Below are 72089 nucleotides of genomic sequence, written 5' to 3' on the forward strand. Positions count from 1 at the left end.
GAAGTGTCTGTCCAACTGGCCGCAGTCTGAAATGCCGGCATGGAAGTCAAAGAATGGGTTTGTTATATAGGACACATTTCTGGTCTATAAATGCAAGAGGGTACAAGTGCAAGGGTTAAAAATAAACCTTCCGAAGTTCACAGCTAACAGAGAGGTCCTGGTGAAAAGTGCTGTGGGAGACAACTTGAGAGGCAGAATAAAATAAAAAGAGAAACCATAATTTTATGATGGGTAAGTAATGAAGAGTTCCAAACACAGAAATGCCTGAGGGACTCTCTGGAGCATATTAAGTTTGTTTAAATATACAGCAAGGCTGTATGTTCTTAAAAGTGTGGGGGTTGTCGTTAGCAACAGTGCAAATGGATGCCATTAGAAGTTTGTTTCTCAATTTGAATTGACTAAGTGGAATGTTATTTATAAGTCAGAGAAAGGAGATATCATGATTTATTATTTTTTTTTAGTGCATTTGTTCCAGTGGGCTGGGAAATGATTCTCAGAGCACCAAATGTCAAGCTTAAGATGTGTAAAGTAATAGGCACACTATTAGTTCATACTCCTTCCCTTTTGAAAAGACAGCCCTGTGATGAGGATTATATAAAATTTTTCTTCACTTTGTTTTCCCAAAGCTGTGATATCTGAGGATGAACAGGCACTTTCAAATACATGTTCTTTCTAAGATAGTCAGAAAATGAATTTGCATACAAAATGGAGAATGAGGTTATTAGTTTCAAGAAATTAGTCTGAGAAAGATGGAAAATTGCTTTAAAACATGCTTATCAAATTCTTCACAGAATTGTCAAGTTGGCAACCCCAATTCCCCACTCCTGCCTGTATTTCCTTTGCAAGCATAGTACACTTCCAGTCTTCCTACATCACGAATGCCAGCAGCATTTCTGGGGATCCCAGGCCGCACCCCAAAGCCTTTATCCTCACTCATAATTTCCCAAGGTTAATGATTTTGTGATCTCATTTCCCAAAACGTAGTCCATGCTGATCCTTTCTGATCCCTTTGCCATTGAGGAATTGTACTTCCTTACATGGAAGGAAAGCTTGGAGGCCAGGAAAGAAAGCTTGGATGCACACATGCTTGGGTGTGCGAGCAAAGCGCAGTCCGGGGAAGACTTTCAATAGCTGCAGTGGAAGTTGCTGGAGTCATTAGGTCACCCTTGGCCATTGCAGGTCACCAGTGGTTTGAACAGTCCTCTGACCTGGTTTCTGTACACATCCCCTCTCCACTGGCTCTGCTGTTTCTAACTGCAACTGAGTCTCCTTCCTCCACTCTCTCCCCACTCACCTTTTTCTTTTCTTTTACACAAGTAATCATTTTTGATAATGAGCTCAAGACTGAGGGAAAATGTTAACTGCACTGATTCTGTCTCCTCTGGGCCCCACATCCTGCTTTAGAAATGAATACATTAGCACACAGCGCCATTTTATCTTTCTATGGTTAGAAGCAGATGATTTATCACATGTGTTTTTCTTAATTCCAACTGTCTGTTCGCATCCAAGTGTTTCCCATCTGTTAACCCTGAATGGTGAGAACTGCATACCAGTTGTATCGTTTTTTCATTTTTCTGTGATGTGAGACCACTATGACCTTGCCTAAAGAGTAATAATGACCTCCAGGAAGTTAGGTTTTGACATACTTTCACCTTCTTTCAGAATCCTTTCTTTATGGAGACTTTGTCATATCTAAAATTTCTTATACAGCTGAGGAGGAAAAATTACAACCCTCTCCCCAAAGGGGATAAGAGAAAGTTTATTCTGGAGCCACTTAAGAGTTACCCCAAATTCCATATTATGCTCTGGAAGTAGTTTTATAATGTTTTTTACAGTAACATAACAAAAAGTCACAAGTCAAGACACATTTTAAGTACATTAATAGAAACATCAGAGAGGTGGATTACAGCAAAGTAGAGAAATCTCAGCTGTAGGCATCACATGCCACCTTTTCACATTTTTAGATTTTGGATTGGTGGAAGCTAGTGGCTACTAGGTTCATACACTCCCAGAGGTTTTTTTTTTAATTAAAATTTATTTATCATATTTTTCTGTGTGCATATATATACATGCCATGCATGCCTATGCCCATAGAGACCAGAAAGGGGGTTGGATTCCCTGCAACTAGAGTTACAGATGGCTATAAACCTTTGTGTGGGTGCTGGGAACTGAACCTGGATTCTCTGCAAGAACAGCAAGTATCCTTGACCCCTGAACCACGTCTCCAGCCCTTCCAAAAGTTTTTTGTTTTCTGTTATCCCAGTGGTTCTCAACCTTCCTAATGCTGGAACCCTTTAACACAGTTGCTCACGTTGTGGTGACCCCCAGCCATAACATTATTTAATTGCTGCTTCATAACTCTAACTTCCCTACTGGTATGAATCGTAATGTAAATATGGGATACACAGGATAGCTGATATGTGTCTCCTGCGACCCACAGGTTAAGAACCACTGTGTTAGCCGGAGGATATTATTTCTGACACAGATGTAAGGGAGGAATGGCTATGGAGCTCAGGATGGCCCAGTATCAAATGTGAACAGACTCCAGGTCTGCAACTTTCTAATCTCTCCACAGTGGTCTCTAGCAGCCTGTTCTGTCAATAGCCTTTGTACCCAGCTTCTTTGCAGAAATTCTCCTTCACGGAACTCATAAAAGTTTATACATGCTTGCCTCAAACACACTGTTTCAGCCTGAACTCCAAACTCCCATGAATTCTTGCAACTTCCTCCCAACCCTCTCCCACAACCGTCTCCCATATTTTGTTTTTATTTATTTCACAAGAAACCGAGTTGAGAAGGATTGTACTAGTCAGACTTCCTAGAATGTAGTTTTTGTCTTATATGTATATTCTAAAGAGCACATGAACTTTGAGTCAGGGACACTGAAATGATAGGCTATGGGGCAAATTTTTATGGTGAAGGAAGTAAGAGAAAGAGAGGGATGGACATTTGGCATCCACAGGTCCTTTCTGATTTCCTTTGCCCCAATCGGCTGTCGGTTCCATGTTCAGACAATGCTACTATATGAAGTCTTTAAAACCACAGAAATCCAAGGCAGCTGCAGGCGGGCTCTGTCTCCACTCCTCAGCCTTTGGCAACTTGTTGCATTTCAAAGCTGTGTGTAATTCAGACCTTCTTGTGCCTCTGTTGCCTTCTGAAATATTGATCATTCACTCATTTTTGCATGCATCTGTCTCCCAATATTCCTCAATTTATCATTTTTGTTTTTCTATACACATGGAGCTTGGGAATGATACAGTGTCTTCATAAGCTGCATAGCTACCTGTTTTTCTACAACTAAAACTATTTATTTATTTTAGTCAATCACCAAAGCTCCAAGCTTCTCCTTGCAATATTATAAATACTAAATTAAATAATAGTAATATTAAGAAGGACAAGCATGGGGCACCTGTATAAAATCATAAAGTCCTGTCTCTAGGTATAAAGGAAACTATGACCCTGGTGTGCATGTGTCAAGCTAGTCTTTGCTGAAAAGGCACTGAGAGACCTATGGTGGTGATATGTCCCCTTGTGGCTCTTTAGTTGGTTTTGTCTGAGTTTCCCTACTGTTTATTCTTACAACGGTCTCAATTACAGCCTCTGCCTCTAGGATCAGCGTCTCTAAGTAGCACATCTCTTCCCTGCTCCTCTGGGGAACTATCACTGCTTCCTTTCCTTTCACTGTGTTTCCCATAGTCCCATTTATTTTGGTTTCTGTTTCTTCGCTGTTCAAAGAATGATCCCGGCTTCAGATCTACAAATCAAAGAACATTAAAGAGATTATTTTTTTTCTTCTTCCAGTGAAAGCTAGTGCTAAAGTTTCTAGGAAAATTGGTCTTGTTGACTGATTTAAAATTTCATGTCATGGGTAATCTTTTGTGAGTCTTCCACTTATGTTTTTGTGCTTGGTTGAGTTTGCCTGGCAGATGTCATAGTTGTCTTTCTTTACCCATGAAGAGATTTGGGGTACCAGCACATTTTCTGCTTCTCATTGCACCCCTGGTCATTGGCTGTCATAGGCCAGGAACTGGCAGTTTCCTCTTACCTGTACCGAGAGCTTCATGTGAGCCTTGGCTGGAAGCAGGAACAGGAGTTTTCTGTTATTACCCACCTGGATAAGCTTTTTGGACAAAATGTTTATTGTCATCATAAGAAATGTGTTGGAAACGATTAAATAAAGTACAAGGGTAATGGCCTCTGTGGCCTTCTAAGTGGTGCACTGTCTCTAGGGAGGACAGAGAGCCTCCTCCCGCACAAGTGGACAGATGATCTTACTTACGTATGGAGTCTAGAGGAACCCACAGGAGCAGGGAGGAGCGTGTCATCAGCAGAGACCTGAGGTAGAAGCAGAAAAAGGCTGGGGAAATGATGACCAAAGAGCAACAGAGAAAATTCAGCGAGGACCAGTGCACGGCTCAGTAGGTGAAGGTGCATTGTGCAAGCACAGCAGTCTGAGCTCGATTCTCGGACCTCAGTACAGGAGGAACGAGAAAACCGACTCCACAGGAGTTGTCCTCGGACCTTCACACACCACGGCAGGTGTGTATGTATGTATGCCCCCTCCCATAATAATAAATCAAAAAGTTATTATACAAAGGAATAAGTCCAAGAAATATATTATAAAACAAAATGACTACAGTTAATAGCAGCTTATTATATACCCGAAAGTGACTGAGAGGTTTAAAGTACTCTCATCATGAAAAATAAGCATGTGAGCAACAGATAATGTTAATGTGTATTGTTTATATATGTATATATATATATATACATATATTTCACAAAATCGTGTGTACACCAAATTAAGTCAGTTCATAGCTACACATTTGATATCTCAGATTCAACCAGTCATAGATTTTTTTTATGTATACACACACACATACACACATACACACACACACACACACACACACACACACACACACACACACACACACCCTGTATATCTGTGCTTTCTTGTCATTCCCTAACCAATGCAGTATAACAACTATTTACATAGGATTTACATTCTTGTAGGTGTTACAAGCAATCATCAGGTGATGAAAAATACATCAAAGGATGTATGAATATGTGTAGGTTTTATGTAAATGCTCTGCCTTTTTATGTAAAGGATTTGAGTGTTTGTGGCTTGTGCTGACCTTGTAGGTCCCAGATCTACTTCCCAGTGAATGCAAAGAGGTGACTATGTATGCAGTTTCTATTTTCCAACTGAAAAATTATAATAAAGCTTGACAGCAGTGAACTAGTCTCCCATCAGCAACTGATGTCATTGGTCTTCACATCTATATTAATAAATTTTGCTTCTTCTACTTTTTAAATTTGAAATGAGAAAATGACATATTTTCCAATCAGGAATATTAGAGGAAGGCATGATCTTTTCTACTCAGAGGAGTTCAACTCTTGATTTTCCATTCAGAGAGAATCTCCTTTATATTATAAACTCACTTAAGCCTAAGGGCTTTTTTATCATTACAATAGTAAGCATGAAAGCTGACTGAAATTCTGTCTACCCATGGTTGACATGGCTTCTGTTTTATCATTAAATAGTCACCTTAGGTGAATGTAAATCCCAGTCAATCTTTTCTGGAACAACTATCTACAGTTTTCCCATTGTTAGTTATGGTCTATGACATCATGACTCTTTTTCTCAACATTTACCAATATTTCATTTTTTAGTCATTATTTGCTCACTTGTTATTCCCACACTGGAAACTTTATGATGAAAGAGACCTAGCTCTTAATTCAACAATGTACTTAAAAAGTTTCTTATAGCTGGATGATGATTGTAATTTGTTCTTATTTTTATGAGCATGCTATATCTCCTAGTTAACCAGTCTCAGTACTTAGAAAAGGGACAGGCTCATGGTGGATGCTCTCTTATCTGTTAGGTAAATTGATGCAGTCAAGACAGACATTTCTAACTCAGATTCCCCAAAGATAAGCTTCCAGGTGCTTTGAGACAGGATTTCAAAAGGAAACCCCACCTTCCCAGTTTCTGACTCATCGAACAGTTGATACAGGTGTGAACAGAGGTAACATAATAGGTAAAGCTGAACTGGGAAGCATGGGCTTCATGGTATGTTTTTCATCTGCTTATTTGTCAACAAATCCCCCTGGTTACCTTTCAAATCAACTACTCTCACATCAAGATTTCCTGGCCTTTTTTTTCCCCTACTAATTATGTAAATAATTTTAGATACCTGTTTATATATACAAATAATCTGTATTATTTAGATTATATAAATAATTTCAATTTTAAAACACACACACACACATACACACACACACACACACACACACACACACATACACACAAAGTCCCATGAGGAGGAAAGTGATTCCATGATCAAAGGCTGACTAGCATGTGTGAGGCCCTGGGTGTAACCCCTCACACAAAAACCAAACAAAATGAAATGGTAAAACAAACCAACCCCACCACAATCATATTATTCCAATCTTCTGAACTTTTAAATTTATCTTCCCTTATTTAAGCAAGTACATATCTCACCAACACTTTTGTCCTCTATAAATTTGATGCACTTGCTCTTCAATATCCTTTATACGTAATTTGAAATAACCTGATCGAGACAGGACCAATAGCAGAATCATGTGGCATATCAACAGAGCCTTTGCTTCCACTGACTCCTTGATCAGGATGGAAGTTGTCAGGCCTCCACCTCTGTCTCAGCCATAACATCTCACCTTGTCTACAAGGACATTAGTGAAGATATTGAAATATTCCCACTTTGAAGTATATCACACTGTATGTGCAGTATTGTCTATATAGGATGTTACCTGAAGCAATCCCATTGCATATTCTTAGTCCAAGTGTACATTTTCCTAATGCTTACCATATTCTTTTCTAAATATTCCAGAAAAATTCTGCAATTTGTTTATTAAGCTAATCTACAGTCCTGACATCTGCCCTTTATACTAGAGAAAATGTTAATGGAAAATGAACTTTGTTTCTCAAAGAGAGCCAGCAATTTTCCAAGTCTGGTCCCTATCCTAAGCTGTAGTTTTTAAGAAGGGTCTGGCCACAGTCTTATTCAAAGTCAGAGAGTGTTTACCTGCTATCACTCTGCTGATCTGGAGATCCAATTTCCTTTTAACCATGCCTGGTCTCTACTTTCCAGCACAATGCTTATTGCCTCTGATAGCCTGTCTGAACAAAAGTAATTTGACTCTATGTTAGTATTTAATCATCTGCCCAAACAAAGGGTCAAATCTTTCTTTTCTTCTTCTGTCTAGTCTTGTGGAATATAGGTGGGAAACCTGCTAGTCATCCCTAACTCTAAGTGTGCACATTTCTTTTTATTAGCTGACAATAGTCCTAAGACCCCTGTTACTTTGGTATATATTTGTCCTGGGATAGAGTCATTTCTCCTATTAGCTTGACAATTTATCACACTGAACCAAACCCCAGCAAAACACACAAAACAGCTTAGTGTGTCTTCTTTTACCAAACTCATCTTTTGCTAGATTGTGATTATATTAACATATTTTAGCCTCTTGATGTTTTATCCTTGCTAAGTTCTAATGCTTTTCAGGGTCTCTAGAAATAGGCTTACATTATTCCATTTAAAATGTTAACGGTGCTTATAGCATCTGCACACAAATGCCATTTAGCTCAGTAGTGTCCCATCATTGCTTTCAATTCTAAGATAGGATGGATGACTTCTATTTTTCTAAGATTTCAAATTTTCCTAGAGCAATTTTTAAGTCCATAGGGCAAGTAGCTCTAGTGATTTCCTCTACCTCATGGAAGTAAAATTGTTAGAAAAGAAATTTAAGGGGGCTGGAGAGATGACTCAGTGGTTAAGAGCACTGGCTGTTCTTTCAGAGGTCCTGAGTTTAATTCCCAGCAACCACATGGTGGCTCACAACCATCCATAATGAGATCTGGTGCCCTCTTCTGGCCTGCAAGCATGCATGTAGGCAGAACACTGTACACATAATAAATCAATAAATCTTAAAAAAAAAGAAAAGAAAAGAAATTTAAAAATGTAAAACTTTAAAACTTGTCTGTTATGGTTAATAGAGTGCCATGCTTGTATTACAAGATTTCTGAAATGTTTCAATGATGTGATAAAATCTAATGAATGAGGACTATATAAAATACTGTAGATGAAAGAGGAGAAACCTACTATGTATATAAGGAGCATTTATATCTGGATCACACATGACTGATATAAGCTAGTGCTATGTGATTATTATCACTACAGAGACAATGAAACAAATACATTTTTATTGAAATGATGGAATTAAAACAGACATATTAAAGCATGTAGCTCTCTTAATTGTGCTCTTCCCCCAGACTGATTAGTGACAACATAGATAATACTGATGAATGTTTCCAAGAAAGAAAATCTTAAGTGAAACTTTCACTTTTTTTTGTTCTCTGAAATTTTATTTTATTTTATAATTTAATTTAATTTTACATATCAGCCACAGATTCTCTTGTCCATCATGTCATGTGTCGTTCCCCCCCCTTCCTCCCAGCCCTCTTCCCATTCCCATCTCCTCCAGGGCAAAGACAGGGGATTGAGTTCAACCTGGTAGATTCAGTCCAGGCAGGTCCAGTGCCCTCATCCCAGGCTGAGCAAAGTGTCCCTGCATAAGCCCCAGGTTCAAAGCAGTCAACTCATGCACTGAGGACAGGTCCCGGTCCCGCTGCCTGGATGCCTCCCAAACAGTTCAAGCTAATCAACTGTCTCACTTATCCAGAAGGCCTGATCCAGTTGTGGGCTCCTCAGCTGTTGGTTCATAGTTCATGTGTTTCCATTCGTTTGGCTATTTGTCCCTGTGCTTTTTCCAACCTTGGTCTCAACAATTCTCGCTCATACAAACCCTCCTCTTTCTCGCCAATTGGACTCCTGGAGCTCCACCTGGGGCCTGGCCGTGGATCGCTGCATCCGGTTCCCTCAGTCATTGGATGGGGTTTCTAGCACGACAATTAGGGTGTTTGGCCATCCTATCGCCAGAGTAGGTCAGTTCAGGCTGTTTCTCAACCATTGCCAGTAGTCTATTGTGGAGGTATCTTTGTGGATTTCTGTGGACCTCTCTAGCACTTTGCTTCTTCCTATTCTCACGTGGTCTTCATTTATCGTGGTCTCTTATTCCTTGTTCTCCCTCTCTGTTCTTGATCCAGCTGGGATCTCCTGCTCCCCTAAGCTCTCTTTCCCTTGACTCTTGCCCTTCATTACCCCCACTCACGTCCAGGTTGTTCATGTAGATCTCATCCATTTCTCTGTCATTGGGCGATCCCTGTGTCTTTCGAAACTTTCACTTTTGACAATACTTGGTTTTTTTTTTTTTTTTTTTTTTTGTTTGTTTGTTTTTTTCGAGACAGGGTTTCTCTGTGTAGCTTTGCGCCTTTCCTGGGACTTACTTGGTAGCCCAGGCAGAGCCAGGCGGATCTCTGTGAGTTCGAGACAATACTTGTTTTATTCATAGTTCCTACCATCTCTTTTGTCAAAAATGATCACATATTTTCTGAACCCATTGCCGTTGGTGGTATTTTTTTTGTACCATGGTATTTCCTCTTCATGTTTATCTCTTCTCTGTTCTCACTCTCTCTCTCTTCCCTATTCTCTTTCTCTCTCTCCCCCACCCCTCTCATCCACGTGTGTTTCTGTCTCTTGGAGATCTGCAGACAGAAACACTATGCTTATTCTATGAGGCAGTTATTCTTTCTACAAAGTGAAATTCTGAAAGCATAGAATAATTTTTATCCCCCAAGCCACTCAACACACACTTAGGAAATGTGCATGGGATGCTGCTGCAAGCTTGTTAAATTCCCTGAGGGTATTGTCAGGATGAGAATCTGTGCGTTACCTCTCACCTTGGTTACTATGGGGATTTTTCCACCTGTCCACATCTCTGTGACCTCCTTTCTTTCCTTACCTCTTTCTCCTCCTTATCCTGGCTCACATTTTCAATTACGCATGCTATCCTGGCTTATAATTCAGTTTAAGCAGATTCATTCTTCCTGATTCTCAATGCAAATGTGATCAGGCTGGCCAGACCCCTGTGAGACACACTTTATGTCACAGAAGATGCATTTTGTTTGGCAGGAAATTATTCTGCCATTAAGTGAGTGATTTAAAAAAACTATACCCATATTAACTGACTGCCTGATATACAAATTTACCTGTTTTCAAAAAAAATGATAATTAGGCACAGTCCAGAACAACTGGCCATTTACTGTGGGACCTAGGAATCTGCATTTTAGCAAAATTTCCCTGTGATTTTTATCCAGAACCCCTCCCTAAAATTTGGTACAGAAAACAAAACACTTCTTCAGCCCACTTCCTTTCCCCTCCTCCTATTTGTGGCCCTCTGACTTTTTGCCTTATTTACTTCCTAGAACATGATGTCCTATATTCACAACTTCCTATGGACCTTTTTCTGGAAATTGTGAGAACAAAAAAAAAATTATGCCTTCTAATCCATAAAGATAAGCACTGACATATACTCTCAAGATTGTTTTTAATGCACAAATTCTCTATATTTGAGTTAATATATTGTCTAAAAAATTTAACATTGCAGACAGCATCTCTTCGTACTAACATAAACTTTTTATAAAATATTTTACATAGCCAGGCGGTGGTGGCACACACATTTTTTAAAAAAAAAAAATTCTTTTTTTAATAGTATTTTTATTTTATAATTAACTTAATTTCACATATCAGCCACAAATTCCCCCATCCTCCCACCCCCAGCTCTCCCCCCGAATCCACCCCCCACTCCCACCTCCTCCAAGGCAAGGTCTCTTCTGGGGAGTTTTAATCTCAACAATTGGGAGACAGAGGCAGGTGGATCTCTGTGAGTCTGAGGATATGACAGGACAGCTGAGGCTACGCAGAGAAAGTCTGTCTCAAAAAAACAAACAAACAAACAAACAAAAAATCAAAAAGTTTTTTGACTGTCTGCCCAATGAGTCTTTTCAGTGCCTCTGCTATAGACTACAGAGTGATGGACCACCTGCTACTGTTTAGTTTTTTTTTTTTTAATTTTTGATATTTCTACAACCCTAAACAAAACAAACAAAAGCAGGCAAACTCAAAAATCCTCTTGTGTATGAAACTGATTTTCTTTGCTCTCTCTTTCCCACATTACCTCTCCTTCTTTCTTTCTTTCTTCCTTCTATTTCCCTCCTTGAAGATTATTTTCACAGGTTTTTTTTTTTTTTAGAAATGAGTGTCATTACTGGTTGAAATGGAAGTAACACCTTTTAAAGGCTCTAACCCATAGTGTCAAATGTTTTTTTCAAAGGAAATTTGAAGTATTGCGATCTTAATAGCAGCATGTCTGAACAGTCTGGAAAAGTAAAGCTGGGATGTAGGATTTTCTTTCTTTCCTTTTTCTGCCATATTCTTCTTGAGCATATAACTACATTACCTGGGATCTTATCACAGATGAGCCAAAGTAGGCATTTTTATTTCTATACAATTTAAATAGTTGGTCTTTGGGGGTCATTTACTGGTAGCTGGCTTAACCTAACAGTTCTGAGAAAAATTGGCAGTCTCTTCCTTTAGAGGCATTTCTTTTTTTATGACAAATTCAGCCAGTTAGCTTGTGGGATTTCATTTATAGCAGATGAAAGTGTGAAGTGTGTGAAGTGTGTGTCTCTGTGTGTGTGTGTGTGTGTGTGTGTGTGTGTGTGTGTGTGTGTGTGTGTCTGTGCGTGCACACACTACATATCTGAAGGCATGCTTTATGGTCAGAGTGGTGTCTGTGTTAGATTTCGTATGACTGTGTAATCATCATATGGTAGTTTCAAAATACACACAAAGTACCTCAGTTACCTGATACCAACAGAAAAAAAAAAAAAAACCCTGATGGAGGAAACAGGACAAAACAGTCCAAGATTTTCCAAACAGAAAATGTTTTGACTTCCCCAGAGGAATGAAAGACATCTTAATTTTTAAATTTTGCGTTTTAAGACTAACTTATTTCTAAATTTTCTGGTGTCTTGGAAATGTTTGGCTCATCTCTTTTCAGTGTGAACATTTCTCTCATCTCCGTCAGACGTTACTTTAGACCCCTCAATGTTCTTTCTGGGGTCTCTCATCGGCCTTTTCCTATAAGGCATGCAGTCAGCTGCATGCTTGCTCTGATGCTGTCTGCAGGACAGCAGTGCTGCTTAGGACAATTTAGCTCTACTCTTGGTGCCTTGGGCTAAGTGTGCCTCTGGATGGACAGTTGGGGGAACCTTCCCAGTGACAGCACAGGGTAGGTAGGTGGGGCCAGATAACATCATCCTTGCCCATCTTTATCATTCCATAAATGTCAGCCGAGACAGAGAGACCTCAACAGACTTTCAGGTCATGAAGGAGACCAGCAGTGTCCAGGCAAGGTTGGCCCAGCTGACTACAGGTGAGAGCAAATTCATCTCCCTGCTTGTCAATTCTTGGGAAGAACTGGGAAGCCAGCAGTACAGGCAGAGAAGCATTTGTTGTTAAAGAAAACAGGAGTTCCTGTGAAGCTTAAGATGATAAACATGGTTGTGAGACAGATATAAATCTGAATTTTACTACCAAGTATGATAACCTTGGACAAATTACTTAACCTCTTTAATCAAGCAAACCATCTATAAAATAAGAATAAAATGAGTTTATATATATGTTATAAACCCTCAGTATATAGCATATACACAATAAATGTCACATTTTCATATTATATTATTTTAATCTCTTATTTATTAAAAGGATAATCTGAGATTTATTTACAACTAACTAGATACTAACATGTATTTTATATCTATGTATAATCACCTTAGTAATCCCGACTTCATACTTAGTCTCAGATTTTATTTTCCACTAAAATTTCAGGGTCTTAAGATTTCTTTTATAAACATAAATCTTTGTCCCTAAAATTATCTTTCAGTCTCTACATCTATGTCATGTCAGATGTAGCAAATAAAGTTTTATGAGGCTAATAACCTGGAGGACCTTGCCAATCTCTGTTGTCCTGGGGGACCACAGGAAGACAAAGATAAGACTTTATATTTTTTTGAGGAGAGTCATGCTAGTTCTCTATAGGGTAAAAATCACAGCTCAGGACAAGAGGCTCAACATATTAAAGAATTCAACACTTCACTTACTTCCTGGGACTTTAGAACTAGTACATACTCGAGTGGCAAATGACATTTCATCTCTACATGAATGTGACGTTTATAGGGTAAAAACTAGGCTGGAGGTCATGTACATTTAAAATCCCGGGGATTATAAACTTGAGATGTGAAAATCTGTCTCCTGTCTTTTAGTGCATTAATTATAGGTGATGAATTTTGAACAGAATCAAGTCAATTAGGTTCCATGGTGACTCTCTAAGGGTTTTAGAGAGTAGCTGTTTGCTCTTGAAGAATTTAGAGAACAGTTTAATTAATACTTAGAGTAGCTAAGATTATATATATATATATATATATTACATTTATTTCCTTACATGGCATGAGATACTACATGAGAAGCACCTTTTATTTCTCAGGCTCTTCATCTTTTTTGGCAATATATTATATGACTAAAGGAAAATTTTTTTATAGAGAGCATTCAACTGGTTTCTATGGCAAAGGTCATACAATAATGAACTGAGAATTTGACTTCCCTTGGACTAAGAGCTAAGGAAATGAACGGCTATCTTCATCCCCGTAAATCTACAGAGGTGCTAGCCACAGAATCTAAAACAAATGACCACTTTCCATGTCCTGTGTCAAGCATGGATTGTTCACAGGTGGCTGCAGCAGACATTTGGTTCTCAGTTCTATTAATACGCAAAAAAGAGCCCCAGTTTTTTCCTCGTCTACTTGTCCCCGTGGGTTTCCTGTTTGACTCTTTTATAGATTTCTTGAATGTGATCAAATGACAGTTTGATGAATAACTTAAACAAACCTCTCAGTGTAAGTCTTGTTCGTCGATTGCATGGCTCCCACAGCATGAGATTTCTCTTTTGTTAATATATCACTCAAAATGGAAAAATAAAATCACACATGATTTATATTTTATGGCTGCTCCTGATTGCAGCCATTCTTAAGAATGCCTGGATTTGGAATAACCCAAGACCTGTGCTGGGAAGTCAAATTCTCCTTTACTCTAGACTGAGAACAATTTGTTTTTGAATGAGTCCAAGAATTTGGACTTTAACAAATACCTAAGAAAATCTTTTGCTTGACCTGAGCCGTGTCTTCCACTAGTGACACTCATGTTGGACAGTTGATGGAAGTCGGTCACATTTCTAGGTCACAGTGCAAATACTTGGTTCCTGACCACCAAATTTCTTGTGTTAGTTTTAATGAAGGCCTCCTGCAGATACACAGTGACACCAGGTGCTTAGGAACGTATGCTGTCACCCCCTCCACACTTGAGTAAGAAGATCAGCAACCTCAGAGCAAATGCCTGTCAGACGTATAGGGAATTCAAGGCATTGGATGACTTTTCTTTTCAAATATACCTATGCATAAAATAACTTGAGTTTCCACATTGTTTCCTTTTAAGAAACAAAAGATCAATAAAATTTTTGAAATTTTCTAACCAGAACTATGGGAGAGGCACATACAGATATCCCCTTTTCCTTCAATTCTAGAGAATAAATTACATGACATTTAAAACCAAGACAAGACTGTATTTTTTTTCTCTACTTGACTTAAATTAAGGAAGTTAAAAAAATTCTCTGTCTCTGCAAGTTATTTGTTTTCATGTGGGTTGTGTCACAAACCACCTTCCATCCTGTTTCTCTCCTGTTCCTTACATCCTCCTCCTTTCTTCTTCCCATTCTGCCATTAACACTCAGGTTTTCTTTGCATCTTTCCCCCTCATCTTCTTTTATCTCTTCCTCCAGTTTATACACCCATATGGTATCAACCAGCTAACCAGCCAGAGACCAGCATTCAGTCTGAAGATAATTCTGTGTTCCCAGGGACACTGCTGTCAACTCCACAGGAAGTCTGGCCTGGGTGATGCTTCCAATTAACTAATGGAGCCCATGAATGCAGCTCTCTCCGCTCTCCTTTTATCTCCTCGAAGTTCAAGTCTGGGTCATGCCTACTGACTTTTCTTCTGAGCTGCCAGTCTTCCCCAGCTTTGTGCCCTCCTCAGAGCTGATCTCTTCTGTCTGGTGGACTGGGTGACTGCGTGGTCCTGTGGTGTTCTGGGTGATGGGTAGTCCTATGGTTTTCTGATCCTGAAATCCGTGTCCCTGATTTCTCCAGTGAATTAACAACACCCCTGTCATCACTCATTTCACTTTTCTCTCCAGCATCTTTTCAGGTACACATTTAAAAAAAATCTCTTTGCCGGGTGGTGGTGGTGCACGCCTTTAATCCCAGCACTCGGGAGGCAGAGGCAGGCGGATCTTTGTGAGTTCGAGGCCAGCTTGGTCTACAGAGCGAGTTCCAGGAAAGGCGCAAAGCTACACAGAGAAACCCTGTCTGCAAAAACAAAAACAGAAAACATCTCTTTATGGCAAAAGCAGCTAATCCTTGTAAACCAGATGCTGTGTGTTATTGTATGTCATGTTATGCTGACCTTGGATGGTAGGGAATTTTTATGCCAACTGATAGTATTTCTTTTTTTTTTTTTTCCATCCATACTGTTAAGTGTTGAAATTCTTTAAAGATGTAAATAAATACTGGATTGACAGCTGAACTGATTTAATTTCCTTATCTTGGGCTGCAAAATGCTTCTTCATTATACTGAGTCTGTGCCAAATAGTCTGTCTTAGAGAAGAAAAAATGTTTGCGAGGAAAGCAGATGATTGTAAAATCAGGCAGCGAGCAAGACACAGCCCTGTTAGAAGTCATCTGTCAGGAAGCATAGCATAAGCCTGAGTCAGCATTACTTACATGGGCGAACAGAAATGATCATCACTCACCTGGCTTCATTGGTAAAAAGACAGCCAGCAGATGAAGAATTCCACAGGATTCGACTACACTTAGATGATAAAGTAAAAACATAGTAAATAATTTTATTTGGAAGTTAACTATAGAGTTAAAAAAAACTTTTCTAATTTTTTTGAGTTGTAAACAGAAGTACACTATGTAAGTCAATGAAATCACTTATTTTTATTGTCAAATATTTTCCAAATACTGCTCTTTAACATATGCCACCTTTAAAGTTTCAAAGCCAGCCACTGGAGAATCTTACAAATTGCCTTTCAGTACTTTAGCTAAGTAGCATGTAAGCAGCTGAATGTGCCTGAGCTGTTTCCATGGATCATAAAGTGCTTTATGGATGGGTGGGCTGATGTGCTACAGAGGAGGCCATGTTTGCTGTTGAATATTTTGCCTATTCATCGTCTTTTATAAGTCTTCAGACACTAACCCTTCGAGTTAAAAGACATGAGTTACAGAGGGCCATAAAGTTACCCAGCTGTTCTTAGCTGTTTTATGTGTGGTGAGTGTTTATTTCCTTAATCATGTAGGAAGAGTTGTCATTGGAAGAGGTCAGCCAGCTTTCTTCGTCTCTTGTGTGACAGGTATTGAACTGATGAAGACTTTAGGATGCTTGCATGTTCATTTTTATTGTTTGGTGAGAAATACTAGGGTTTAGCTCCTGAAAAACATCCTTCTATACTTTCAACATGATCTGCTGTAACAGTTTTATCACCAGCTTTTCATGGGGTGAACCACATCACAATTTTCTTCTCAATTCCAGGCTACAAAATTTAGCTCAATTCCTTTTCAGTCTCTGTCATGCATGTATAGAAGAATGAAGCAGCACTTGTTGTCATACTTTGTACAACAAGATCCCATTTTCCCCACTTAAAATCAATGGCTTACCTTCTGTTTTGTCGTTTTGGGTATTTTTCAGTTTCTCAAATCTTTCTGATGTCTTCCTTTAAAAGCCCACATGGAATCTGTCTTTTGGTTTCCTGAAAATATCTTAAATCTGACATTCAGCAGATGCTGTATGTGTTAACTATTAGTAAATTCATGTCTTCCAAATCTAAATTACAGTGAATTAATTCAAACATAGAATAACCAGTATCTGTAGCTAGCATTTATATTTTATATTTTTAAATCAAAGGTTATGTAGAAAGTCACATAAGTAAATCAAAATTCTTTAGGACAAAGAAAAATAAATAAATCCTGGCATTAATGATGCCATAAAACTGCACGGAACAAAGACAGTGTAAAGGTCAAGGGCAATGGGACATAGGTCATGGGGAAAAAGAAGCCCTAGGGGAACATACTTTACTGTTTGAAAAAAACCACTTGCAGACATGCTTAAAGTTAACTCTTGTTTCATGATTCACACATGTCCAGGACTGAGGAAAACTGTATGATGATGCTCCTGCCTCTGTTTGGTTCCAGAACTTTCTCCACTCATTATTCTTGTGATATCAAGTGTTCCTAAGAGAAGTCAGAGAACTTCACTGCTGATCCTCCTTAATCATTCTGAAGGGGATGCTAACCTTTATTTTCTCATTTTGTGAATAAGAAAGCTGGATGGGAAGGGGCCAAAAGGAGATGCTACTGAAATGACTTCATATCCAGGAATGGGTAAGTGTGTCTGTTCTTTCTACTCTGAGAATATTTCACTCCTGTCTCTTTCCTGGTACTCTTTGAGCTTACACAGGTCTCAAGTCCTGGTGGTCCCTTGAAACACGCTTTTTTCAGGATCCATTTGTTCTAATGAAAATGATTTTGCTAGGTATCCTGTCTGTTGGAAAAACTGTCCCAGAATTCTGTAATAATACAGTTGCCCACATGGTTGTTACTGCATTGTTCTTCTGACCTCAGAAGGGTGTTATTCACAGGAGCATCTTTCCAGAAATACTACATAAGGGGGCACACATTTGAGAGGCATGTGGTGTTGAAATGAAAGAACTTTCAGTGCATCTTGCTGTTTTCTGACTTAAAATGGATTTTTAGTGGCTCCCTGACAGCCGCAAGGGTCCCCGGTAGCATTACTGTGTGTGTTTATAATGTATGTGAATAGGTTCTGATAGTCTCTTGCTTTAAGGAGTCCCTGGCCTGATGGACAAAGATTCTCAGAATTGAAAGGAGAATTGAGTTAATCAGGACAACTTCTGTGACATCCCTTAATGTATTTACCCCAAATAATACCACTGCCTGCTCCACTGGTGGATGATAATGTTACCCAGACTGGTCTTGTCTGGCCTCTGTTGTGGGGCAAGTGAGAATTCTCCAGTGCTCCATTTGCAAATAGAAAGAGCCCAGGGAAGACAGAATAAGAGGCGTGGAGTTTGGAATGTATCAGATCCGGCATTTAGGCCTAGTTCTTCTACTTCCTAATTTGTGGGGCCTTTAATTTATGTAGTGAAACCTCCTGGACTGCCCACATATCTGTGTGCATCTATTAAGATTAAAAGGTATTTGATATTCCAATGAAGGCCTCTTCATCCTCAATACTACTACTACTACCACTAGTAATAGAAATAATTACTACTATTACTAATACAAGAATAGCAATAACAATAGGACCCTCCTCTCCTCTCTCTCCCTAGCACCTATGAAACAGAAAGATCCTTGATACAGTGGTAAATGATCCAAGTGGGGACCCCAGGACGCAGAGTGGGAACATCACTGTGTAGTTCTCATAAGCTGTCATCTCAGTGGGCTCTGGCCATAGATCTTCCTGTGGTGGTAGCACAGCCCAGAGCTGAATGGGTTTCTCATTTTCAAAATGGTCAGTGGTTAGACAGGTGTACAGATAGAAGAGGCTTTTTCATTTAATCGGTAAAGATGTCATTTGCAGATCAAAGGATGGGATGACACATATGAAAAAATTATTTAAGATGAGAGAAGATTTAAAAAAATCCATGTGAATAAATTCACAGGTCTTCAACTGCTTCCTAAAACCCTTACAGCTCCCCTGCTTACCCACAATGGTGCAGAATTCACAATCCTACATTCAGCAATACGGTACTCATGAGATATGGTTGCGGAAGGAATGTGAAAACCCAGAATATTAAGGAGAGAATCCTTAATATTCCCAGAAACCTTTTTTAAGACTTGAGTTAACTGGTGCAAAGAACCCTTCCTTGATAGAAAAAAAAATCAAAGCCAAAAGATAATTTGATGCTGTTAAAAAATAACTGCAGAAATAACAAACATTAGCATTGTTTCCCCGTAATGGAAACATGGACCGCGCAGGCTTGATGAACTTTTGTATGGGTGAGTAGGGAGCATTCAGCAGGGACAGTGGCAACGAGGAAGGGCCAGGGTTGCTTCAGCTTCAGTTCCAAGGCTGTTGAGGCTGTCCTCGGTGACAGAGGAGGTGACAGTCCCTGCTGCCAGCTGTTATAGCAGGTGAGTGACTGCATAAAGGATGTTCTGACGTTCCTGTATTCTTAGGTCACTCTGGGGAGTGGGGTGTTCTCTGTGAACAGAGGAGGAAAACTAATGGTTTCCAGCAGATCCAGGGAAAGGAGAAGGAGGATTTAACTCTGTCGTGACAACCATTTGTTGAAATGTTGATCCCAAGGGGAATTAATTATACCCATTGTGTGAGTACCATCTAGAAGATTCTAGACTTGGTTTCTCTAATTGCATTAAGCCTTACAGACTTTGAAGAAAGTATTTAGTTGTGAGTTTTTTCCATGCCTGTAGTAACCTAATAAAACAACAAAGATATGGAAAGCTCTTTTTTTTTTTCTTTTTTTTGGTAGGGCAATTAGTACTTTATTTCCTTAGGTCCATATGGTATTAAAAATTAAAGCATGAATAGAGACTTGCTATAATCTAAAAGGAATTAGGTGGAATTTACACAAACAAAATCCTTATCTATGAATTTAGAGCTCCATAGTAAATATTTATTATGTACTAAATGTTGTATGAAAGTGGGCTAATTAACAGAGGACTTTGTATTTTCCAAAGGTCGGAAGCTGTTGGATCCATGCAGCTATACTCTATGTGTCTTTTCATTTAACTGTTTGGGGGTCTACTGCTTTAGAAATTTATATAATTCCTGACTACTAATTTGATAACAGTTTAGAATTATTTCTGTTATTTCTTTCTTTTCCTCATTTTGCACATAGTTTCCTTTCTTCTTCTATTACAAAGCAATTTTTATTGCTTTAAATGACGTGGGTCGCTCCCACTTTCTTTTTCTGTTGAAACTGTGGATGTGTTTATAATAAGACTCAATTGTTGAGTGTTTCCCATGTGCTATATGAGAGACAGTTCTTCACCCTTCTTACGTTACCTCCATTTGTCTTCCCAATGACCTTGGCAACGCTGTTGTCATTGTCCTCATTTTATAGGCAGAGGAAGGAATCATGCTAACTTGCAGGACCAGGATTTGTTTCTTTCTTGTTTCCCCCTGGCTAATCTCTAATCTCTAATGTCTAATCTTTAATCTCTGTGATTAGGTTCTCTGTGCTTCCTGGGTAATCACGATCTTTTGTGGAAATACTAAACTAAGGATTGAACCCAGGGTCTTTGCGCGTGCTAATCAAGCACCTCAGGACTGAGCCTGTGTTCTGGGTTTTTGCTTTGAATATTAACTACGTAATTTCAAGCTGTGTTTTGTTGAACCTGGAGTTCTGAAACTCCAGCTGCATTCTTTGTGTCGATACTTGCGTGGAAATGGAGGAGGCCTCTCAGACATAACTGGTCCAGATGGAACTGTTGTCTCCTAATGCTCCACAGTGAGTTTCTGTCAGTCTTTCCCCTCTGGGTCGATAGCTCAGTATTCCTCCTTGTTCCTCAAAGCAAACTCATTTGTCTTTTAAAATTCTGCTTTCTCTCTCAGATCCATGGCTAATCAATCAGCAAACACTACCAGCTTTCCTCCTACAATACAGTTCAAACACTTCCTCTTTTATTCATGTCCATATTTACCATTTAATAGAGGGTTTCTTTTCGATCACCCAATTTAAGATCGGAGGCTTCAAATACATCTCAGTTCTACTGCCATCCCCCAAATATGACCTCAACGAAACAGTAACAGTAATGGTTCTAAAATGGCGATTGCATTGTAAATACACCTCCACAGTGGATTCCTGTGACATTTATGATAGGTCAGAATCCCTTGTTCATCATGATCCTCTCTGTGTTACTTTTATCACCCAGATCTTAGGTCAAGCCACTTTGCTTAGTGACCCCACTCCTCACAATTCATTGCAAAGCAAGCTGCTGCCTTATGTATAGAGCACCGTGTCCCCTGAAAATTTCTTACACACTTATTTATTTTCACAAAACACATTCCATGGAACAAACGCAGAGACAATTGGAAAGGTGGGAAGTTGGTTTACTTTTCTCACTCAGCACAAGGGGCATACCTGATGCTCCTGTAACAACAGCCAGGATAGCGACAGAAAAACACCAATTTATTTTTAAAATTTATGCCATATGTGGTGATGCAAGCTTGTAATTCCAGCACTGGAAAGCTGAAGGTGGATAACTGTGAGTCCCAGGTCAGCCTGCATTATGGCAAAACCCTGTCTCATAAAACAAGGAACAACAGACCAAAACAGAAGTCTTATGTAGCACAAGACTTCAGAAATTAAGAACTAAAGGGATAGATGACACTGTCTCCTTTTGTGCTCAGATGTGCTGAAGAATGGACAAGTGTGGCTGGACAGTGTGTCACACGATGAGACGAGGCTCAGAAGGCTGCCCAGCAAGGTCTTCTGTTCAGATTCTCTTCAGTCTTTGTGCCCCTCCCTTCCTGTTCCATCCTCTGGGTTGTGGGACCAGTCCTTTCTGGAATGAGCATCTTCAGGACAGGGAGGAGAGAGCTGCCCTTTATAGCTGCTGTGGCTTGCTGTGAGGGGAGTGATTCTAGGTTTTATGACCTGCCTTAGGGAAAATGATTACTTATTGTGGCTCTAGGTGCCAAAGAGGTCAGAAAAGCAGGCAGAAGAAGACCCAAGAGACCTTGCTTCAGGAATGTTTCCAATGTTTTCCAGCTCAGCATCCTCTGGATACCAATTTATCATGCTTTGGGGAATAATGACCTGATTTCCAGAACCAGCTTGCTTGTTTCTCTACCCCAATAAATACATATGTTAATAGAATAAATAAAACAAAAACCTGTACTTCAAATTCTAATCTCCTAACCAATATTGCCAATCATAAACATATTTGTATCTATACTTCCGTTGGCAATAAGTTTCTGGGGGCTGGGGACATGGGTCAGTTGGGAGAGTGCTTGCTAGGGTCCATGAAGCCTGTGTTAATTACAGCATGACATTAATTAGACCTGACGGTTCAACATTCAGGGTTTAAAGAGATAAACTTCTAGAAGAGAAATTGCTGGGGCAAATGGAAGCCATATTTTTAGATGTTTATAGATATTGTGGAATCAACATGTAAAAATTGTTAGATTTGCCAACAGTGGATGAGACTTTCTGTCCTTCTGTGTCCTTACCCAGAGTGAATGTTTTTAAGTTTTTCCTGCTCTTGCTAATCCTCAAAGTGAAGCATGGTATTTCGGTACCGTCTAAATCTGCATTTGTTCATTACTGTGAGCCAGAGCATAATTTCAGAATTTAATGCCGTCAACTGTTTTTCTCCTATGAATTGGCCTTTCATCTCTGCTGCTTGTGCTCTTGTAGATCATATAGACGTTTACATTTTTATCCAGTGATTTTTTAAAGCGTTCTACAGTTACTTTCTTCAGTCTTAGGCCCACAAAGAGTTTTTTCCTCTCCAATATTTTAAACAGATTAACTGATACTTTGTCTTCTGTCTTTTAAATGTTTAGTTTTTAGTATTTTAAATCATTCTTTTCTGGGGTTTGTTATGTTACTCTTATGAGTGAGATGGGGAATGGACCACTTCATATTATTTTTTTTTAGAATAGTTTTTTTCTGCTGTTATATTTTGTCTTTACCTCCCTTATTAACTAATTATTTTTTCTCAACTTCTTTCTCCATGTTCAATATTGCTACATGCTTAGGTCTATTAAAAGATTACCCATCCCAACATATTCCAAACAGTGTTATTTGGGATAAAATGCTGCATCCAACCTTAAGAAGGATTTCACAGTCATGTAAGTTGGGGAAGTCTGAGTTTCTGTATGTTTAAATAGGTTTCCACAGAGTAACATTCCTCTAGCTGTTTAATGGCCTCCAAGAGATTAAGTATTTTTTTGTTTGTTGTCTGTGTCCTTCGAAAACACTTGTGGTCATATTTCAGTTGCTCATGACTATTGAAACATGGTTTCTTTTCTTCTGTTATTTTTGTATACTGGCCAGTGCTGTCATCTTATAAGGCAGACACCATTAAAATACATATTGTGATGGCCTGGACAAGAACGGCCTCAATAGGCTCATATGTTTGAATGCTTGCTTCCTAGTTGGACCTGTTTGGGAAGGATTGGGAGGTGTGGTCTTATTGGAGGAGTGTATCACTGGGGGTAGGCTCTGAGCTTTCAAAACACTTCCACCATTCCCCATGCACCCTCTGCCTCCTGCTTGAGGCTGGAGATGTGAGTCTCAGCTGTTCCTCGGGCCATGCCTTCCCTCTACCACTATGGACTTGAACTCTCTAGAGCTGTCAATTAAGCATTTTAGTTTATGAATTTCCCTCCTCATGGTGTTTTATCACGGCAACAGAAAAGTAATTAATATACATGTCATCAGAGAATGAGGCACATTTTTTTCATGTTTTTATCTTCTTCAGAATATGGGAACTCTAAACAGTTCTGTTCTCACAGCATAGAAAATTCCATTTTGTTAAGTTAACAGGGAAAAAATGTAAACATTTTCTGTGCTTCTGTAAGAGGAACCTAGTCTTATGTTTTTATTTTTTATTTTGTTCTTCCTATTTATTTCTTTTGTTTAAGTTTTAAAGTAGCAAGATCTTGGGGTAGAGGTAAGGTTGGGTAGAGCTTGTTTAGTATGCATGAAGGTCTGGGTCTAACCCCCACTAATACATAAACTGGATATGGTAGTGTAAGACGAATCTTAAAAGGTCTTATTAATAAAAAACCCAGAGCCAGATATTGGGGTGAAAACTGAGAGATCAGAGAAATAGAAAGAAGCCAGCCACGTTCTTACTGCTAGGAAATCCTCAGCCAAAGAGAGAGCTTCTTCCTGTATACCCATGCCTATAAACCTTTCTGTGCCCTGCCATCTTACTTCCTCTCTCTCCCTAGCTACATCACTTCTTCTTTCCTCCCAGCTCTATCACTTTCTGTCTGTCTGTACAGACCTCCAGACCTCTATAGTTTACTAGCACTGGGATTAAAGGCGTGTGCCATCATACCTCTTTCTGTTCCCAGTTTGGCCTTGAACTCACAGAGATCCTGATGAATCTCTGCCTCCTGAATGCTAGGATTAAAGGCATGTGCTACCACTGCCTGGCCTCTGTGTTTAATATAGTGGCTGGCTTTTTCCTTTGATCTCCATGCAAGCTTTATTTGTTAGCACACAAATAATATATCACCACATGGTAGCCCACTTCTAAAATCTTTTTTTCTTTCATTTTTCTTTATTAAGAAATTTTCTACTCACTCCACATACTATCCACAGATTCCCCTCCTCAATCCTTCTACCCCGCAGCACTCTTTGCCAAGCTACCCCACATCCCCACATTCTCCAAATCGAGGTCTCCCATGTGGAGTCAGCAGAGCCCAGCACACTGAGCCTAGGCAGGTCCAAGTCCCTTCCCACTGCACCAAGGCTGTGCAAGGTGTCATACCACTTCTATAATCTTAATTGTTTGGAAGTAAACAAAGGGGGATTGGAAGTTCAAGACCATCTTAGCTCCATAGTGATTTGAGGTCAACCTGAGACACATGAGGTCCTGGGTCAAGGGTAAATGAATACATACATTAATGAATTTATAAATAAATAATCAACCAAGTATCTTAAACAATGACATTTTCCAAAAGCTAATTAGCTTTTGGTTGATCTGAGATTAGTTGAGATAATACTTAGGAAACACACACAAAAACTACCTTGAGACTGAGCCTAGCTAAAATCAGACATGAGAATGCTAAGTAATTTGACCATCAACATTCCAAACTAGTGAGAATAACACAGCAAGCTTCAGAGTTGGAGAATAAGGGTTAAAAGTGAGGAATATATCACCAAGTCTATTTATTCATTTGTTTTCTTAAGTTCTAGTTATTTTCCAAGCTACACAAAACTTTAAGCATTTAAAGGTCTAACCTTGACTTAAGAAAAAAGGCAAGAGGTTGATACTGAACCAGGGCAGATCTCTTGAGTTAGAGTGCCATGATCAGAGGGCATAGTAGCAAAATGCACCTGCAGTATGAAGCAGGTCTGTGTTGGATGCCACTGAAGATTCGGACATACGTGGGTGCATTTCTAATGACTGACTGCCTTGTGAACTTGAATCAGGAACAGTTGAGTTTTTGCTTGTCCCTAGCTGTTTGGCTTTGTAAATTGCTTAACCTCTCTGACAGTGAAGTGTTAGAGGCAGCTCTCAAGAGAGAGGTGATTGTAAGTATGTTGTTCCAACTCTGCGTTTAGTGATGTTTATACGAGATCTTGAAATCTCTATAGCAGAACTAAGTTACCTGATGGAAAATGCAGGTGTAACATGTCAGACTGCTTCCCTCATTGCTAGAATTATTTTCAGAGGATCTGCTAGAATACTATGGTTTTGGAATACATGCCAGTTTCAAAGAGTTATTATGAAAGTAAAATTAATTTAATAACTATTAAGTCACAGTGCAAATAACCTGATCCAAATGAAGGCATTGCCTTTAGCCTAATGACTGTCTCTGAACACTCTTTTAAAAGTGGAAACTTAAATGCTCTTGAGTTCTAGAGAAGGCTGACATCAATGTATACAATTGTCAATCATTGTCCTTTGGATAAATTCAAAACTATTTTATTTCCTTTCATAGAACAGGTATTTTATAGATGTTATTTTAGGACTGAAATGAAAATAGTTAAGTGCTTGTATATAGCATGCTTGAAATACTGCTTAGTTTCTGTAATTTGGGCGCACACACACACACACACAAAACTCTAATAGCTTAGGAAAGTGACAGTATTTCCCCAAAGGTGATCTTAATTCAGTTTAGATTTTAACTGTAGCTGACTATGAACTAAAGGATGCTATCCACTCATGATGCAAAAATCTTTGAGTCCTGTTCCCAACTGCTTCCTCACTTGACCATAAGTACACCATCAACATTAAGCACCATCTCCAGGCAGAGATGGAGAATCCTCTACGGTCTGGCAGAAAGACTGATGAATTCAGAACCAGGAGCCCTGGGTTCTAGTCTCCCAGTGAAGTCCATAAGAAGATAGAGGTGGAAAGTCACTCTAAGAGGGAGATTTGCCTCTTTCATTTCCATCTAATGGAACTGAACAGGTTAAAAGTGACTTTGATGAGTTTATAGTATTGTGGACTAAATGAGAAAAGTTCCACCATGTCATACAGTTACATATTTGAGCTCTTGGTCCCCCGTGGGTGGTGTTGGTTGGGAAGGTCTTTAGAAGGTAAAGCCCTGCTGGAGGAAGTGTGTCACTGGGAGGTGGGCTTTGAGGATTTAAAGCATTGCCCTGCCTCCTGCTGTTCCTCTCTGCTTTCTGTAAGAGAAACATGATTCCACTGCTTCCTGCTCTCGATACCACACCTTCTCCATCATTATAGACCTCTTTTTCTCCCTGGACCTGTAAGCTAAAATAAACCTTTCTTATTTAGGCTACTTTTGATCATATGTTTTATCACAGCAACAAAATGTAATGAAACAGATTTTCCCTCCAAGAATTTATATGTGCTAACATAATCTCCACCAGATTTTGATCACCAGAGTAAAAAAACCTTTAATACTTAGTGAAAGTCACGTTTCTTTTCCTCCTTTGATAAATCTTTGTCTGTGCTTGGTTTTCTTTAGCGTCTTGAACTTTAGACAGACCCATACTTTGGTGTAGGCGGGGGACATTAGTCAAGGGGTCCTACCAGGCTGATGTAAGAGAAAGAGGACCAGGAAAGGCCAACCAAGAAGTGGCTGTTCTCCCTGAGTCAGCAGGAATGCAGAGGTTAATGATATCGACAGATCTCTAATTAGTCAGGTGACAGAGTTGGCTGTATAATCTTCACCCACTTACTTTGATGAAATGCCACAGTGTTCTTATTAAACACAAGTAGCATTTGCTTTGATGTTGGCTGTGGAGAGAGTCAGATCTTGAATTAAAATGAGGACTTTGTGAAGATCCCACTCACTTTAGGAATCTTGATGCTTAGAAATGAATTTGGATTTCTCTAAATTTGGCCCATTCGAAGTTAATTTGATTTAATACTGAAAATCATTATTAGATTTTACTCTGGTATTTACAATCAGTGATAAACAATTATGAAGGACAATGATCCATTTACTTAGTAGCATTGTTAAAGTATCCAGGCACATCCTACTGGGAGGCAGGAAGCACGGAAATCCAACAGAAAGGCTTGTTTCCCCAAGATTGAAGGTCACAGGGTTTTCAGTGTTCTGTGTGTGTTCTGACATCGGAGAGAATATGAAAATTCGACCTTTCACCCAATTTACTTGTCACAAAGAAGCATATTAGGTATTACATTAAGGCCTTTCTTTTTTTTTATAAGTTACCAGAAAAGGATGGTGAGTGAGTTAATTGTTATAGCAACATTTCAAATTTTCCCATACTTGCTGATCTTTCAGTTAAATTCTCATTTAATTTCAACAAATTAAAAAAAAAGAAATTTAACCTTCTAAATTATTATAGAACTGTAATCTAAAAGAGTGATGCCATTTTAACACATTTTTTTTTTACATCAGCAGTGTAAACCTATTTTGTATGTCACAACAACATATATTCTGAGAGGAAAATGAAGGACTCCAAAATAAAGTAATACATTCTAAAATTGTGACATACATATTTGTAGCAAATTCATTAAGATGTCTTAAAGTTTTTTGAGAAAGGATCTCACTAAGTAGCCGTTTGTTGATCTTTAATTCACTGTGTATACCAAACTGGTCTTGAACTCACAGAAATCTACTTCCATACTACATGTATGGACTAAGGGCAGAGTCCTGCCACATCCAGCCCAATACTTTTTTTCATACCTCTTTCTACAAATATAATTATCCACACATTTCCATTTGACATACACTTATGAACTCTAGATTTTATATATCAGGTACTATAGAAGGTACTAGGAATATAATAGGTAGTTAGAATTATTCTACATTTTTATTTACATAAGGTGATAATAAATAAATAAATTAGCTAAGCAGCTGCAGCTTCTAATGGGCTGTGAGGGGAAGGAAATAAGCAAAGAAATGGATTATTGGCAGGCAGAGGACTATTTTTCTACATCTTCATTTTGTAGACAAAGGTATTGAAACAGAGAGTAGTTAACCACATGCTGATGGCCCTTGGCCAGCTGTGATTACCCAGGGCATCAGAACTAAAGCATGTGTGCATCACAGTACACTGTCACCGAAGAATATTCACTGAGTACTTTTTTAGTGAATAGTAGAAAAAATACTTCTTTTAGGGAATTAGGCTAAAATATTTTTTGTCAAGTTTCAAGTTATTATTTTAAAAAATCCGTTATTCATATGAGCTTATAGATAATAAATAACATATCAAGAAAACAGACAGCAGAGCTCAGAAACAAGCCTGTAGTGAGAGCTTGATATATACCAGAGTATCCTTCACAAACAATGACAAAAGTACTAAACATTCAGCAAACAGTGCTAGACAATTTACTGTGCACATAGGGAAAAATAAAAACTGACCCAGAACTTAAACCATCTGAAACAATAAGTCCCCAAAGTGTAAAGGATGTTGTCACTTTGCTGCAGCCATGATCAAGTGTCTTGACATAAGCAACTTGGAGAAAGACAGATATGGTATCTCATAAATCAAAATTACAGTCCATCATGGTGGGGAAGTCAAGGCAGCAGGGACTTTCAGCAGCTCCGAAGTCAGGAAGAAGAGGGCAGTGAATGCTTATGCTCAGCCCACTTTTGCCTTCAAACAATAAAGTTCTTATTTTCTTGAGAATTTCATACATGAGTGCTGTATTTCTATTATTTCTACTCCCTCTCTTCCTTTTCCAACTTTGCTCATTACTTGCTCTCAAATTCCTGATCTCTTCAATTCTATATCCATATGCATATATACATATGTAGGTGCATGCATGTATCTATAATCTACTGAGTCCATTTAGAATTACTCATGTGTACATGTGTTTAGAGCTTATCACTTGGGACTGGAGAACCAATCATAGAGCTCATCCGTAGAGAAGACTGATTTCCCTTTGCTCAGCAGTCATGGATTGCCTGTAATTTTTCATGGACAGGTGGAACCTTGTAAGATTTCAATTTCTGTCCACCTTGGCATGTCAACTGGTGTGGTCATTATGGGAATCTTGTTTAGGCAGCTATATTGCTGAGATTCCATGGGTTCAGCTTTTACCCACCAAGTCATCTCTTGGGCCCTGGAGCAAAGATTTTTTTAAATCAAATTACAGACTGGTATTTAATATTTATAACACATACAAGTGAATTAAGACAGAATCTAGAAATTGAGAAAGAATTTTCACAAATATAGAAAATATGAAGAATCTGCTTTGAAGGAACAGGATGACAGATTAATATGAGTAAACATGCTTACCTTTACTAGTGAGTGAAATGAAAATTCCAGTCACACAGAGAGAGATTCTGAACCATCATGTTGGAATGAAACCTGGCAGCATTAAGATATTAAGATTGGAAAAGCCACAGAGAAACACCCTTATTGAGATTCATTATTCTACCCATCAGAGTAAGTTCTGAAGTAATTTTAGAGAGCCATTTGGTAATATCTTGTAAGACTGACCAAGCATCAAAAACAACAGCAGTTAAACATGCAGTCTGATTCTGCAGGGACTCAGATGCAAAAATCAGACCTTAGGGGGCTCAGTTTACACCAAGGAAGGTTTTTTTTTTGTTTGTTTGTTTTAAATCTTCTGCATCGATTGCTGATTGTCTCTGAATGAGGCGTGGGCAGAAGGTAGTTCATCATCATTTCTTTGGCACATATGTATGTCTATGGATGTTTTACATAATACTGTATTTAATAATGGAAAATTAGAAACAAACTCCATCAATAAAATAGTAGGATTGGAGAGACAGTGCAGTGATTAAATACCTCCTGTAGAAGTGAGAGGACTTCAGATCAAATCCTCATAACAGCGTATGTCTTCCCGGGGGCCCCCACAGCCAGATGGGGGTGGAAACGGGAGGATCCCTAGGTGCTTGCAGGCTGGGCCTGCTCCCCTGACTTATGCAGTGGCAAACACTGAAAAGACCCTGGCTGAAACAAGGTAGAAGTTGGGAACTGATAGCCTAAGTTGTCTTCTGACCACCTATGCTTGCACACATGAAAGCACACACACACACACACACACACACACACACACACACACACACACACACAGGATGAAAAGGAATGACTAATTGAAGTTATTTACAGAATAGATAGCCAGTTACAGATACCAGTATGATTCAATATCAATTCATCATTTTTGAGAAAATGAGTCTACGCTTATTCAAATCTGTATTCCTATTCAAGGATCTTCCTCTTTATAAAATTTAGTTATTCTTAGTCTATTTATGTACATCCAGGCATTAATATATGCCATAATAGGTGTGATCTGTTAAACAGAAGTGAACTAGTCACACTGTTTTCCTAGATCCACATGGTCTTACTTAGAACTCTCAGATGCTAATACGATCGAGAGACTTAGGGAAAATGCAGAACACTGAAATTGTGTCACTACACAATGACACTGGCAACAGATGGAGAAAACACCTCTTTACTACATCTATTTACTATACCACATATATTGCTGCACTGGGCAAAGCTCACTTCTTTCTAAATAACTAACTAACAAGCATTGTGATACAAGGCAACGTGAATGAAAAAAATCAGACATGAGGATATACTATTGAGTCATTCAAAGTTCAAAATGTTATGTGTTATGATGAAAGCCGTGTACGTACATAGCCACCAATTAAGTGTTCTCATTACTGAAAAGATATTTTAAAAAGTTTCTTGAGTTGCATTTACAGCAAAAGAGCTAGAGACATGGCTTTGTGACTCATGCCTATCAAGTAAGGTACAAGCTAAAGATAAGACATTTTTGGATAAAATTCTAAAGACCCTGACTCTACCCCAAAAGTAGTGGAATTTTATGGGAATTTGACTAAACTGTGGTTGTGGAAATTTTTGATTTCACATAATATTGGGCTTTTAACTTTGAGATTCAATTTTTTTTTCCATTTCTAGTGGTGAGGGGGCGGCAAAAGGTATGTTCAGAAATGACTCCAACAAGGCTGGAGGTCTGGCAAAACAATCATATTATGCAAGGGGTGACCTCTGAGTTCCAGGCTATACACTATTATTCAATTTCTGCATGGGAGAGGCGATACTTACTCCCAAGAGCAGAAAGAACCCGTGATGCCCACAGGATGAGATGGTACAGAGATCTAAGTACCTGATCATTAACATAAACCAAAAGGAGATGTGGCAGCAGTTTCCAGTCCCATGTGACATCACACTGAAAAGGAAGCTGGTGGAGGAGATGCTTAGCCAAGTCCTGTGATGAAGTAAATCAGGATAGTAGGATTCAGGGAAGGAAAAAGTCAAGTAAGGCTCCAAAGCTCAAGGATAAGAGATGAAAAAAAATATCCAAGACTGAACTTCAAAGCCAAACCGAATCTGACAAGACTTTTCAAACTTTGCTGTACACACAGACTCACTTATTGAGTATTGAAAACACAGACATCACTACAGATCCTTTAGTGGGATGCTGTGAACCCGAAGCCTTGTGATGGAATGGAGTCCCTGTACCCCTTGTTTTAAAAAGGTGACTGCAAGCAATTCTAATACAAAGAAAGGTTTGTCAGAATTAAGTTGGGCATGGAGAGATGGAGAGATGGTTCAGCAGTTAAGGGAGTTTGCCACCAGGACACACATGCTGGAAGGACAGAACCCACTCCCACAAGCTGTCCTTTGTGCCATGTACCATGGTACATATATGCACCATTCCCACATACAAATAAACAAATGTAAAACAAATTGACTAAGTTGGCTCATCAGAACTCTCAACTGTTTTATATTAGTAAAGCATTCATCTAAGAAGTAAGCAATGCCTTTCCTAAACATATCATATCGTACAGATAATAAAGTCTTGTTCAGAGGATTCTGGGAGACATGTAAGTTTATACAGTGGCCTCTTCTGCAAATAAAGGAGGTAGCATCAATTAATTGGCATGCTTGCTTTCACTGATTAAGTCCGGTATTGTTTCCAAGGTTTAGAATAATTTAAGTTAGACTTAATTTGATTAGAAGCTTAGTTTCGAATTTCCCTCTGTACTAACCAGTTTGTTTTTGACTAGAGGCAAGTAATTTAACCATTTAAGCTCTTGTTTTCCCCTGTTTTACTAATGGGATAAACCCATCTCCTATTTCTTTTCAGTAAGAGAAATTCCTCTGGAAAAAAACCCATGATTTATGAAAGTTTATACTTAAAAACTCACATCTTTGCAGAAGTAAAAAAATATTGTAACTGAAATTGACATTACTTTAAATCTAAGTTTCCTAGCAATATCTTCTTTTTGGCATTCTGATATTTAGTTGCCTCTGAATTTTTATATATTATGTTTTAACACATAGTCACTTTTGGGAATATTGTATACTGTTCTCTTATCCCCCAGCCCTTGGATGTCTGAACAGGAGGTGGTTCAACAGTAGTATCAGAAGCTGCTCAGGGGAGTTCTTCTCCAAACTATATTAGATCAATGGGAGTCTATTACTCTTAGGAAGACTCCTGCATCTCATGGTCAGAACTGATGGCTGAATTAGTTGAGATCTAGAGTGTCTAGATCTAGATACTGTCATATTGTTGTGATGCACGCATGAGTTCCATAAGGTTAGCCTTAGCCCCATTTGGCCTTCCACACTCCTGTGTTCATGCTCTGTTAGGGATAGCCACACTCAGCATGGAGTATTTTAGATCTAAGTCATCCAGAAATGGCAATGATATAGGGATTTGAATGTACATTATTTTAGGAAAGCACTGCCCAGAGAGATTGACAAGGAAATAGGATGTGGGTCAGCAGCAGGGCTAGCAAGGATCCAACATTAGGAAAGGCCACCTCAGCTGGCTTCTGCAGGACTTCAGAAGGAAAATATACACCGCTGAGCTTTTGGCTTATGCCATGTAATTATTCTTTCATTTGTCTATCAGTTAGTCATTTGATGCAAAGCAGAGGTTGAGGGAAAATGGTTGGTCATACAGTCCTTTGCATTTCCAGAATCCATAGACCACTAGCAACCTTCTGCAGCAGCCCAGAGTCTCACTCTTCAGTAGAATGTCAGAAGCTGGCATGTAGATACCAAGGCTAATGAGACATGGCAAGATTTAAGCTCTTGCCATCGGATTTCATAACACTTCACTTTGGGCTACAATTTTATGAACTTTGAGGCGTTTTCAAAACCCTAACTGTACATACTTTTTCCAGAAAAATTTCCAAGAGGCTCAATGTGACAAGTGTTAATCCCTACTGCAAAGTGTCCTGAGTCCTAAACTGATTCTTACAAGTTCCCTTCTCTAACCCCAGTTTTAAAGACACCCTTACATGGTACTTCTGATGTTCAGTTAATAGTCGGTTGGGGAGAAGCAGGAACTGTTTAAGGAATGATCACCACGTATCTATTTAGAGTTCATTGTCAGGAAGGTTGTTGGAATTGCTGCTACTCACTTAAGCCAGGCTTCTGCTGACAATATTCTCACAGATATCCAGGGTGCACTGTTGTCAGGAAACACAATCATTTTACTATTTGAATCCTGAGAAAGGAAATGTTTCTTCTTCTTTAGGATGAAAGTATCCAGCATAATCAACTACCCACAAACTAGCATGTTGTTTCCTGAAGACATGACAGAATCATTCTACGTTGTCGCTAATGGTTAAACTTACCACTAGAGTCATTCACCCCTAGCATGGCTACTAAGAAGCCTAGTACCACATATTTTGCTCTGTGTTACTGGGTCTAGGTTTTGGAACATAGCCCTTATAAGGATTTTCAAAGATATGGGAGATTCCACTCACTTATACTACTTATTGCTTTCAGGACTAGTGCCCTGTAGGCTTTTCCAAGCTGTCAGCTAGTGTTGGGAGAGGGGTACAATGCTTAATTTTAAGTGTCAGCTTGTCAGAATTTAAAAATCAACCAATGAGGAAGCATCTGAAATGCCTTAAGTAATGGAGAAGATGCATCCCAATGGAAGGTAGCCTTCTGTGGCAGCCCAGATAAAAAGACACAAAAAAAGATTATTCTCACCTTGAACTTGTGTTCTTCACTCTCAAAAACAAGTTAATTTAGCCTGTTCTTCCTGCCGTAATCGATTTCTTCTGTGATTTTAAAGCCAGTATTTCCAGGCTTCCAATATGGACGGAGGACTAGTGGCATTCCGGGAATCCTCCATGTCTTCCACACCAGATTGGAAATGTTGAGACATCCAGACTTTTGAAATGAGCAACTACTATGTTCTCAGCATCCCTAATGTGAGACGGTCATTGTGGGGCTACACCTGATTCAGCGGTACACATCCTCAAGGACCCAGTCACTACTGGGTTTTCAACCTCTCTGGTGTGAGATGGTCATTGTGGGGCTACCCCTGATTCAGAGGTACACACCTTCAAGGACCCAGTGACTACGGGGGTTATTAGCCTCTGAGACAGGAGACAGCTTTAACCGTATTGTATAAGCTGATTTAATAAATCCATATATATGTACATAAATATATGTATATTCCTTTACCAGTTGTTTTTCTCTAACAAACCCTGAGTAATACAGAGAGATTTCACATTTCATTTACACACAAGCATATCTGCTTGCAAAGCATTAGTCTCTCTTTTTCCATCCTGTGCCAAGTCAGGTCCAGTATTTCCACATCACTTCATGAGAATCATTGTTTTCTACAACTGAAAGGCCAAGAGCCATTAAAGAAACATCAAATCCATCTCTGAGAGCCTTTTCTAGGAAGTTAAGCCCTCCGTCAGAACATTTTATCCTCATATCAGTGTATTTTCCCTCAAGATTCATGCCAGGGCACACTCTACCAGTTTATGTTGATATGAATTGATCAGATTCTAAAGGCAATTTGTTCTGGAATCCTCCTCCAGTGGGATAGCTCTTTTCCAAATGGGCCATCTTAACAAGGAAAAGGTGACTATAATCTTGATAGGCCTAGGGGATTCTGATAAGCCTGTGGCTACAAGATTTTCATCACATCCATCATATATTCATAGCTCATCTCTCTGGCTCCCACTAGTACCCTACTAGGGAGAAAAGGCAATAGTAAAAGACAAGTAGTTTGCGATTTTATTCTTTTGTAATGTTCTGATGTTCTGTTAGTTAGCCTCGTGTTGAGTCACAGTTTGGACTCATCTTTGAGGCCTTCATGATTCCACCTTTTCCTTTAAGCTGGTAATGGACTAACCGCAGTCTGTCATTTTCTGTCTTCACTATAACAATGTTACTTAGCAACAATCATATAATTTCAAAACTCTGATAAGTACTCTTTCCCTTATATCTCCCAAAGGTTAAAGATTTTGTTTTTTACCAAAGTCAGTACATTCCTTTCTAACTATCTTCCTGGTTATTGTAACACGACCACAGCCTGACATGGCTTGCCTTGTTGCATACCTCTATGATATGATATTTATTCCTATCTGTCCTGTGTGTAGTCTCAGATCTAAGATTCATTCATAGCCTCTCCAGGAAGGACCACTTCATATATCAACAGTCTTAGTCTTCCCAGAAGCAGACCCCCAGCCAAAGGTTGTACCACAAATGGTCTATTAAGGCCGGGTGGTTGTGGTACACAACTTTCCAGCACTCAGGAGACAGAGGCAGGTGGATCTTTGTGAGTTTGAGGCCAGCCTGGTCTACAGAGCTAGATCCAGGAAATGTGCAAAGCTATACAGAGAAACCCTGTATCAAAAACCAAAAAAAAAAAAAAAAAAAAAAAAAAGTCTATTAACAATGTCCCCTCACCCCTCCCTCCACCCAGGGAAGGGTGATGATAAGAGAGCACAGAGTTCTACCAAAGGAGGAGATAAAATACTTTGAAGTTTGGGGTGAAGTTTCAGGCTCAGATGATCCTACAGGGCATACACATTCCCCCTGGGTATTTATTCTGTCTTCAGGCCAACAACAAAAAAAATTTAAAAAAAAATGCATCGTTTTAACTTCTCTGCTGACTAGCATCATTGGGTTCTAGCTTCTCTAAAGGAACTAGGCACAAAGGTGCACAGCTCTAGGCACCTATGCCTCATCACAGATGCAGTAGATTTTTTAATGGAAGGTTTTGTGTAATATTTTGTTTGTGTTCTGACAAATAAAGTATGCCTGGAGATCAGAGGGTGGAGCTAGCCACTAGTTAACCATAGAGGCCAGGTGGTGGTGGCTTACACCTTTAATCCCAGCACGTGGGAGACTCATGCCTTTAATAGCACAATCCAAAGGTCGAGACCAGAATATAAGGAAGGTAGGGAGAGAATCTTGGGCCCTTTCAATCTGAAGATCGGAGAGGTAAGAAGTCACTAGTGGCTGCTCCTTTGCTTCTCTGATCTTTCAGGTTATTACCCTGATATTTAATTCCTGTTTTTTATTGATAAGACTAATTAGGATCAAGCTTCAGGAAGGGACACCGTCTGTCACAAAGCACACAACACAAGGAGACTGGACACAGTGCGATGAGACTTAGAGGATCAGAGTGGGGCCTCAAGGGTACCCCCCATGGGACATTGTTCAGTATACCAGTAAAACAGGGTTCCTGAACACAATGCCTTTGGACTTTCTCAAATCAGTCCAAATGTTCTAGGATTTCTCTACCCTCACATTCAACTCTGAGTTTGTGGAGAAGCAAGCATTAGACACGATCATCCCCAACAAAAACTTTGCCTATATTGTTATTATATTTCTCTCTGCCTTTCCCCCCCCGACAACCAAAAAAGCTCTTCTACTTCTTTTTAGAAGTCAGTCCTTGCCTATGTATGCCTTCTTCCTTATCCCATAACATCAATGAGACTTTGACCATCATTTCCCACAGCGTGATGCTGTATTTTCAAGACGTCCATCCTTGTATTTAAAACCATTTTCTCTTTCAGGAAATTCTATCTGTCAAAAAATCAAAATATAAATGCTTGTCTCAACCTGGTACTTCACATTAGCCCAGAACATTTTCCTTTGTTTTCAAACTCAAGCCAAGCTATGACTCTTGTGAACTTGCTGAATATTAGTGTTCTGTGATGCAATAGATGGCATTGATGGGCCAGGTAGTATTGCCTGGGGACAAACGCGATGAATAAAACCCTGTTTTTCAACTTAATAATGTCATTCTTGTCAGGCATATTATTGTAGTGTTACAGAACACTCACAATGCTTCTGAGCTACATAGCATTCCTATAAATCTTTCCATGCTGTATACAGTTTCTCTTCCCTGTTCATTCAGGCAGAAAGATCGCCTCTCCTCTGCCTTCTCTCTTCTGTGTGTCTCTAGAATCTCTGCCCGGCTCTCCACACCTACCCAGGTCTCTCTTGATTTCCATAGGGCTAAGAGACCAGATAGACATATCAGCTTTATATGATTAAGAATTTCAGCAACAAGGTGAGACTGTCCTCATTTGAAAATGTCACACAGACAGTGTTTTGTTAAGATTTTTTTGACTAAATGTGTGAGATTTGTGTCCTTATGTGGTTTGTCAAAGTATGTGCAAAACACACATGTGCACATATTAGCTCAGGCTCATTTAATTTATGTTAGATACCCTTTAAAAAGCTTAGTATGTTAAAGTTATCAGAAATGAGACTTTTTACAAGAGGGAAGATTCTGTTCCCTACATAATAATATTATCAAGATTTCTCCATGTTTTACATATTAAAAGGATTTAGGAAAATCCTGGAACTTGTCAGGGCTATTTTAATTGAAGGACCTGTGAATAGTTTCCTATGGCTCTAACAGTTTCTGGGTACCTTGGAAAATGAAGTTGGGTAGAGAATTAGGGAATATGAAAGGTAACTGGAACAAGAAGGAGCAGAGCCATAGGACAATCACATTAACAGGCCATGTGTGAAGTTCATTGTCCACATGGGGTCTATGGCTTTCAATTAACCAAACCACTCTGGGACATCTGGTGCTTGGCGCGTATTACTTCATGGCATAGCTCTCTAAATGGGAAGCTGTTTTGCTTCCTCAGAGGTCTCCTTGGAGAGCTACTTTTAGAATCTCTAGTAAGAAGAACCCTGTCAAAGTTTTGTCAGGTCTCAGTTATTTTTTCCCATTCATATAGGAGAAACTATTCTTACTACATTGAATTGATTCCTCTCATTCCTATGTACATTTGGGTAATGGTTAGGCCAGAATAAGTTTAGATAATGATATGGCTACAGGAGTCACAGCAGCGGATGCTGACTGGTAAAATGGGGGTCCCTTTATGGACAGAAGGGAGAAAGAGAGAGATTCCTGTGCTATATATCACAAGATTTTATGGTAGTCTTGCTTCACAGCAGGGATGCCGCCAAGGGTATATCCTTGGAGTTCTACTGATGAGCTCCTACCAATTGCTGATTTCTCTGTTAGATGTTTGGCCACTGTTATCAGGAAACCTCTTTCTGCAGTGAATAGCATCAGCCCCCTCTCTTCTTCCTGCTTCTGTGCTCCGGGTCTTTGCTTCTGGCTGTGAGTTGAAGCAGCTGAAAACCAGTTTTTCCACTTGGTCTTAGAACCACTTAGAGATGTCAATGATGTCTTTGTTCCACTGAATGAAACATCCAAGACACCAATGAAAGATGTTCGCACAGACCCCTCATCATTTGCTCCTGACACATCATCTCATCTTAATCTCTTCTGCAGGTTTGGAGGTTAGGCCCTAGAGAGATGGTGGCATGAGGCACAGTTTCCCTTTATAGTATTTCCAGTCAATTATCTATGGGAGTGAAAGCCCAGGGACAGGAGATTATTGATGTTTCTAGAGAGGCTTTCATGGCTCAGCTCAAAAGCTTGAAAAACAAAGTGCGTTTTTAATGGGAAATCTTAGCATTCACTACAAGAGATATTTAAGACTGATAGTCTGCATTGCTGATAATGTGGACATTAAAGCATTTATTTTGGTTGTATTTCAGAATGAAGGGCTGCTTCATGGTTATTTGTTTTTGAAAGTGTACTGGGTTAAGGAAATGCTTTGTCTTCACGGAAGGATCCATGCAGAGATGAGGTACCTGCCTGGCAGATTACAGACAGGAAGCACAGATCAGTAGAATTCCATGCCTTTGTACTTTTGTTTGCTTTAAGGGATCAGCAAAAAGTGATGCATGAGTACCACCAGGTCCCACCTTCACGCTGCGATCTAAAGGCATTCAAGACCCAGGAGACAACACGACAACACGAATTTAATGGCCACCTCTGACATGAGACGGAAGAGTGTGTCACTGTATGCGGAGAGTGGGCTGAGCTGGACAGGCCTGTGTGAACAAGCAGGAAATGCCGCAACAGCAGGGACATGCCTTCACTTACCGACACAGTGAATGCAGGCATCATCCACTTCACCCAAACCCAAGCCTTCCCATCGCTTGTCAGATTCATGTAGACTAAGGACCAACCTTCAAGGTCTCATAGCAGCGGCCTTCGACTCCTTTTAGACTCCCATACGTGGTTCCCCTTCCCCAACTCTGTCTTCCTTCTTCCTCTCCTTTATGCCATGTTTTCTTACACTGATTTCGTAATGTCCCACTTTGGAGTTCCTTGTGCTCTCTTCAGGACACGTGTGTTCTCTCTCAAATTCTAACTTGTGCCTCTATTGTTTGTCATTACAGGTTGGATTTTTTTTTAATTCTTTTTTTTTTCTATGTTTTTTTTTTTTATCTCCAAGTTTCTTGTTGGGAAACATATTTCTGTTAGAAGGGAAAGACATTTTCGTTCTTCTAAAAGGATAAGACCGATTTGCATCATTAGCACAATCCCGAGACATATGTATAGAACAGCTGTTCTCAACCTGTAGATAGCAGCTTCTTTGGGGATTGAATGACCCTTTCACAGAGGTCAACTAAGATCATTCTGCATATTGGGTATTTACATTACGATTCATAATAGTAGAAAAATTATAGTAATGAAGTAGCAATGAAAATAACGTTATTGTTGGAGGTCACCACCACATGAGGAACTGTGATAAAGGGTGGCAGTGTTAGGGAGGTTACAACTACTGGTGTAGAGGGAGTGAGCACCTCTGCAGTTGAGAACACACGCATGTAGAAGCAGGAAACCTTGGGAAGCTCTCAGAACCATGCTTTAAGAGTGAAGCCAGGAGTTCATTCCTTTAGCTTTACTTGGGAACTATTGGGGAAAAAAAGGTCAGGTTTCCTGAAGTTCGAATTGTCTGAAGGGCTAAGCCAGGGAGTGTCTTCACATCATGGGTGCACTTTGCTGGGCATTGAGGAATAACCTGTCTTTCACACAACCCGGCAGATTGGGGTACGTCCTTTGCTCTTTCCATTATTGGTTCATGATTTTTTTTTTACTTTCAATTTTTAAAATGATTTGTTTCTTTTTCTTCTTCTTTTTTTTTTTGGTTCCACGCTGTAATGGTTAGCACTCTGGACTCTAAAAGGCTTGTTTATTTGTAGTTTGTGTACATGAGTATTTGCCTGCCTGTATGCATGTGTGTCACATGTGGGCATGATGCCTACAGAGATCTAAAGATGGCATTAGAAACCCTACAGACAATTGTGAGCCACCATATGGGTGCTGGAAACTGAAAGTGGGTGCTTTTCAAGAACATTAAATTCTCTCAACTGTTGAACTCATCTCTCCAGCACCTGGTTCAAACTTTTTAGCTCTGTCCCACTCACATATATGTTTACTTCTCTGCTTTGGATTTCAGGTCCCATTCTGAACGTCTCTAGGGCCAGGAAAAAACTTGTCTCTCACTGCTTGGGTTCCTTCAACCTAGAGCCATTTCAGTTGGGCAAGTGAAGAAAAATAAATACGATTTAAATTCAGTATTATTATAGTGGTAGTGAGGAATGGATAGAGGCCATGGGTCGTAAAAGCAAGTAGACATCCACTTGCTTGCCCAATATTGCTTAACCTTAGTAAGTGAGGAAACAAAGAAGTTTTAAAAGGAGATTGTAATCTCTGAACATAATCTTTCTTCTTGAAAGTGGCATTTCCAGAATGCCAGCTTGTCACAAGACACATTGTAGGGAGGAACTCAGCTGGTAAGGACTATCCTGCCGTCACATCTGTAATCTGGACAGCCTCTCTCCAGCTCAGGGAGAAAAGGAGATGGAATCAAGTCTGCCAAGACAGTAAGAGCCTTTGCAGGACTGTGATCTGTTAGATAAACAATTTTCCTTCCGTTCCCCGTCCCATAAATAACGTGCTGACTCAGACTTACTTCTGTGTGTATCTCAGAATACAAAATCTTTTATTAACCTCAAAGTAATGAGGCCTATTCATCTAATTGATGACCTTTCCACAGGACAGATCCCCAGAACAAGCAAGGAAAGGCAGGCAGAACAGACCAAAGCTGAGCAGAGCCCCTGAGTTGACGAAATCAGTCAAGCAAGGTTACAGTTGCGTTTTAAAGCATCATATATTGGGATTAAACCCCAAATTTCTTAGTAGAAGAGTTGATGATGACAATTGTTGTTTTCAATTTTGGTGTCTAAAAGTACCATGTGCCCCACCCCCAACCTAAGATTTTTAGGTACATTTGATTGAGGACAAGGAAAGGAGACCAGAAGGAGGAAGAGAGAAATCTAATGAGTCTATTGAGTATACATTAGCAAAATAAGCAAGTATTGCCAGGACACGGACTGAAGTGGTACTTTCTCTTTTTTAAGAATTGAACTTTATAAATCCTTTCTTCTTCTTCTTTTTTTTTTTTTTTTTACAAAAATCTTCAAATAAATAAAAAGAACTTACATTAAAATTATAACCAAACCTAAGGCCTATGCAATTCAATGACCCTCTATACATTTACACTAGGGATTCACAACTGAAGCTATGGAGCTTTGCATTAAATTCTATGCTCTCATTATTAAATATATTTTATGCATGTATTTATCACCAAGACCAAAAATAAATGAGTAAATAAATCCATGACTGAATTAGAACCAGAAAAACAATTAGCTCAATATCCTCTGTCATAACTCATGTCTATTTTACCTAAATTCAGTCCTACTTCAGGCCCTAATATTTAGCTTTCTTGTTCATTTTCTTATACTGTGTATATATATAAAACACACAAGGGAGAAAATGCTCTTTATTTCTTTCTGAGATTGTGTGACCTCACTTAATATTATTAATATTATGTATTCTAAGTCTATTAATTTTCCTACAACTTCTTAAACTTCATTTTTCTTTAGAGCTGAATAATATTCCACTATATACCAAATTTTATTCTCTATTCATCTGTTGATGGACAATTTGGGGTTACAAATATGTCTTTGACAGGGTATGGAATTCCCTGGGTATATGCCCAGTAGTGAAAGAACAAGGACATATATCATTCTAATTTTAATTTTTTTGTGGAATCTTTATACTAATTTCCACAATGGCTGTAATAATGTCTCAGTTAGTAATTAAAACAATGGTAACAGGTTAGAACTATATACTCTTTCTTTCGATAAGGAAAATTATGGAAAACAATAATGTAAAATGTCAGTATTTACAGAGCAAATAGAGAAAAACCTATTGGGCAAAAAAAAAGAGAGAGAGAGAGAAATCATGTTTTTATAAAACAAAAATAATCCCAAACCTCAATGAATTAAACCAGGAACCTTACACAGAAAAAAAAAATCCACATACTTAGTCTAGGGTACTAGTGAAGACTGTCACTGTGGGCACTCATCAAAACCTGGCTCAATCTGTTTCAGTAAATATGGTCATACTGAACTGAGTCCCACCCATTTATCTGTGTTTCCTTTACTGTTGCTTTTGTCCTGAAAAACCCAAGCAGAATTTTCAGTACAAAACAGCATATCTGCAAAGCTTAAAATATTTACCATCTGACTTTCTATAAGAAAAATTTGTTGACCCCTGATTTAGACACAAAACAGGAGGAAAATCCAATTATTAGATAAATAAACTACTCAATTTTCAGAATTACTTTCTATATCCCTTCTGTGGAAAAAATAGCTCCTATGGATGAAAGATGACCACTGAATGCTGTAGGATCACCATCAACAAAGATAAATGATAGATGATAGATGTTAGATAGATAGATAGAGAGATAGATAGATAGATAGATAGATAGATAGATAGATAGATAGATAGATAGACAGATGAGAGATAGGTGGTAGATAGATAGGTAGATAGATGATAGATTGATTAGTGATAGATAGATGATAGACAGACAGATAGATGATAGGTATATGGTAAATTCATGACAGATGGATATAGGATAAAAAGATAGACAACTGTAACTCTTGCTTGATAACTGTTCCATTATATGTAATTTTACTATGTTAAAGTTAAAAACTTTCCTTTTTGATTAGATAAAAAAGGGGAAATACTGAGGGATAATGCTCTTGTACACTGGTTAATAAAACCCTGATTGGCCAGTAGCCAGGCAGGTAATATAGATGGGGCGAGCAGATGAGGAGAATGCTGGGAAGAGGAAGGGCAGAATCAGGAGTGACCAGCTAGACACAGAGGAAGAAAGATGATAAGGCAGAACTGAGAAAAGATACCAAGCTACGTGGCTAAACATGAATAAGAATTATGGGTTAATTTAAGTGTAAGAGCTAGTCAGTAATAAGCCTGAGCTAATGGCCATACAGTTCATAATTAATATAAGCCTCTGTGTGTTTATTTGGGTCTGAGTGGCTGCAGACCAGGTGGGACCCAGGAAAACTTCCAACTACGTTTGGTGACCAACATCATCTTTGAAAATAAGATAGTGAAACATTTCAGATTTTATTTTTAAGAAAGGCATTGCTGTGCAAGGCAGAGAATGGATCAGTTGGCTCCCTTCACATTAAAATATGAGTGTTAACATCCAGCCACACCAGATCTTTGAAATTTTCCCTTATTCTTAGCTCTATCCTTAAGAAGATGTTATTTCATTTACCTTCATAAATCACACAAGGAAAATACAGTCAAGCAAAAGGCTTGCATTATGGACTCATTCAATTAGAAATTCTGGAGGGCATGATTGCTTTAGGCCTGGAAGTGGAACAGCATCTCAGTAGAAATTAAAAACATAAAGGAATGTGTTCAGGTAATTGCTTATTAAATTTTCAAACCCCAATGACAATAACAAGTTTAAATTGATTGCTCAATATGTTTAAACTAGATGATGCGGAATATATAACCAGGCTGCACCAGCGAGGCCGAAAGTAAACCTTATTGAATAGTTAAGTACAGCAATATCTTCTTGCCTCTGGGACTTGGAAAGAATTCAATAAGGCTAGCTGTGATCGTGCAAATTAAATTGTTACTAGCAAGTACAACTCTCTCTAGTTTGTAGTGACCCTAGCTCATGAGGTTTTGCATCAGCTTTGGGCCTCAGCCATGGGAAGCAAAGGTACTATTCCTCCCTCTAGTGTACACCCAGTCGGTGTCAGGAGGGATTTTACCTCAGGAATACCCCTGGTTTCCCACCTGTTCAACCTCACTACTCATATAAGTATTGGAAACCAACCTCAGCTTCATTGTGTAATGAAGTCTTCTGATCTTGGAAAGTCTAATTGGGCACACGTATTGCCTTCAGAGGAGCTGCAAGATATTGTCAGAATTCCTTCCATAAATACCCCACTTAGCTGGAATTTGGGGAATTCGTATGTCAACTAAAATGCAAAATGCTCCACTTAACTAGTACTTTTAAAATTAAGTCTCCCCATTTTTATTATGGATTCTATATACGCTGTAGTCTGTAAATGATGAAAAAAATTGATGTTTGAAGTTTTAACTTTCACTCTTCTAGGAATTAAGCAAATAGAAAACCTCTTACATTGCTTCTCACGGTATCTGTTCAGGCCTTACAGTATTCAATAGTGTATGGAGTTGACATGTGAGGGCTTTTGATCATTGTAAACAATGTATTATAGTACCTATTCACTTGAATCTAGATTATAAAGTTGGGAAGTAAAAACAAAATGTGTTTTCAACACAAGTCATAATAAGAGCTGATAAATATGAAAATAAAGTTTCCTAAAGCATTAGTCCTTTTAGTTAACCTGGGACTTAGCACTGTATAGTTTTTCTCACTTATTTTTATACCTGGGAGAGAGACTGGAAATTGAACTGTGATATATAGGGAAGGACTGCTCTGTATATAGTCTCTGTGATGGGGAAGTTTACTGTGCACTGCCAGAGACTCTTAAAAACTAAACAGTGCAAACACATCACAGGGAAAGGGAATAAGGGTGGGACCGGAGAAGAGTTATTGGAGGAAGGGACAATAGAAAAGAAAGAACTGCTCCAAATCGGAGAACCACCCTACGAACAGAACTTTCAAAGGGTTTTAAATCAATACTGGATTTGCTGTAGTCTTCTTTCATAATTTCAGAATCTGACTACAAATGAACTTAAAGTAAAATTCTTAAGCAAATTCTCTTGGTAAGGAGCTTTACTCTTTACTACATTTCTTGCAGACTTTTGGGAGTGTTTAATAGTCATCAGTGATTTCATTGGGATTTTATTTACCCATGCACCCCATTCTGGCATTTGCCTGTCATAACCATCATATGTTGGTTAGATGATCTTATTGTGCTGTGATAATAAACAACTTCCAAAAATAAGTGATAAAGTTGCAAAGTTTGTTTCTTTCAGGGGCATAGGTCAACTGGTACTCTGTACTCTGGAAGTCATGCCATTTACACAGTATCTATCAGGACTCTGCCTCTTAAAATGAAACAAAACAAAACAAACAAACAAAAAACCACTTCTCTTCATACTTCACAGCTTGCATAGGATCATATCAGAATAACAGAAAGATGCTGAGTATTAACATATGTGTTCTGTAAGGTCAGAAATATTTGGTGGAGGGTAGAATTAACTATCCCAACTGGTATTTTACTAAAGGCATTGGGACAGATATCTGCCTTGAATGGCTTATGACTCACAGTAGGTGATAAAAAGAACATATATGAAAATAATAACGTAATGGAAGTGCTAAAATTGAAACATCGTGAAGAAGTCCCCAAGAGGATGTGGTACAATGAGGTAACTAATGGTTTGAACATTATGTCCCTGCTACTTAATAGTTGCTTAACAATGTGCATGAGAGACTTACTCATAGAGGTGCCTCAATTTTTTCATTCCAAATAATGAGATGACTGATAATGCTTTCCTAGTATCTCTTCAGTCATATTTATGCAAGATCATGTGTATAATGTTCTTAAATAATGTATTTTTTAGTATTAATGAGAGCAAACTTGATTCAAAGACTGCTCAGTAAGGCTCTTGGGTGACAATGATTTTCAGGGTAAGGTGAGTTGATTTTGCTGAATGTATTTTGCAAATAAGAACCGAGAGGAAAGAAAGTAAAGAGAAGCTAAGAGGCACGTTGTGACTATAAAGTGTTGGTGAGGAAGGAGAAGACCTGGTGGTGGGGTCAGGGTGATCATGCAAAGCCCCTCTTCTATGGCAAGCCAGGACCCCCATGGAAGATTTTATGCATGAGATTTCAGAGTAGAGTACAGAAAAATCAATTCGAACAGAAGTGTGTGAAGCATTGGAAAGCTTCAGTGCAAAGTACGAGATATCTGTGTACCAAGAGGAAACGGTGGTATAAAGAACAGAAGAGCTATAAGGTGTTTTGCCCGATGGGAAAACATACAATCTATTTAAGTGTGGTGAGCTGGTTGTAAGGTAATGATAAGGAGAGATGCAGAGGAAAAGAGTTGTAAGGATCCAACTATCTAGTGCTGTGTGCTTCAGTACTTAGATACAACACAGCATGCTAAAGCTAACTGATTGATTCACTAGATTTCCTGACCTTACTTGACATACTACAGCTCCAAATAGTACCCCGATGCAATTTTCCTTGTGCCTTGATGCTATTCAAAAAGTGTAATGGAACTCATTAAATTAAGTATGTTGACTTGTCTATTCCCTGGAGAAAACGCCAAATAAGAGTCCATCCAATAAATATAAGAAAAACTATGTAAGAAGTGATAACTACTGCAGCCAGCGAAGCCCATCATCTGGTGAAGAACCAATGTGAATTCAGTCACAGCAGCAGTGATTACTCCATGGCCGTGAATATAACAATGACTGGGGTCACTAACAGGCAGTTGAGCTATCGCCTGCCACTGGCAGCTGCATTTAAAGCTGCTTTATATTAGAATGTAGATGTACAACATTTAAAGTTTAGAGTTTAAACACAGATATGTGGAACATTTCAATGGCAGACCAACCTGTGTAGTCATAAGATGATGTCTATCTGAATTACAGATTAGCTTAGGGTATAAACTGTGTTAGAGTCTACCTTGTTTGGTAGGGACTGAAGACAAGACAAAGTCTAGACACTGTTTCTAAAAAATTCTTGATGGTTGAACTGATGTATATCTAAGTAAACATAAAAGAAAAAGGCACCTTTAAAAAAAAAAAAAAGTCTTATCCCTATGGAAAGAGAAGGCTCTTGTTCCAGGGTTGGGATGAGCATTGTGGGCATACTATTTAAGAGCCCTAAATAGATTTTCTTGGTGAGAGACACAGGTTTGCATCTGTCTATTTGGTTTCCTGTTGATAAAGGAAGCTCTCTTCAGGTTTTTCGTTTGTTTGTTTTACCTTTGCAGCTGACAGACTGAGGTCTAGTTTGCCGTCTCTGCTTGTTAAGATTAGCGTAAGTAGTCCGTGGAAACAGTCTGATTGATACCTTTATGAAGGGTGAGCATATACACATAACTGAAAATTCCTATGGTTTGAAGAGTATCTACTTGTGTCCAAAAGCATGGGCTCTTCAACTAGGGAACAGTTGATTATTCCTCAGCATTTAATGGATTTCTGAGCTTTTTTGCTGCTTAAGCTTATATTACTTTCTTTTTGCTTACAAATGTGTTTTATATTCTCCATTAAACATCAGGGGTTGTTTTGCTCTCTTCTCTTTGCTTTGATGTATGGTCCTGAAAAACAACGATGAATATGTTCCTTCATCTCTCAGACCTCTGTATCATCATGATTTTCTGTTCTTTAAAAACGAAGTCAATTCATTTTCAATGATCTAACTTGACCTTGATTTCTTTCTCCTATTGGTACACATGTCAGAATCTGAGCTGTCTTCTCCAACAGGGTCCTGATGTCCTTGGGGGCACATATTTAATTTTCTACCCTGCTTCAGGTTCTAGTTTCTACATCCATTTTAAATGAAGTGAGCTGCTGTAGTTTTTGTGATATTGTGCTTATTCATTTAGCCTAGTCTGTCTTTGTTGAAGTACCTGAGGCTACATTCATTAAGCTTTTGGGAATGCTTTTTGGCACAGTCCTCTATCAGTATTTATTGCCTAACATAGTCCATTCTCATTCTTTCTGTCTGTCTGTCTCAGAAGAATTCCCTATATCCAGGTGACCTTGAACTTTACATCTCTTTATCTCCACTTCTCAAGTGCTGGGGTTCTAGAATATGCCACTATGCCCAGTTTATAGGGTGCTGAGAATTGAACCCAGAACTTTCTGCATCCTAGGCAAGCAGGTTATCACTTGAGTTACATCCATAGCCCCTGATACCTTTTAAATGCTGATACCATATAAGCAAGCATAGACATGAGAACATATCTAGAGAACAAGTGAATAGGTGCAGAAAAATGAGTGATGTTCTTAAACCATTTAAAGTGCACAGTGTTGTGAGGTGCCTGTCATTTTCCAGCTGTGAACGGAAGCTTAGGGGTTATTAGCCATCCCTTGGCCGGAAGTGCTGTTGCTTTGCAGTTTAGCCTTCTGCCAAGCATTGAGTCTGGGCGTGTTTTCTCTAGTTCTTCAAGAGGAAGAAAGGCCCTTATGGTCCCTACTATCTGTTTCGCTGCATGAATTTGTATGACTGGAATGACTTCCTTCCTTCCTTCCTTCCTTCCTTCCTTCCTTCCTTCCTTCCTTCCTTCCTTCCTTCCTTCCTTCTTTCTTTCTTTCTTTCTTTCTTTCTTTCTTTCTTTCTTTCTTTCATAGGCGTTTGTTGTTTGTTTGTTGTTTTGAGATTATAATATAATTACATAATTTCCTTTTTTTGCTTCTCCCTCCAGTTCCACCATATATCCCTCCTTGCTTGCTTTCAAATTCATGGCCTTTTTCATTAGTTTTTTTTTTTTTGGTGTGTGTGTGTGTATGAATTATTTGAATTTTTCATATTAAGACTATTATTTAAAAAGTCTATGTAGTGGAAAGCTGTAACCCTATCTACTTCAGGGGATGAGTCAGAGGGATCACAATTTCAAGGCCACTCTGGGAAACTTACTGAGATCTTGTCTCATACTAAAAAAGTAAGAAGGAGGTCATAGTTCACTGGTACAGGTCTAGCCAGGCATGTTCCAGGCCCTAGGTTCAGTTCCCAGAAACACAAGAACAAAGAAAATAAAAACCTACAATATAAATAAAGGACAGAAAATATGACCACAAGAACATTTCTGTGGTGCCTTAGTCAATGGCAGAGCGCAGGGAAAGGCCAGAGCTTAGTTTTCCAGGAGAGTTCATGAAGGGGTTCCTTGGCAATCTCAGAGTTCAACTTCATTTCCAAGCACACCAAGGAAAGCAGACGAATCATTTCGTGTTTTTATGACATTGTTTGAAGTTTAATTGTGTGGTGTCTACCAGATTCAGCTGGTTATATATAAGAGCAAAAACTACCAAAGGAACCAAGAAGCTCCAGCTACAAGAAGGCACAGTCTCTCAATTGCATTCTTCCAGAAGTGATACACATTGCAAATGCAACTGTATGTCTTTGTAATATGCAGTAATTGACATATCAGATGGTACCTGAAGTCTTTATGAAAAAGTGGTAGTTCCCCCATCAATGTTCCCTTTGTTACCAGGACTCTTCCCTTCCTCAACTGGGAAACTAAAAGAAGAAAGAGATTAAACAAAACAAGGCTTTGCTGCAATGCTCATAAATTGTCATTTTAAGGTGTCAGTCCTTTAGGTTAAAGTCCAGAGGGGAGTTTGTTCCTTCTGCCTGTAAGTGTGACATATTCTACCAAATTTCTTTCTTTTTGCCTATACTTCTCTGACCTGTTTTTTCTTTTGTTTTTTTTTTTTCTCTAAAAAAAAAAAAAACCATTTTTACAAGTGAAATTTTGGTCCCATTTTGTAAAGCAATTGTACAAGTGTCCTCTGACATCCATCATTTCTCCTAGAGAAGTAACATGGATAAATACCTGAGGTGAAACACCAATTAGAGTGGAAACTGCTTAGTGGTAGAACTACCTTTTCCCTGGGTTCTTCCTGAGTCTGCATTCTGGATGCAGAGACAGGCAAGCTTTGCAGTACATTCACAGTTAATTTATGTTTTTCCTTACTGTGAAAAACGTTTTATTAACATGAGTATAAACCCTAAGACACCAGCCAAAAATAAGTACTGTATGTATTCCCAAGCAAAAATAAATTGTGTACTTTGGTGTTGATTGGCTTGATTCTTTTCTGATACAGCGACAGAAGTCTGCTGTCTGCAAACAGGCTGGAGGATGGCGGATATGGTGAGCAGGGCTCACCCACAGGAAGGTCTGGTAAAGTGGCGAAGAAATAAAAGTAGGATAAAGAGTAACCTCATCTCCAGAAGCATCATGGATGGCAGGTATGGGTATCTTCTTCCGTCTTCCCAACAAGGTAGTTTGCTCCACTGAAATCCATTACTTTTCTTCACTGTCCTCTATATGCTAACATGACCACCGCATCAGAAGGTAACCCTGTCTTGAACACGCCCCCCTCCCCATCTATCCATGTGCTATTATATGGCCAGTCTGTTTCTCTCACCCAGAGATGAAAACATAACCTTCAGATCCACACAGGGGGTGGTTGGGCTTCCCAATAGGCATAAAAGGAAGTTGATTCTCTAGAAGTCCCAGTGGCCTATAATTTCAAGATGGCAGTGTGTGGTTAAATTAGCTTTTGCTTGGGTTAAAAACAGAATGAGAAAACTTCACCCCAGGAGTCACAAAGCTCTCATATGCCATCACAGGGTCCCTCATTGCAGGCAGCAGCAGGAGGGTCACCACATGCCAGGTCCTTCATGAGGAGATGGTAGTCGGAAACAAATGGAGAGAAAAATAGAAAGGCTGTTGCATTTGGGATCACATTATACAGCTATTGCTCTGCAGTGTGGACTTGGATTGGCTTTTTCAAGAATCTGCTCTTCAATACTATTTTGCATTCTAAAATCTATTTCTACTAGTTTTGTTTGAAAAGCTCCATGCTTTAGGCTTCATATTAATTTCTGTCTATAGTAGACAGAGGGCTGGAAATACCTGCTCTGTATCCTGAATGGCCCCATCTGTCCAAGCTTGGCAGGTCTGATATCGTATTTCTGCTTTGTTATGACCCAACAGGAGGGGGTGACTAGTGAACTGCGCATAAGCAGATAGGAGCTGACCACACAGAGGTCCAGCCCTTTCAGTTAGAAGTCACTATTTGTTTATTTCTTCTCGCTGTTCATGGTTGTTCTTTTCTCAGTTTGGCAAGAAGAAACTATTTCTTCCGTCTATTTGGGACCACTAGGATGTGAAATCAGACTCCCCTGAGGAGGGATCAGACACAGCAGACAGTGTGAACTGTAAGCCCCACCACAGGCTTAGACAGAAAGAGATCAAATATCTTTGACATATGGTGGGAGGATTTTCTGGTCCTGATATTAGAAGTGTTAGCAAGGGGAGGGAGTGGTCCTGGTAGGAAAGAGGAGATGGATGTGGGCAAGCATTGCTCACAGATAATTTGCCATGCATGTTTCTGAGCTTCAAATGTTCTTTTATGAAGTGTATTCAAAATAAAATGGTATTTGATTTAGATCCACGGGAGAAGGGAAAAATAATGTCAGAAGTTATGATAGCAATTTTGTTGTACGTTTTAAAACGTAGAGATAAAGTGAAAAATGAGGAAAAGGAAAACTAAGCAGATTAGCTGGAAAATGGGCCCTGTGGATGGCATGGGCTGCCACTGTGCACCTGCTCACCAGAGGAGACGGCCTGAGTGTATATTGGCAACCCTAATGAGCGGATTTTAAGATGCTCAAAGCACACAATGTTCACATGATAACTTATGACTCAGCTGCCTCAATTAGGCACAAAGAGAGTGGCAGCTAATGCCAGCATGACCACCCTAGGACAGAGTCTACACTGGCTCATTCTGTTGAGTGTGCCTGCACAATTGTCAAGGAATTTCACCGTTGTTACAGAGTCTTCCCCACCTCCCACCACACACATGCTTTGTTGTTGTTGTTGTTGTTGTTGCGGCTTGGTTTCTTGATTATACTTTTAGAAGGAATACACAAAAGTAAAGGTTTAAGATTCATCCCGCCACACACATACAAGGTTTTTTGTTTGTTTGTTTGTTTTGTTTTTTTAATTCTTAACACATGTAGAGACAATGAGGTAAAACTACGAATCTGGAAAGTCATTTTTCAAAGTAAGTAATTGCACATGATTAAATGTCACCATTTTTCTAAATACAAGTATCTCACTAAAATTTATAAGAAGTGGTTATTAGAATACATGTGGTGCATTGTAATTACTCATTTGTCAAAGCAAGGCAGTGAATGCCTTATAATACGATATGGATAACTTGTCTCAAGCTAGGCCTGTGCTTTTGTTGATGTCAATAGCAAATCTTTCCCATTGTTTTCAGTTGTATAGAATTTTTAGCCTTTAATTAAACTAAATTTTTTCCCTCAATCTCCTTCTTGGTAAACTTACACAATGAATTACAGCTCTTTTCCCTTTTTTTTTTTTTTTTTTTTTGGTGTGGGGGGTGGGTGTTTAAACTCAATGGTTTCAAACTTGGGCTTTAAAAAAACAATTAATTTGTCTATTGTAATAAACCGTACTCATTTCATGCCTTCTTTCATCAAAATCACCTATATTAGTGAGGAAACAGAATCATCTTTCAATATAACACAGCCTCAAGATGACAATTGGACCATTTTCTAGGTTTGACCCTTCCAAGGGTCACAGCCTGTATGGTGCTCCAGAGTGATATTTAAGAGATTTAATAGCCAGTTCAGCAAAAGGCCCAACCAATCAGAAGTGAAAAACAGCCACTAACGCTGAAGCTGTTGGGTCCCGGATGCAGCAGGCATTAACCCATGAGTGGCTGCAATGACTGTGGTATGCAAACCTGTTAAAGAGGTCCAGGCTAGCAAGCTGTGGTTATTTCTCAATCTCTAGCCTTGCATTATTTCAAAATTTAAATGGCCTTAGAGGGTCTGAATATGTGTCAGCTGTATGTCATCTCTTGAGAGATCTATTCTTTCTTCTTGTAGCGGGCCACAGTTCATGAGCAGTTCAGCACTTTGCCTTCCTAGTGTGATTTTTTGGAGCAATTTAGCATCATAATACCACTTGGAACTTTTTAAATAGACCTAATCTGGGCCCTACCCAAGACCGTCAAAATCCCAATCTGCATTTTAACAGGCTCTCTGGGTGATACCTGTGTAACTGAAATTTGAAAAGACTGGATAGCACCTACATTCTGTCTAGCTAAGGAAACTCCTATACAGGAGTTTCATTAGTTTTTAGTTCAGACCACAGGTAAGAAACACTAGAAATAGTCAAGACTAAGCTTTGTCTTATAATAATCTATTTTAATCAATTCGGTGTGGTATTCAGGCAATAGCACCATCCTTTAAAACCACACTTGGCGATCATTTTATGCATATAAGGTAAAGGATAATTTACATCTCCATATGTTGTAATCAGAATAAGTATAATTTTTTTTTTCTCCTTACAAGTGGGTAGAACCACCTGGAAGCTATGTATCAAGAAAGTTGTGTAGTAGGCAGGACTCCTGTGAACAGGCATTTATAAGTTGTAGTTTTGTGCCAATTTTTTAAAACCACAAAAGCTTATGAAATTCATAGAAGGAATCTGCTATCATTTTAGTTAGCCTGATAGTGTCAGTAATGAATGGTTTCTTTTATAAAGTGTAACTGGCCTATGTCATCATAGGTCATGACTTTCATCATGTGCCACTAGATTCCATTCATTCATTCTTCATTCATTAATTTAATGTTTTATTCAATACATGCACACCTGTCACCTTTAACATGACTGGCAAGAAGGACCTGATTCAATGTCTACAATCAGTTCTTTACTCTGCTGTCTTCCATATTGAGAAAGAAATGTGGCCTATTTCTTTCCTGGTCAAGCTGAAAAGTAGGCACCACAAATTGTGGCATAATGTGTATATATCCCTTAATAACAGAGTGATGATCGTATATTAAAGTGAAATTTTAATGTACCATAGATTTTGTCCTGTTCACCTAAGTATTTCTCTGTCAGCTTTGAGATGAGATAGAGATAAAAATTTACTCATCAGGCTGTTGGTCACACTCTGTACTTCTCATCTGCTGGAACCTTCCACTATCTTCAGGAGAAGAAAAAAAAAAAAAACAGGAATGTGTTTTTGCCAAGACTAAAGAATTATCAAACCAAGCCACTCACCTCAGATATAAATTCACCTCAGAATATGAAGCTCAAAGAGGGAGCAGCCTTGCACTTGCGTATGGTGTCTAACTCTCCAAATTTCTTTCATGTGTGCCTTCTGAATACTTTTTTTTGTTTGTTTGTTTTTCGAGACAGGGTTTCTCTGTGTAGCTTTGTGCCTTTCCTGGAACTCACTTGGTAGCCCAGGCTGGCCTCGAACTCACAGAGATCCACCTGGCTCTGCCTCCCGAGTGCTGGGATTAAAGGCGTGCGCCACCACCGCCCGGCTGCCTTCTGAATACTTTTAATGGGAGTCTAAAGTATGGGTTGAATTTTGAGAAATTCAGTAAAGTCAACCAAGAAATGTTTCTGACTCTCATGGATTTTAGAGTTGAGAGCACTTCTATTAAAACTTCAGTACATTATATTGTCATTAAACCTTTCTTAGTCTTTATTTCATCCAGGCTACAGATTTGAACACAAAGATTGTCTTATCAAGTCGCATATCTGAGTTGGTGCTCAGTTCCTTGAAGTTATGAAGACCATTCCTTTTCCATATAGATGCAGTTGTAACTGGTCTCAATATGGGATTAGTTCACCCTGATAACAGTTTCTCATATGGACTGTGGATTCTGTCTCTTAATATACAAAAATCAATAGGAAATCAATGAAAAGGAAAAGTCCAGCAACTCTATTTACTCAAGGAACATCTAAACCTCTTTCTCAGATTCATAAAATGACTCCCAAACACCAAAAATTCCTGTGAGAGTGACTGTATGATTAACTCATCCAGCCTGTCCTTTCTTGTCCTCTACCAACATGGCATTGTTATTGATTAAACACTGATTCCCACAAAAGGTATGAACCCTTACTTTACCAAGGCCACTGAAGTGATCTGTAACTATATAATTAAATTTCATCTGTAAAATATCTTTAAAGGGTTGCTGGATAAGTTTCCGTTTTGCATATTTAAAAAGTTGCATATTGGGCTGGAGAGATGGCTCAATGGTTAAGAGCACTGGCTGTTCTTCCAGAGGTCCTGAGTTCAATTCCCAGCAACCACATGGTGACCTACAACCATCTGTAATGAGATCTGGTGCCCTCTTCTGGCCTGCAGGTATACATGCAGGCAGAACGCTGTATACATAATAAATAAACCTAAAAAAAAGTTGCATATTAAAAAGCTACACATTCCCAGATACTCTTCTATGACATAACTGGTGTTCAGCTTTTATTGTTGTATAAGAATCAATGGAATAACCTTCATTCAAGAAATTGTCAGTATGGATATTTAGCCTGCAAGTCTTTCTATCCCTTTATTTTACAGAAGAAATGTAAGAACTATTGCCTGGTTCTACACAGGAATGTACAGAGTAAAATGATAATGCATTTGTGAAAACAAACTTACATGAAAAGTCCATCAGCTTTTTTAAAAAAAAAAATGAGTACCCCCATAGGGTAAACATCAGCTGTATGGAGCAGAATGTACATAGAACCAGGGTGGTAGCATATGGGTCTCCAGTCCCAGTATCCCCCTTTACTGGTTTTGTTACCTAGAAGCAAATTATTTCCCTCATGGGCCTCAATAAGAATGCATTAAAATGCATGTGGACATACTTCATAAATGTCAAAAACCTATGTATCCTAAGACTTGGGGGAACTGTTGTATGGCAAGTAACTTGAATATATACTCCAGGGTTCTCTGCAAGCACACTAAACCTCCACTCTAAAACCTGGAAACAAGAGATCTCTTTAGCATCTCCTTCCCTTAGTAAGCAGCCCACTCAAAGTCTCACTGATTTTAAATCCCAAATCTCCCAATTCGCTAGTTCTTTTCACAAGCGCTATGAGTGCCTATTTCAACCTACTACCTTCTTCTACACAGACTACAGCAATAGATTCCTAGGTACCACCCCCATCACTTGTTTCACATTATTCAGGCTTCATATTGTAGCCAGGGCAGCTTTTCCAAAGAGAATTGTTTATACGACTCATCTTAGATCATCACTCAAGATGTTTGAAGTACACATCACCTATGAGCTAGCTCTGCAGGGTACCACTCCTGCCCATGATGCTCTACTGTCGTTTAGGTTCCTTGACAGTCTCATCCCTCAGCATTGAAAATACCACACTTATCATCATAAACCTTTAGCTGTGTGCTCTTACGCTTGGAATATTAATCTTGCCCACTCTTGTTGGATAACTCTTCCATCTTGAAACCCCACTTCAAAGTTCCACACTAGCCTCCGAACTGTCCTTTCTGAAGCGGCAAAGCTGTGTCTTGACTTCTCATTCCCTTTGCTTCATAGCTCTACATCTCCATTTGAGAGCTTTGGGACTGGTGTCCGTTTGGTGCTTTTCGATTACCTTTGCATTTCCTTACAAGGTGACTAACTGCTTAAATAAATGCTTCTTGGCTAACCGAATGTGTAAATAAATGTAATGGATGTACAATCCTCTTTTTAAAGAGTCTTTGGTATAGTAATGAAGAAAACTTGTGTGTAAAAAAATGCTCAGACTTCACTAATAAAATAACAGCAGGTAACATTTCTTTCATATTTGCTGTGTTTGTGGCATTGTGCTGCGCAAGCCCTTCAGAGCTATTTTATTTCATTCTTGCAACTAATCTTAGACACAGATATTATCACGATTATCACCGACTAATATCTTGGTCTACTTTCTGTTGCTATAACAAAATATTGGAAGCTATGTTTTGTAAACAAAAGAGGTTTACTTTGCTTACAGTTTTGGAAGTTGGAATGTAAAGACTGAGCTTCTCTGCTGGCTTAGCCTCAAGACAGCCTTCTGCCTATTTCACAGTATGCGGAGTGACATCCTAGTAGGAACGTTTAGAAGAGGGGGCAGCCACATGGAAAGTCAGGAAACAAAAGGAACTCGGGAGCTGGGGCTGCTAAGTCACTCTCATGGGAACTAATTAAAGTCTTGACATACATTAATCTCTTCTAGTGGTGGTTCCCCAACTGACCTGATCCCTGACTCTCAAAGCTTACACCACCTTGACGTTATCACATTGGGGAGTGAGTATCCAACACATGAAACTCTCGGGTGCCACTCAAACACTCTCATCACCATAGCAGTAGGACAGTCTTGCTGTTTAGTGGCATCAGTGATCTGTCCAAGGTCACACAGTCAGTCAGATGGGCTATATTGGATATTTACTGGAAGGATACTGAATCATTCACAGACTTAATAGAAGGCTAGAGAAGAACACCAGTGGCATAGCTAAGACATAGTTGACAGTAGAGATGACAGCTGAGTTCAGGCCACAGGAAGATTGTTTCAGTGACAAACTTGGCAGTTGTCTGTCTCTCTAGCTGGCTTCTGCACTCCTGCTTTGGTTGTATGTTGTATGATATTTTGTTTGTGTTCTGACAAATAAACTTTGCCTGGAGATCAGAGAGCCCAGGCAGTGGTGGCACACACCTTTAATCCCAGCATTTGGGAGGAGGAAGCAGGAAGATCAGGAGTTCAAGGCCACCCTGGGCTGCACAAGATTGAACCGGTCTAAAAGAGATATACAGCAAGGCAGCAGTGATGCATGCCTTTAATCCCAGCACTAGGGAGGTGGAGACAGGAATATAAGGTGGGTGGAGATAGGATCTTGCCCCCATTCAGTCTGAGGACCCATAGAGACAGGATCCCCCATTTTGGTCTGAGATTTTATAGAGGTAAGAAGTCTCTAGTGGCTGGCTGCTCTTCTTCTCTGATCTTTCAGCCTTACTCTGACAATTGACTCCAAGTATTTGTTGATTAAGACTAAGTAGGGTCATGCTTCCGCTGTAAATCATTGCTGTATTTGTAGCACACTCTCTGTGTTCTAAGCCCTGAAAAAGAGCACCTCATCGGTTGATTCCAGGTCCCATGTCTATGCCCAGCTGCCAGGGATGAGTAGGATGAGTCAGGATCCTTTCTCCTGCCAAGATTCTAAAGTGAAACATCACCCCAGACTGAAGAGGAGGTTTTAAAACCAGCATCCCAACTTTGACACACATGGGGTGTCTTTGACTCTTGATGTTTCCAATGTGTATGGACACACAGAGTGTTGTGGTGCCAACATGTAGACACTTTGTGTGCCAAACAAGCCATGTCTCATATGTGCTGCTCTTCAAGCTGTTGGTAACTTCAAGGGCCTTCAGGATGACAGACTTGGGCAAGCTGATTCACAGTTAAGAAACAAACATCTGCACCTCGACAGCATGGAAATTTGAAGAATAGTGACATGATGCTAGAGTCTTTCCCATAATCCCCTGAAGGTCTGGCTGTCTTCTGTAGTGGGTAGCCATTCCAGCTTTGGTCTAGAAGTTCCAACCCCCATTGAGGTTTTGGTAACTATCACGCCCACAAGGCGTGGCCAAGGGAGGGCCTGAAGACCCGAGATCTGGATGTGCTGCACTCTCTTGCTGCTGGGAGCCTGGACGCTAGAGGTGGACAGAGGAGAGTTCTCCAGAGAACATCGCCGGACTACTGCTGCATCTTTCCCAGAACCCTCAACCTACCTATTCCTTCATTTGTAAGTTACACCATTAAATAAATCTCCTTTTAACTACATGGAGTGGCCTTAATAATTTCACCAATAGTCTTCAAGAAGACCTCCTTTATGGAAGGTCACAGCAAGGAAATATCTTGCTGAGCCTTCTAGCTGAGCGATACTTCATGAAACAATGGACCTTTAAAGTAAGGTATTGTGCAAACACTTAGGCAAAGTTCTAGGGTCAGGATTATCCCAAGGGCGATTTAATCCTAATGAAGGACAAAAAGATTTTCCTATGCTAGAATGCTCAAGAGGTTCTGCCTCAAGATCTTTCCACACCTTGGAATGTGGATATGAAACAAATGAGCTTAAGTGATCTAATCAGGGGACCCCAGGCATGAACACAGTTTACAAAGACTTTAATAAACAGGTTGCCCAAATGAGATATAAAAAACTGGTTTTGAGCAGAGGCCATTCTTATTTTCTTATGTGGGGGAAGTGAACTCTCCTGTCTAATAAAACTTAGAACCCAGCCGGGCGGTGGTGGCGCACGCCTTTAATCCCAGCACTCGGGAGGCAGAGGCAGGCGGATCTCTGTGAGTTCGAGGCCAGCCTGGGCTACCAAGTGAGTTCCAGGGAAGGCGCAAAGCAAAAAAACTTAGAACCCTACCCTCCAATAAGCCATCAACACCACTTGATTTTATGAATGTAGCAATACACATGGTTCTTTTCTGACACCTGAATCATACAGTACTTGAACTGTCTCCGAAGTTTAATCTTTCTGTTTGACTGCTGTTGAAGTTGTACCCAGCAAGGGCTCTCTAGGGAACCTGGCCATTTCTTCTGCCTGGACTTACCTGAATGTGCTTTCCTACTCAGTATTGGTGTCTTTGTCTTTTCTTTCTTGGGTCAGCTCATCAGCCTGTGATGGTGCACAGCCCAGTGACTGGGAAGAGAGGAGCAAAAGAAGATATCTACGTCTGTGATCAACAAGTCACAATAGCATTTGTTTTTCACTGGTCATCACTTTTCACCACCACGCTAAGAGGCAGGTACCAAAGTGGTATCTGATACAGAGGTGAGGAAGCTGTGGACCAGGGGTAGTGGACATGCTCCTCCTGATTTGCCATTTTCACCTTGGCCTTGGCATCATTTCTGAGCCAGATCAACCTACACTTGGGCCAAGGGCCAGCTCTGCATCTCTAGTGAACCTTGTTCCCGTGTCTGCTTGAGAGTAAGTTTCTATGTGTGGTGGAGTAAAAAGGCCTCTAACTAGAAAATTAGGGACTGACTATAAGTCACTCCCAAAGATCGAACTCAACAATGTTCTAGCTTTTACCAGTTCTCAGAGATGAAAATAGTAATAGCATTTACATCTCAACAGTTTAAGAAACTTTTTTTTTTCCTTTTCAAGACAGAGTTTCTCTGTATAGCCCTGGCTGTCCTGGAACTTGCTCTATAGACCAGAAGTTTAATTTTAATTTGTCTTTGTCAACTGATACTCATTCTATCTATATACGATGCTGTTGAAAATGAAGATGGTCCTTAACTAAACTTTACACATCATTTATGTGTGCTTGGTTATTGTAAAGTATGATTTTAGGTCTATTCTATTTTTTAAGCTATGTTTTTATGTGTATGGATGTGGATTTATGTATGTATACCGCATGCACACCTGGTGCATGCAGAGGCCAAAAGAGAGTGTCATCCCCTAGAACAGGCGTTACAGATGGCTGTCAGTTGACACCTGGGTGTTGGGAATTGAATGCAGGGTCCTCTGAAAGCATAAGTGTTCTTCTTAACCACTGAGCCATCTCTTGATCCTCAAATTCTTTTTAAACCTTAAAAAAACCAACAACAACAACAATAACAAAAAAAAAAACTAAAGTCCCATTTCAGGTTAATTTCAAGATTGATTGTTCAGCTGTTCCACAGACTTTTTTTTTTTGAACAACCTATCTCATCTATTCTCCTAGCACCTCCATACTCACAGCGCATGTAAGTATGTTTATACTATGGTCATTCATCTTCATAGCCCATATGGATATAAAACAGTGCCATAGCACAGATGGCAGGAAGCTACAGGTGGGAAGAACTTACTCTAAGACCAACTCACATGCCCTCGACAATTCACCAGGCCTTGTACCCACAGCCTCCTCATTTATAAAGTAGCAACATCGGTCATTCATACCTCGGGCACCTCCCAGCACTAACATTTTATAGGCTGCAGGAAAGAGAACATTTAGTGAGCATTTTCAACTTACAAAGAGGGAACAAGCTCTTCACATGTTTAATCTTTTAATCCGCACAACAAACCTGTGGGGTTGGTATTGTTGCACCCATTTTTAATTAATGAGCAAGTATGCTCAAAGGGATTATGCTGGCTGCACTATAGCACTGAACTAAATAGTACTGGGCTTTGATCTAAATAAAAGACAGTTGGAGCATTATGCTTTCTAGAAAACCTTGCTTGATCTTTTAGTCTGGCCTGACTTCCCACCCTAATGTTCGTTACATTGAAGTTAACCATAAACAGTCCGATAGTCCTTCCTAATAATACACTTTCCTCTGGGGTAGTGACTATGCATCACTCTTCCTTATATTTACAACATCAAAAATAGTGACTGGTTCATGGGAGGCATACTAGACTTTTTAGCATGAACTAAGCTCAGTATAGTCTTCTTCATATTAATGTTATCTGAGATGAATATCCCGCTTTCATAGACTCTGACAATTTTATCCATCCAGTACTTCACCATCTCCCATTTCCATGTGACTCTTTAGGAATATACATGATGCCCAGTTGATGACTTTTCCTTTTAGGAAAGCAACAACTTCTCTGGGTATTTTTTTAAATTGTCTCCTTCATGTTGTTGACAAATGCCTCTCATTTTCTCCACATAGCTCTTAATGTATTGCAGAGGACTTGAATATTATAGCAAGACATTTTAATAGAGAAACAATCTTGCTCTCTCTAGAAAGAAGGCCAATTTGGCTCCTAGAAATCCATGCCCCACTAAACATCTCAGACCTGTGGCTATCTTCACTACAGCCATGATGTTAGTGTAAACTGTTAACTTGAAAAAATAAAGTTCCTAGGAAATGGATCTCTGGGCCTGCATGTGGGGAATTATCTTGATTTATTAATTGATGGGGGAGGACTCATCTTAATTGTGGGTGGGAACATTCCCTGGCCAGAGGAACCTGGATTGTATAAAATAAAGAAATCAAGCTGAGAGCTAACATTCATGCATTCATGGCTCCTCTGTGACAGTTGAGTATTGTGACCAGACACTTGTAGCTCTTGCTGCTTGAATTCTCCATGATGACATTCCACAAACTATCAAGTATAACATCAGCCGTTTCTCCCTGAAGTTGCCCTTGTCAGAGTATTTTATCACAGCACAGGTAGCCAATGTGGCTGCATTGTTATACCTCTTTACTGGCATTCTCCATGTGCTTTTATTATGGAAAGGAAGCAAACTGATATCTGGCTCCTTGATGTAAGTTGGAGCAGGGTTTGCTGGCTAATTGTAGAGGTTGTCTGTGTGGGTCAGAGCTTCAACTACATTTCTGTGCCCTTCTTTCTCTACTTAAAGACAGAAGTTTCACAGAAAGAGAGACTGACCTTCAAGCCCAATAAGATGACCTAGCTCTAGCTGCACACATAAGCCGAGAGCTCACAATTCTTTTTTTTTTTTTTTTGCTGACTTCCAAACAATAAAAATACTGTTCTACGGATTACCTTTCTACATGGTATTTTAAGTAGCAGTCACTGAACAAAAAAACACTGATAGACTTTTATAATTGGGAGAAAATTAGCCTCAGGATATCTAGAATGCAGCCATTGAAAGGGTCTTTATTTGAAGGATTATTGCCTGCTGAGAAGTCTTTTTCAGTCTTTCTAGGTGAGTTATGAAGAAGTAAATTATATTTGTGAAAAAATGTTCAACCTTTAACCAGAAGCGTTACCTCTAAGAATTCTTTTGTGGTTGTTTGTTTATTTTCACCTTGAATTTTAATACCTAAGTGAAAGCAATTTTTCTCCACTGTAGAATGTGCTGGTGAAGAGGACCATCATACCTTCCCTCACACATCGGTGTAGACAACCACACCCCCAGCCAATCTAAAACAGCACTTTGCTCTGAAAAAGGAAATCATGGAGAGCTTGACTCTACACTCTGTGTCTAGTGTAGAAATGACTTCCGTGATGGCCAACTGAGGCAATGTGGCCTTTGCAAGACGCTAAGTCCTTCGTTACTGAAGGCTCATAGAGTGCCACAGCATAGGGGGATGTGGTATTTTATAAAGGACTAAGAGTTGAATTAAAGGATGCATAACCTTCATTTAGCCAAAGGCTTTGGTAAGTCCCAGATCCTAGGCACAAGCCTTCTAGCCTCAGCTAAATCATGCACAAGTATACATTCACCATTCAAATCTTGCCTATGCCATACTCTATTTGCTTAAAAGTATTAGGACCCTTGTTCACTGATGTTTTTGGCAACATGATAGGCAAGGAAGTAGGACAGACACTGAAAAGATACACTAGCAGTGATCCAATATGGTGATTTACATTTAACAACCATTTTTATTTATTTCAGTATTCTAGAATATATGTAATAATCTACTTCCCTGTCAAGACATTTGGTGCTTAATGAATAAACAACTAATATTTTATTATTAGGTTTCTAATTCCTAATTATGATCTGTAGTAATAATAATCCCCCCAGATAATAGAAACTGCTCTCTTTAAAGAATGTCATGCCAAGTACAACACTTTTTGTGATTACTCATTTGCTCTTTTAATAAAATCTTTTATTGGCTTTTGTTATAACTCAGTAATAATTAAGTTTTTTTTTGGTTTGTTTAGAAATATCAGGGGTTCAATACTGTTTTTAGAGACAATAATGAGACATTTTTATCCCAACTGAAACAAATATAGTAAAAGATAAATCTATGCAAATTGGAGATATGTTGGGGATATAGCTCAGTCAATAACATGCTTGCTACTCAAAGGTGAAGACCTGAATTTGATCCTCAGCACCCACATTAAAACAGGCATGATGTTGACTTCCATATACATGTACAAGCAGGTTTAAGCACTAGTACAGAAAAAATAAAATAAATAAAAATGGAAAAATCAGTTGACATATAGGATATAGACATACTTGAATCCTCTCTAGTTAACTTCAGCCTTTCAAATTGATCAAAAATGCAAACTAGTGTGGTAAGGTTTATGAACAATACTCTCTGTTTGTGTTCCTGAAGACAAGATGTCATTCTGAGGCCCCTTCCCATGATAACGTGGACATAGCCCAACTTCTGTCATGGATACAAAGCACTCTAAAAAATAAGGTACCACTCACATGGAAAATTCATTCACTATGTGTGGACTTCTCTGTACCCTTTACCCGGGACATCCCAAATTCCACTGTTCCAGTTGTTACCACACTAACATTCAGCCACATGATCACAGGCTATGTGTGAATCAAAGAATAAATTTATTATTCAGCTGGTCAGTCCCTATATTGGAAGGGTTTATGGTATGTCAGAAATTCTGGCAATTAGTTGCCCCATCCCTCAGCACTAATGGGATGGATTTGAGACCATGGGGAGGTTGTTTATAAGAAATATTTCCTCCCTAGGTCCTTCATCAAAAGCTATCTTCTTGTCCGGGTAATTGTCAGGGTAATTTCTTGTCAGGTCTTTCATAGAAAAGGAGATATTAAATGCAACGTGAGGAAACCACCTCGAGCTTAATCAGTGTTTGCTGCTTTGAAAAAAATCCTCATATTATTGGAACTAAGGAGATGGAGGGAAAGGTGAGAAATGGTAGAATGTAAATAAAAATGTTCTCCTAATTCTTGTAAAAAATGTACAATAAATTAATACAGTAGAATGATGATTGGAAATTTTACATAACTGAGTTGAGTGATGTCTTTGCTAGCCTCACTGAACAAGGCAGCACTCTATTCCCCATGAGCCCCTTGCTTGCTTTCTTCCAAATCAGATTCATCTCATTCCTGGAGGCCGCTGTTTATAATGAAGTGGAAACAACCTTCTGAAGCTGATTACTTAAATCAAGCTCAAGTTCTTTAGGTCTCTTTGGTGATTCCCTTTTGATAGTAAATATAATCAGAACTTCAAAGGGCAGCTTAGGAAGAAAGAAAATTATCTGGAAATGTGTACAGTATAAACTAGGGATGGCATCAGATGTCAGTCAATTAAGTTTGAGATACAAAACAAAGGATTCAAAATCTCTTCCTCCTGTGTCTGATTCTGAAATAAACACACATCTCTCCCTAACAAGTTTAGACTGTTGGAAATGTCCAAACTATGAACTGAGGGTTTCATTGTACAGCCCACCCACCTTCTGCTTTGGTATTACCATCTTCACAGTGACATCCTTTTCTTAACTTTCCTGCTCCTAGGTGCCCCTTGTCAATGGTCCTTTAGAAATCTCCATGGTTCTTCCTCCGCTAGTGAGGAAATTTCTACCTTTCTTCTAAGGAAGTGTCTGCTTTCCTCAAGAGTACTCACTGCATAGGAGTGTCCACTGGCTCTGAGGAACAGTCGTACACATTTCCTCCACCTACTCTTTAGCTTGTAATCTCCTTCTGAGAATGTTGTTGCCTCCCTGAGAGTTCAGCTTTGTTTCTGTTCTGGGTCTCTTCATACTGAAAGGGGCAGTCCCAGACATTGCCTAAAAACACTCTGGTGATGCCTTACCCTTTGTGGATTGGTGATATTGTTGCAAGTATCATAGAATTTGTAGTCCTTGTCGCTTGAGGCCTGTTTACATATGTAGTTGTGTTTGTGCTTATCTGTGGTAGGATATAGCCCTAAGAATTATTTTTATTTCTCTTTACTTTGGATTAACATTTGGTACTTTAGGACTCCCAGGACATTCCATTGCTTATTAACTTCTGCATACAACAAGTGTAGTTCATATGGAATTCTTCCTTCACAGGCTTTGCGGTTGTAGCCACTGAACTGAAACATATGTATTTTGCATGCCTTCTGGACCAATGTATCTACAAGTGTGATCTTCTGTTCCTGGACTACAAGCAGGGCTTTACCTTTTGATAGTGAGATGAGGAAGTTATTTCAAAACGTATACTGGCATACTATCTCCTCCATTTAAAATGAGGCTATGAAAAAGAAAAGCCAGTTGAACTGACTGAAAATGAGACACTATTGGCATACTCTGGCCTAATCACAGAATTGTGTCAGGGAGCAGTTATACCCATTCCAGGGCCTTGAGTTTATGCAGCAATGCTGTGTGTGCTTTTGTTATGTTGTTGTTATGAGAGAAGCTTTCTCATAACTCAAGATCCACTTGAATGTCAAGGGCATCAAGGCTGGGTTCTCAGCTCCCTTCTTCACTATTCTCAGTAACACCACATTGCTGTGCAATGTCTTTCTGTACGCTGTGAATATGTGTTGCTCTGATGGGTTGATAATAAAACTGCATTGGCCTATGGCAGGACAGGATGGAGACAGGAAGGAAAACCAAAGAGAGAGTGAGAGGAGAAAGGAGAGTGGGGCAGACGCTGCCAGCCACCACCAAAAGAAGCAAGATGTAAAAGTACTGGTAAGCCACAAGCCACGTGGCAAAGTATAGATTTATAGAAATGGGTTAATTTAAGATGTACAAGCTAGCTAGCGAGAAGCCTGAGCCATTAGGCCATATAGTTTGAAAATAATACAAGCCTCTGTGTGATTATTTGGGACCAAGCAGCTGTGGGGCACAGATGGGAGAGATTCATCCCGACCTCAAGGACCAGGCGGGACACAGGAAACTTCCAGCTACACTTCTTCCTCCCCAGGTCTACAGCTCCATAGGAAAGACTGCTGGGCCAAAGGTGTCACCTATGAGATTTGTGATACTGGGAATGCCTCTGAAATGGCCTATGTGCTCTCCAACTAAGAAGCAGCTCCTGCTATGTCAATTAAATGCCAAAAAAGTAAATGTTATTAGCACCATCAAATCCTGGGGAAGAGTGAAAATATAAAAATCAAAGCAGATTTTATTGCATTGTATCTGTGAGTTTCCTATCTGTCTAGTGGAATCAATGGTCTGTAAACCGAATCATTAAGTATTATACCTGCACTGAATGTGTGCAGGCCTTTTTCTTCTCATTATGCAAACAATACAACATAGCAACTATTCACACAGCATTTCCATTAGGTGTTATGATTAATCAAGGAATGATTTGAAGTAGATCTGGTGAGGTGGCTTAGCCAGTAAAGATGCTTAAGCAGAAGTCTGCTGCCCTGAGTTTGATCGCCAGAACCTACACTAATGGTAGGAGGAGAGATGGATTTCACAATGGTCCTTTGACCTCCCTAAGTGCTTTTAGCAGACATACGGCCTCACCCACATTCTACACACTTATACACACATTAAAAATGATAAAAAAAATATACAATGGGGAATGTACACAGGTTATAGGCAAATTATAAATCAGTTTATGCATGTGGTTTAAACATTGGGGATTTTGGAATCTGTGGAGTTCCTGGAATCAGCCTCCTTCTGATAGCAAAGGACAACTGTCAGAACAACTGTTTATATTAATAAACAGTTCCCTTCCCTCTCTTTCAGATATATTGCCACTTACATAGTTATGAGTATATTAAAACTCAATATGAATTTGTGCTCTCAGTTTCAATTAGCAAACTATAGAAACACCTGGAGTTTATCATTATTGCAAACATGTCACAATAAAAACAAAACAAAACAAAAAAAAAACCCAATTAGAATTAACTCAGTAGTAAGATAAATCTATTTAACATCTAAAGCTATTAAGTAAAAAGCTAGGCTTTGTGTTCTATGGCTATATTAATGTAAACTAGAATGTGTAAATTAATTTATAGTGGTTTGAAATCTGTCTTCTCCTGATTTTCAATATCTTGCCATCCTGAGTTTTGTAACAAGATAATAATATGATGAAAATTTATATATGTCTGGGCATGCATTCAGGCATATAAAATTCATTATTCTGTGCTAAATAAATAAAAATGGTGGGAGAATTATTCTCCAGTTTACTTTCCTGTAAACTATGAAAGCCTAGTAATGTAGTAAGTATAAAAATGCATTATTATAGGCTGTTATTAAATTTATCATTTAAGGAAGCCCAACTCTTTGTGGTGCTGTAAGTAAGACCAGCAATTTCACATTTGGTTGTTCACTGCTGTTTGAAGGAGATGAAATGGAGTTTTCTGATGTTTACCCCCACCCCCCCCCCCATTGCTTATTTTTCTCTTTTTTTTGCTTTAGCATTGTGTAAGTCATGTTAAGAGCACTGTCAGAATACGATCCTTGAGACTCATTTGGGTTGCTAGCGGAAGTCGTTTTGTATAATTCTCCAATTACCTAGTATTTGAACTGAAAACATCATGTCAAGTCTCTGGAAACAGGCGACCTACTTTCTCTCCCATTGTCTGGGTGAGGCGTGTCTAACACAGGTGACATTGATGGACGACTCAAAAGGAAAAGCCACAGAGCTTCATGGCTAGATGTGAGTGAAGAATTCTCCTGTCCTCTCCCCTCATTCTCAGTTCCTTAGCTTGCATACCTGTCAGCTTGAGGATGCCCAACACAGACCTCTGAAACATTTGTGCCAGGTTATGAGAGTGAAGAAGCTTTTTCTTTCTTTAAAAAGTACGCTCCTGTCAGTCACCACCTGGAATGCGCCTGATAGCGGAAACCAAGGAGCCTTGGGCCTGGCTGGTACTTGGATGTGAGTTCACTCTCATCCTTTATCCCCGTTCTTCATCTGCATGCTATTATCTGCAGACATCTCTCGCCTTCCCAGTCCACGTAGATCCACTGCCCACTTGTCCTTTTTGCTTTAGCTATTGTAGCTGATGATTCCCCTCAAACCATTACTAGAATGTCTGATTTTATTTGCTTATTATGTGTCCCTTCCTGGATAATGTAACTTCACGAGGACAGTGAAGATATATGTCTTTGCGTTAAAGCTCAGAGCCTATCATTCCATCTGGCATGCATTAAATGTTAGCTAATAACATTGAGAGACTGATGAACCAGTCAATACATCCTGCATATGTGAGACTGTGCTTTGGGCAGTTTGGTGATTTTAGGGAGAGTTTCAAATGACTTAAATTGGCTGAAGAGGAATAGAAAATGCTTTGAAAAAATCCTTTTTATTACCCATATAATATGATACAATAGTAATATATGCTTTTCCTTGTGCTCCCAAAAGGTAATAATGACCCATAAATTAGCTTCAGGTGGGTTTCTGACTCTTCAAAGCCATATGCATTTTTTTTTTTGGTGTCTGTACTGTGGTCACTTTCTAAGAAGCACATTCTTTTCACCTCTAAAGCATGACAGATCTAAAGCCATCTTTTTTTTTAATAGCTCCTAACATTCATAATTTACAAAATGCTTTAATATAAGTTTTTTTTCAGATGTTTAGGGCAAATCAGAAGGCAGAACTTCTATTTGCATTAAGTAAGAATGAACTGTTTCTTTAAGGGAAGTAAACTGATTGTTGATTGCATTCTTCATATTAGTGGTTGCTAATCTCTAAAGATCATACAGGAAGGACAATAACAATCAAGGAATGTAAAACAATAATTTTGTGATTTCATATAAAAATTTTTAACTGATCTTGTGAATTTTTTTCCTTTTTAGCAACTAGCATCAAATATTTGGGGGGGGGGAAGAAAATCACCTTATGCCATTGGTTATGTCTAAAGATTATTTAGAACCCTCAATAAGATCTCTCCAATGAGAATTGGATTCTGTTATGTCTGATCTACTTCCCAGGTCTACTGTGTAAAAATTAATAAGAGAAGCCTTGAAAACTACAAAATAGTTCAAGATGCAATCCAGATTGGATCAAAGTAGCTTTTCAGAGCAATACAAGCTAGAACACTGATGTACTAGCATCCAAATGACTGACCTGTCAAAGATAAGTAGACACAGTGGTCAAGTTTTTGTGATATTTTTCCACATTGAACTGAAGATTTAATACAATCACAAGATGGTGTGTGTGTGTGTGTGTGTGTGTGTGTGTGTGTGTGTGTGTGTGTGTAAAACTGAGAAATTGACTCTAAAATATATGCATAACTCCAAGGGTTAAGAATAAAGTTGTAAGGCAGTTTTAAAAAGGAGTAATGAAGAATGAAAATTAAAAACCAATGTTTTTTTTTAATTCAGGGTCATAAAGTCATGGTTACCAAAGGGTTGTGCCAACATACTAATAAAGATACTACTTATTTTTATGATGACCAGATAAATAAAATAGAACATAGAACTCAGAAATGGACCCGCATTCAGCTAGTCCATTTTTTAATGAATGCAACAGAGAAATCCAGTGTACAAAGAAAAGCCTTCCTCACAAAGGGTGCTGGTTGAACTCACCAAAAATAAAGGAGTCTCAGTTCTTCCCGGTGACTACCAAATAACCACAGGTGAATCATGGGCCCAAAACAAAACATGAATTCATAGAACAATATGAGGAAATATCTCTACAAAGTTTGCATGAACAAATGTTTGTTAGAACAAATCACAAACCTAAGAGGAAAAAGTTGGTATGTTGAAATCCATTAAAATACAAAAGTTTTACCCATTAAAATAAATAATTCAGAAAATTAGTTGGCAACCTATCCACTAAAAAAATATATTTATAGAACATATTGGTCTGAAAATGATTAGTGTTCTCAGCATTAAAATACCTAAACTTCACAACAAAAGGAAAACTAACTCGAGAAAAATGAACAAAATATTTGAATATGTACATTACAAAGAAATGTGTACAGATAGCTAAACCTAGGGAAAAGATAAATCTCTGTTAATCCTTGGGAAATTTCAAACATAAGCCATGATGAAAATAACTAAAATTAAAAAGGCTGACCTTGTCCTTTATTGGACAAAATCTGTGGAAAATGGACCCTCATGTGTTATTGTATAAAATGACACCAAGGCTTTGTAAAATGGCCCAACAGCATTTTCTTACCTAAAACATCTACGCCTGAGTAATTTTTCCAGAGAAATAAAAGCATGTCGCCACAAAACAATTGTTCTTAGGATATTTGAGCAGCTTTATTCAAAACAATCTGAAATTGGTAACAGCTCAGTGGCTCACCACAGGGGTCTGGATAGGATAGGCTGGCTTCTTCGTATAAGAAGCCACGGATCAGCAATCGAGAACAGCACAGTATTGATACAGAGGGAAAAATGGCTGACTCTCAATTTTATTGTGCCGAGAGAGAGCTCAACATAAAAATGAACATGTTACATGGTTACATTCATGTGGAGTCATGTTAGAAGCCATGCCAGTCTCCCTGAGAAGGTCCTAGACTCCAGGAAGAAGCGTGAGAGAATCTTTTCTGGTGATAGTAACATTCTGTTTTGAACAAAACTGTGTAACTTACTTGTATGTACTCATCAAGACTAAGGAAATGTTCAGCTTATCATTATCAACATGCAATGGAGTAGCTTATGTGAAGCAAATAATCAACATGAAGTATATGAGATTACATTTTTCAGAAGGTAAGCTTCTGGGTGCTTCACTCTGGGCTACATGGAGCAGCTGGTGGACTTCAGTGCCTCTGTATGTCCTTTGATTCTATCACACTTTATAAAGGAGAATTCAGAATGTTTAGTTATCCAGGGGAGCTCTGATGTCTGTGACCTCTTCAACAAATGTTAAGAAACCTGAGTGTAGAATTCTCCTTTAGGTAAATAAAATGCTTCATGAATGTACAAACCATGAAACATATTTTTACATTGAAATTTATTAAAATGGTTTTCTGTACATACTTTACAATTTTTAAAAAGTCCAACTGCAGTGATTGTGAACCAATAATTGAAGAGTAGCCATTACACTATAATCCCTGATATAAATTATGAAGGCCGTGGTGTGAGTTCACATACTTGTGCATCATGCCTATTGTGTTAAGACTCATTAAAGCTTCAATTAGTATTTTGTAATGACTAACAAAACAATTGTTAAACAATGTGATATTTCTGACTGAAGAATATTAGCTTTCTGACAACTCTTTAGTAAGCTCACATGCCAGTTTGTAT

Source organism: Peromyscus maniculatus, chromosome 19, assembly GCF_049852395.1.
Source record: "Peromyscus maniculatus bairdii isolate BWxNUB_F1_BW_parent chromosome 19, HU_Pman_BW_mat_3.1, whole genome shotgun sequence".
Classification (NCBI taxonomy): Eukaryota; Metazoa; Chordata; class Mammalia; order Rodentia; family Cricetidae; genus Peromyscus; species Peromyscus maniculatus.